Below are 67469 nucleotides of genomic sequence, written 5' to 3' on the forward strand. Positions count from 1 at the left end.
CAATCATGTTTTGTGTTTGCTTTACCATCCTACTACTCCTCCATTTTGTGTTCATAGCATATACCCCTAACGACAGAACAATTACTATTATTCAGGTAAATCAAGGCACACAATCTCAATAAAATCTCAATTATTATTATTATTATTATTATTATTATTATTATTATTATTATTATTATTATTATTATTATTATTATTATTATTATTATTATTATTATTATTATTATTATCATGATTATTATTATTATTATTATTATTATTATTATTATTATTATTATTATTATTATTATTATTATTATTATTATTATTATTATTATTATTATTATTATTATTACTATTATTATCATTATTATTATTATTATTATTATTATTATTATTACTATTATTATTATTATTATTATTATTATTATTATTATTATTATTATTATTATTATTATTATTATTATTATTATTATTATTATTATTATTATTATTATTATTATTATTATTATTGTTATTATTATCATTATCATTATTATCATTATTATTATTATCATTATCATTTATTTATTTATTTTTTATTTATTTGTTTATTTTTTATTTATTTATTTTTTTCTATTTATTTACTTATTTATTTATTCTTTTTTTTTTTGCTGCTGCTGCTGCTGCTGCTGCTGCTGCTGCTGCTGCTGCTGCTGCTGCTGCTGCTGCTGCTGCTGCTGCTGCTGCTGCTGCTGCTGCTGCTGGACTATTTTATTCATCTCAGAAACACCTTTTGTGGGAGAAGGAAGTTAAGAAACTAAAATTTCTCCAAGAAGTCTCTAACGACGACATCAATCTCCCGAACAAAAGAAAGAACAATTTGACAGTCACCAGTCTCATCCTTCTTTTCAAAGTATAACTCTAATGTAGAAGTTTGTAATCCCTTCTTTTGCCTGCTGTATATAGTTATTCACGTCGGCAATGTATGTAAATGAAGCAACTGGCTCTGCTGTGGATGTACTGTGTCTTGCTGCAATACTTATGACCCAGACGAGGAGCTAAGATGTGAGAGAAACAAATGGATGACAGATGGGAGTGGGATGGATGGGGATGTGTGGATGTCTTGGCTGATTACCTCCATTATAAGGGAGAAGAAGCTTTTGGTATGTAGATATAGACAGTGGCACAGGACCGTAGAGTCTGGAGGCATTTGGTGCTAGTGGTGAGGGGTCAGCAAGTGGCCTGACCACCACCAAAGTGAGTGAGTGAGTGATATAGACAGATAAGATGTACGTTCTAACAAAGTACATTTCAATTTGCCGCTACACAAGCACCATGTGTAGCAATATGAGGTGGGTAATGCGACACTACAAGGGTTCATGTTCGATCCTGGTCTGGGAAACATTACGATGAAGGCCTAACCTCAGCTCAACCAGACCTCACAATTTCCAGGACTCACCCATGCACTCTTGAAACTCACCCTCATCCTCACCCTCACACTCACCCTTACCCTCTCCCTCATCCTCGTCTTCATCCTGTTCTTCCAACACAGCCACCCACCTCCACCCACAGCCTTCTACCTGGAGTTACTTTATCGAATCCTTGAAGATCTCTAATGTAATCTCCCGACAAATTACGGGCTCGGCACTTCTGTCGCTGTGAGATCGGACCGATTTCCTCCAAGTTTCATTATTATTTCTGCGTGCACTCGCATGTATGTGTGTGTGTGTGTGTGTGTGTGTGTGTGTGTGTGTGTGTGTGTGTGTGTGTGTGTGTGTGTGTGTGTGTGTGTGTGTGTGTGTGTGTGTGTGTGTGTGTGTGTGTGTGTGTGTGTGTGTGTGTGTGTGTGTGTGTGTGTGTGTGTGTGTGTGTGTGTGTGTGTGTGTGTGTGTGTGTGTGTGTGTGTGTGTGTGTGTGTGTGTGTGTGTGTGTGTGTGTGTGTGTCTGTATGCGTGTGTGTATGTGTATGTGTGTGTGTGCGTGTGTGTGTGTGTGTGTATGTATGTGTGCCAAATTGTATTTACCCAACTGTAATATATAAGAAAGGAACTATGCTAATAGGGACCAGTTTCTTTTTTTTTTCATCGATCAAGTCAAGTATAAAGTCTGTTTATTGCTTTAGATTGGGAGATGTCCTCTTTTAGGCACCTGCACGGAAAATTGTATTCCTTCAAGATTTTTTTTTTTCTCAGGGCCTCGAGATGCGTCTATGTATGTGTGTGTTTGTGTGTATATGTCTGTGTGTATGTATGTGAGTGTGTGTGTGTGTGTGTGTGTGTGTGTGTGTGTGTGTGTGTGTGTGTGTGTGTGTGTGTGTGTGTGTGTGTGTGTGTGTGTGTGTGTGTGTGTGTGTGTGTGTGTGTGTGTGTGTGTGTGTGTGTGTGTGTGTGTGTGTGTGTGTGTGTGTGTGTGTGTGTGTGTGTGTGAAAGAGGGGTTTCGCCGGGATTCGGCCCTTCATCATCAGAGTGTTTTTGGTGATAAGGCTTAGGTTCCAAAGCTTTCCCCTCACCGACATACAATGACTCTTGCCCGCCGTTTATTACCAAGAAACAGGAGGTTTGCAGTCATACTATCTGAGGGTATTACAGCTTTAGCCACCCTTCAGCTGCTTACCCATCCATCTGTCTTTACCCTCATCCTCCCTAAACTCGAAGACGTACTCCTGATTAGGATCAAGTTCGCTGAGCTGGCGCCCCACAACAACCAATATTGGCATCACTCACCGCGCCACCCCCATCCCCACCTCCCTTATCATTTCTCCTACATCCGACGTCGTCCTGGTCCCATTCTTCATCCTCCCTCCTCCATCAATCCTCTTCTTCCTCTCCCCTTGGCTTTATTCACTCACACGTTGAACTTCATCTTTGTCCTCTTTAATCTACTTCTCCATCTCACTGACCTTCCTTCATTTTTCTTCTGCCACTTCGTCTTCCTTTTACTGACTACCTTCTTTGTATTTGTCATCACCAACATCTTCTCATCATTCCTCTATTCTGTTTCCCTCTCCTTGTCCTCCTCTTGCTCCTCCTCCTCTTCCTTTTTATCCTCTTCTCCTTTCGTATCCTATTCCTATCATATCTCATCATCTTTCTACTCCTTTCCTTTCTGTCCTCCCTCTCCACTTCTACCTACTTTCCGCACACAGTTGCAGGACCTATTGCTAACTGACACGTCCCCGGTCGCGAACAAGTAAATTCTTCATAGATATATGAGGTACCATCATAACGACAGCGTAGACCATTGGGTACCCTATAGATATACAAAGCTCCACCAAATATATTGAATAAGATGGCACCAAAGACATATCTGACCAGAAGCCAGGTGGCAATGAGGTGAGATTAATGCCACAATCTCTCAAATTGACCATGAATTGTACAGCTAATATCAAAACGGTTGTTCCTGTTGGATCATCGTTACCCAAAGGTCCGATTACATTGTCTTCTGTGCTTACCGGCAGTGTGTTACTGAGTGTGAGTAAGCACTGTCCAAGTATATCTAAGTCTGGACATTAAACCTGAAGAAGATTAGGAAACCTGAAGACAATGAGAGTCCTGTCCGAAGACCACACTCTGAAGATTTTGATGGAAGAACCAGAGAATATCAGCTGGAACATCGTGGAACTGAGTGAAGTCTAAAAAGAGAAAGGAAAGCTCATGCACTGGGGAATCACAACCTATTCTATTGTAAAGGTGAGGAAAAACTTCAGTGGAATAGGATTCTTGATTAATCGAGGTATTGCTAATAAAGTACTGAAATTCATTAGTGTAATGAACAGGGTAGCTTGGAGTGTAATGAGGCTATGTAAAAGATACACCAAAAAATCATTCAGGTTTATGCACCAGCTTTACTGAGTTCAGACGATGAAATTGAATCCTTCTATGATGATGTAAGCCGGGTAATGGACCAAGGGGAAAATAAATAAACGTTGGTAATCGGCGACTTCAATGCTAAAGTGGGGAAGAATGTGCATTTTTTCAAGTAGATGCAAGAGATGACAAAGGTGAGACACCAGTTACTCTTACAGAAAACTACAACATCAGAATAATTAACTTTTTTTTCAAAAGCGTGTAGGTCGTCAATGGACTTGGAGTAGTTTAAATTAAAGAACAAAGAAATGAATACACTTTATAATAGGGGACAAAAGCAGCAGCATTAGCAATGTTACAATTACAAATAGAATGAATATAGGTAGTGGCCGGAGAATAGGATGTTATATAGCTAGATTTAATTCTATAGCTGAGAGAAATAAATCAATCTTAAAGAAGAAAATAAGTTTTGATAAAATAAAGAAAATTCAGTTGAAAATCAAAAACAGATATGAAATAAGAAATGAAGAGGATCCCATTGAATGTACGAGTATAACATTTAACTTATTGAATATGATTAGAGAATCCTCTGAGAAAGTAGAGAGTAAAACACACACACACACACACACACTAACAATTTCAGTATCTTTCATCACTCATTCTTTCCATATGTCCATACCATCCCAATTATCTTTCATCAGCCCTATCTGCCATCCCCTTTTCCACTCCCGCTTTCCTCACCTTGTTTCTCACTCTATCCAGCCTTGTAACCTCTATCATACTTCTCAGACATTTCGCCTCAAATACATATAAGCCTTTCCTCTCTGCCTCTCTTAAATCCCAAGTCTCTGCCCAATAAAATACCGTCGGCACAATCACCCCTTCATACAATCTCCTCTTTGCATCCATTCCCAGATGCCTATTTCTAATAACACTTCTTAATCCCCCAAGGTATGTACTTGTTTCTCTCAATCTACAATTTACCTCCACCTCCATTCGTCCCTTTCCTGCCATATATGACCCTAAATACCTAAAGCTATCCACTTCCTCCAGCCTCCTATTAGATTTACTTCTAACTCACTACCATCCCCTATCCATGTACATCTCACCGCCTTACTTTTACCCACATTTACCTTCATCTCTTTCCTATCGCATACCTGTGGTTAGGTGAAACATCGTATATCACGGGAGTTTATTTCGTAGGTCAACACGCTACAAGAGCTAAGTACAATCTGCCTCCAGGTGTAAGCTGGGGGGCCTAGCACAAGGTAGGGGCATGCATCTCTGACCCACTTCTCTGGTACCCTACTGCCAGGTGGAACTTGTAGGTACAACAATACAGACAAACATATACATATATAACATAAGGACATAATGAGGTAAAAGAAACACTTGCATATAATGAGGAGTATGCGTGCAAAACGGTTAAGGGTAACGTTATACTAAATACCTTAATGCTATGGCATATACACCTGACAACAGCACTTACGCTTAGTGCGTATGTCTAACGACCACGTAGAGGTGACGCACATAGGACGGTTATATAATGTTTCATAGGGCAGTTATAAAAAACATTTACAATATATATTGAGATTAAGTACTACATATATAGTAAAGGAGTATTACATATACAATAAAGGGGTGTTACATATACAATAAACATATCCAATAACTATAAGTAAAGAAAAGAATTACTACATATACTCCCCCCGCAAGAGCGGAGCGTCGAAAAGGAAAGGATTAATAGTAGTGAAAATCTGAATGGTCACGAAAGCGGACGGTTCTGCCCGAACTTTTCTTGCAGGGAATGGCGGAAGTAGGGAAGGGGTTGGGAGGGAAAGAGGGGATAGAGTGGCCAAGGTCACTGGCATCAGCCATGGGTGGCATGGGACTCGGTTGGGTGATGTCAGACGTGTCCGAAGTGGACGAAGTAGGGACAGCAGGAGTGGGAGGTACGCATGGGACTACATCGAGACGGGGCTTAGGCCGAGGAGAAATAGGGAGGAAAGCTGGTTTCAATCGATTTATGGAAACTGAGGTTTCGCCCTGAGGGAGACTAAGGATGAAGTACTTAGGTTCACGTCGAATAACGTCATAAGGACCAGAGTACGGAGCCTCCAAACTCTTACGAATTCTGTCGACTCGTACCCAAACCTTAGAGCAAGAGCAAAGGTCATGAGGTACATATGGTTGAGGTGGTGTATGATAGTCACCGGACGCGAGGTCATGGAAATTGATAGATTGCATCTCCTTGACAAGATGAAGGATGGTTGCGTCGTCCGAGGTGGAGGTGTGTTCCTTAGTAATGGCAACGGAAGGGCATAACATATGAGCGCCAGTAACAGCGGTAAATGGGGAAAATTTAGTGACGTGAGGCGTCAAGCGATAGCCAAGGAGGACGATGGGTAAGGAGTAAAACCAGTTATCTTGCCTAGCGCGAAGAGCAGATTTCAGAGAGCGGTGGAAACGTTCAATCATGCCGTTAGCTTGGGGGTGATAGCTAGTAGTACGCATATGGTGGAAGCCAATGATAGACGAAAGCTCAGAGAAAAGTTCGCTCTCGAACTGGGAACCTCTATCCGTGATGACATGAAGTGGAACACCGAAACGGCATATCCAGCCACTCACGAAAGAGATTGCTACGGAAGTGGCAGTAGTGTCAATGAGGGGAATCGCTTCAGTCCAACGAGTAGCTCGGTCGATGCAAGTCAACAAGTATTTGTAGGGGAGAGGATAAGGATAGTTAGGAAGAGTAGCAGGGGGCATCTGCCCAACAATATCGATGTCCATCGATTGGAAGCGGTCAGTAGGAGCAGATATAGGGGAAACAGGAGAGGAAGTGTGGCGCGTAGTCTTAGCATGTTGACACCTGAGGCATTCTCTGACAAATTTCTTCACATCTTTGTCAATGTATGGCCAGAACTAGCGTTATTTCATCAACTTAGAGGTGGACTGAACACCAGGATGGGAAAGGTTATGCAAAGAAGAAACTACGTCATCTCGTAAGGGTAACGGAACAAAAGGTCGAGGAGTCTTAGTAGAGGTATCACACCAGAGTGTCAAATTAGGGGGTAATGTGAACTTAGAGAGTCTAGGCTTGAAAGTCTCCAGTTCGTCATCTGTTTCCTGACTTCGAGCGATACCACTTAAGTCAAAGACATCGAGTGACACAGCGCATGTCGTGCGAGATAAGCAATCGGCAACGGCATTGTTGTCGCAGCGGATGTACTCAACTGAGGAAACATATTCAGAGAGGACGGAGAGTTGTCGTTGTTGTCTGTCAGTTTTAGCAAGAGACTTAGAGTGAAATGCAGCAACAAGAGGTTTGTGGTCAAGAAACAGGGTAACTGTATGTCCATCAATGAGGGTCCTAAAATGCAAAACTGCGAGATAAGCAGCTAATAACTCGCGGTCGTAGGTAGAATAGGCACGTTGTGTGTCCGAGAGTTTCTTCGAGTAAAAACCCAGGGGCGTTGGCTCGCCGTCTATAACTTGATAGAGGGCGGCGCCAACGGCTAGGCTTGAACTGTCAGTCACGAGTTGGTAGTTTGTCGGTATTAGTGAAGGGTAAGCTAAGGTTGGACAGTCCAGTAAGGCCTGCTTCAAATTATTGAAGGAGTCCTTTGCTGCGTCGGTCCAAGTGAGACACTTTGAAGACGGATACTGTCTGAGAAGCTCAGTAAGGGAATAGGCTACGGTTGCAAAGTTAGGAATCATGGGCCGAAAGAAGTTGATAATACTCATGAAACGGCGCAAAACCTATGAAGTCTGGGGCCAAGGGAAATCTGAAATGGCCGTGGCTTAATCCCTTTTGAGCTAATCTCGTAACCGAGGAAAGTAAGGTCTGACTTGAAGAATTCACATTTGTTGAAGAAAAGTCTCATGTTGTTCTTAGCCAAAATGGAAAGAACAGTTTGAACATCGTGAATATGCTCCTCAAGGGTCTCACTAGCAACCAGTACATCATCAAGGTACGTAAACGTGTTGTTTACGTTCGCTAGGTCAATGAAGCGCTGAAATGTTGCCCGGCATTTTTCAACCCGAAGGGCATGTATAAGAATTCAAACAAACCGGAGGGCGTGAATATCGCAGTTCTAGGAATGTCCTGTTCAGCAACAGGGATATGCAGATATGCACGTTGTAAGTCTTAGTAGAAATATGCTTATTCTTAAGTGACATGGTGAGAGAGCGCAAGTGTGGTATGGGACATTTGTCATTTACAGTTACATTATTCAGACCTCGGTAATCTCCGCAAGGTCTCCAGGAATGTGGTTCTTTCTTCGGAACCAAATGAAGTGGGGACGCCCAAGGTGAGTTGGAACGTCGAATAATCCCTGCATTACGCAAAAATTGGAATTCATCCTTTGCCGCCTTGAGCTTCTCACCTGCCAATGGTCCTGCTTTAAATGACACTGGAGGGGAATCACCCGTATCTATTCTATGACATAGTGCCTTCTAGTGGTTGGCGCGGTGAGTACGGGGAATTCCGAAAGAAGAGCAATGGCTCTTGAATCAATATCCCCATAATTCACCGCGCGTGAAGAGGTAGTGACATCGGAAGCCTTAAGGGGAATGGTGCATCCAGTGGACGGGTCAAGTAGATATCGGTTCCGACAATCGACGATGAGGGCCTTGGTTATCAAGAAATCTGTTCCAAGGACAGGGCGGACGACATCAGCAATGACAAAGGACCATGGAAAAGAACGTCTGATACGTTGAATTCCAAGTTCCACGTCGACTTCGCCGTACGTACGAATGCGCGTACCTGAAGCATTCGTAAGAGGAACTACCGTCGGTCTGAGATGGGGAGACAAACTTGAGTCATACGGTAATAGCGACACTTGTGAACCGGTATCGATGAGGAATTCGTAGTTCTTGCAACCTATTGAGGCACTTATAACGAGTGGCAGTCCTGCGGTTGCAAGAGATACTTCTACAGGCTGCCCATCGAGTTTCCCAACGTTCTAGGCTGAGGGCCTGGGGATAGGGGACGTGAGTTAGGGCGTGAATTGGGGTGCGAGCTGGGCAAAACGTTGTCACCGGTGGAAGACAATATATACCACGTTTTGCATGACCGAGCACTGTTGCAGTAGAAAATGTGGTAGCGGCACACTCGCTGTCTTTGTCCTCCGTAAAATGGAGTTAACCCGATTGAAGAGTTAGTAGAAATGGAACCACGGGTAATGGGGTTACCACTGCGAAACACATGCGCGGTATCACTATGCGGAGCCCTTGATACAGGCTTGTTCACTGATGACACACTTATACCTTTGTTCCCGTGGCCATGGGCCATGAGTGTCTCAGCGACACGGGCCAATTCATCCAGGGGACCAGCGTGCGTTACGAGAAGAGGTCTAATATCACTTGGTACGGCTCGTAGAAAATCCAGGCGTATGGAATCATCGTCGCTTAGTGCGTATGTCTAACGACCACGTAGAGGTGACGCACATAGGGCGGTTATATAATGTTACATAGGGCAGTTATACAAAACATTTACAATATATATTGAGATTAAGTACTACATATATAGTAAAGGAGTATTACATATACAATAAAGGGGTGTTACATATACAATGAATATATGCAATAACTGTAAGTAAAGAGAAGAATTACTACATCCCTTCCCGAACTCCGTCAATAACTTCCTGAATCCCTCTTCTGACCCTGCTACAAGCGCAGTATCGTCAGCAAACAACAACTGGTTCACCTCCCACTTTTCTCAATTTTCTTTAACAATATCCAGTCCCCTGTTCATGGCCCTTGCATTTACCTCCCGCACTACCAATAAAGCCGAAGTCACGACTCATGACGTCATATTTTGTAGATCGGTCAAGAACGTTTGCTACTTTTATGCCTTTTGTCGTAAATAACCATTATAAATGTTATCGTAAGTGAATAGATACATGATAAATATGAACAAAGATTTATATTATGACTTTTTAACCACAAAATTGGTAAAAATAGTAAATGTTGATGTAAATTTGTCAACGTTTATGGTTTTGTAGCAGCTATGACGACGTCTTTATTTTTCTTACTATCGACTAACAATATGTCACATGGCATTACATACGCAGATGATAAAAACCAACGCAATTAGCAATATGTTTTATCTGTCCAAACATAATATAACCAGAAGATTCTAAAATTAGACAAATGTGATCCCGCAGCATGTAAACAAAACAGTGACGTAACATTAGACCTCGACAATTCCCGCCATCTACGAAGGCTCTTACGTATAACTAAGTTGCGCAAGAGAAGGAACGTCGTGAGTTAACCCTGATAAAACTTAGAAATTACAGATTTAGCAGAGTCAGAACCGATACATTAAAGAGCCATTATATCAGTGTATTTTTAACGTCAACAATTGGCATCATCTTTGATATAAGATATATTTGTGTGTAACAAAAACTGTCTTTGAAGGTAAGTTCATGTGTTCGTTCTCTGAAGTCCCCTCCAAATATCCCAGATTTTTTAGTTGTATGAGAAACAATGGAAAAGAAATAGGTGACAAGCGCTTCGCATTGTAGCTAGTGACTAGGTAGAGGTGACTACGTACATAAATTATTTCAAGAAGGAAGGTTAGATTGTGTAATGTAGGGGTTATTGAAGCATGAGCCTTTCTGAGGAAATCAGTCTGTTCTATGTATGTAATTGTTTAGACTTGAGGTAGTTATTAGTTTCACCTTTTGTCTTGCATGCTTTATGGGAAACAAGTAACGTCATTTATACTTTATATTCAGAGTAATGAATTGTAGGTATTCACAAGATTCCATTAGTTGTTGAAAAGTTCACAAGCACTTTTTTTCCATTCATTGCATTTTTGCTATTATGAAAGATTGCATGTGAAATTTGTTTTTGATACAGTATTACAGTAGTAACTTTATTTAATTTCTATGTAAAATTGATACGTTATTTAATTTATTTTTAGACTGACAAGTTTTGCCTTCTATTCTTATTCTGCTCTTGAGAGGTGTATTTATATCTTATTCTTAGGAAAATTTGGTTCTATTCCAGTATAACGGAAACATATTTTTCATGTTGTTGTTGTTTTTTCATTGGAAAGACTTTTCTTTCTCCTATGGATTGGTTACATTAGGTTATATTTGGAGCTACTGGGCATTGTAAGTTTCATGTTAGATATTTGTTTGCATGATTCTGGGATTTTATTGAAATCCCTAAATAAGAACCAGCGGTATTATTTTAGGTGTGTACGCCTACATGATATAGCATTAAAGAATTAAAAATTAATTTTGTAAATTATAATACATGAACATAATATGCAATTTTCATGGTGGAAATAAAAAAACCTGGCTGCAAGCAAATCTACTAACGAACAAAGCCGCTAGGATAGTCCAGATGCCATGTTACTACTGTCCAGTCCAGTCACTGTCTGTTAGACAATGGCTTTCACATTGTTGAGCAAGTGTTCTCCAACTCCAGGTGACATTAATAAGCACTGTTACATGCAAAGACAATAGGGTTTCCTTGGCCTTTTTGAGAGAACACAGGGTTCTACCGTTGTCTGTTAATTGCCCAAGGTACAATAATAATCAGGCTGTCAGCATCCATGACAACGACCTGGATGATCTTCGGAGTTTGAGGTACCAAATTACTAAATATAGGTTAAGTTACGTAGGTTAGTTATGTTAGAATAGACGCATTTATCATCCTTTCATTTCTTCGGCTTCGACATCTATCAAAACAAACATGGCGTATCATCCAACCACTGCGACTTTGTTCGTTGATAAATCTGTTTTGCAACTTTTTTTTTGTTATTGATTTCTGCCAAGAAAATTGCATATAATGTTAATGTATTATAGTTTACAAAATTAAATACAGTACTGTATTTGGGAATATTTTGGACCTGACATTGACTACCAAGGAAGAGATCTCCAAATCATGAAACTCTCCCTCCTCTCCCAAGATGTTTCCATTCACCAGTATTTTTCTAAATGAAAATTGGCAAGACAAGACTCGGTATTTATTGTACAAGGGTCACCATAGATTGATAAATTCTCTGTTAAGTGATAAGGACTGGGATTAATCGTTTGCCTCTTGTACAGCTGATGAAATGTCTGCTGAATTTTATGCAACATTGTCTAGCATAACATCTTCCCACATTCCTTTTTGCTCAGAGTCATACAAACCATGGAGTTGTACTATACTCCCTCAGCCAACCTGAAAAGTAGACAGCACAATGCCTGGGAACAGTACAGTGATACCAGAGCCCTTCTTGGACATTTGTCAGCTTCCGCAGCACAAGCCTTGCAGCTTTTCCATGAAACTAACCAGCAGAATAGAAACTACTCTATTCACTCCCAAATTGCTTAAGAGGAATCACTAATTGTGAAAATGAAAACATGCCCAAAGCTGTATCATTCATGACCATTCAGGAATTGGACTGTTTTAACCCCTGGATGGAAGTAGAGTGGGCAACCTGCAATGAATGGCAGAAGTTTTTGCAGATACCTTCAGCTCTGTTTTTAATGTCCAGACTTTGCAGCTTAAAATGACTTGGGAGTAATTATCTCAAATGACATGTCCCCTGATAAACAGATTACCATTTATAATTTATTTCTGTTTGTCACTGGACTGCATACTAACTGATATAACATTGATGCTAAGTCGCTGACTGACTGAATGACTGTCCCCAACCCACCATGCTCTCATGTACTCCCTATGTGCTTTCTGATTGGTGGTTTATTTGGGACAATTTTGTACTGTGGCCAAGCCTGTCCTCTGTCAGTACAGTCTAGTAGAATGGTGTCCTGAACACAAGTGTATCAAAGTGATTCTTACTTCCCTTGAAAGGGATTTTTCTGTAAGATTGATGTCTGTTTGTCTTCTTCTTCTCCTCTTCTTGAAGAGCTCTTTCGTCATCTAGGTGTGAATGTGCTTTTGTGTGTTGTGTGCCACTCTTGTACTCCATTGAATCTCAATCCAACTTTCACCCTCATCCTGTCCAACAAGGGATCCTCTTGCAGGTACAGCACAGCAGATCTAAGACAGTTTGTATAATCCCTTATTAAAAACAAGCAAACCATTAGAAAACCTGCATCCTACAGACCAATTTCTGGACTATCCATCATATCTAAACTGATTGAAAAGGCAGATCAGAAATATAAGTGATTGTATACCAGAACCATTAACACCACACACTCATCACGGTACATCTCACAAGCACCACTAACAGAATGAAAAAAATAAGAAATAAAACAGCATACCACTCAAACATTTATACCAACCTACCACACAAAAATGCATGCACACAGATCATTAAACAAACCCTTCAAGACAGACCACCAAACTCAATACTCCTCCAACAACCCTCAAACATAAGCCCACAGAAAAAGTCCTCCCACTCAGGACAGTATCTAACATTGAGATTGTACCAACTCCAAATTGGCTATGTCAGAGATTCAACCTCAGCCTCAGCCTCAGATGCAACCATCATACAAAGGACTTGCAAAGCATCATACTATAATGACCCACACTAGGTCCCTAGACAGCAACACTATATCTCCATTGAGTGGATTGTGGACCCACCCAGAGGCAATTGCTGGTTACCTGAAGGCCACAGGTCTTCTGCAAGAAACACCTGTGGCAACAGATTGATTGATTGACAAGTGATATCTTCATACCAGATCCTGAGCATAACACCAAATCCCTTGCCTGTGTAGATGACTTTAATGTTGATAACCCAGCACAATGATTAAAGAACAACTGCTAAGAACACCCAAACATACATGATTGACATTGCCCCTTTCACCATGTCCATCCACCACATTATAGATAAAATGAAATGGAAGTTTACCTTAAAAGATCATCAGTGACATTGATTATCCCAGACAGCATGAATCTAAGAACTACAGAATAGTAAGATTTAATGGCCATCTCTTTTCACTGAACAAGAACTGGATAATCCTGGATATTGCTTTTAATAAATACATATAATTCAGTCCACATATCAAGGACAGTGAAAATCAACAAGAAAATGAACATACTATGATTAGTAGCAAACATAGAATTTGATCTTGGTTCATAAGAATAATACATAGCTATAGCTTCTTTTGTCAAGAAAATAGACACCCAACAAGTTACACAAAACCAAATATTAAGAATAATAACAGGATGGACTAGAACCACCCCAATGCAATATTACACACAGAACATGTAAAAATGATAGGCACACAGTTTTATGCAAGAGCCCTTACTCTCACCCATTCATCCTATCACATAATGAAAAAAAGGTAATTAATGGCAGCTTATCTACTAATAATAAAAATTAAACCATTTCAAAGGTGACACATTTTAAAAATGTTACATGTCTTGGAGAGGGGGGTCTGTAAGTCCTCCGAGGTCATAAGTTCTCCGAGGCTGTAAATTCTCCGAGGGTGCAAGCCCTCCGAGGATGCAAATCCTCCGAGGGTGCAAATCCTCCAGGGGTGCAAGTCCTCTGAGGGTGCCAGTCCTCCGAGGATGCCAGTCCTCCAAGGGTGCAAGTCCTCCAAGGGTGCAAGTCCTCCGAAGTTGTAAGCCCTTCGAGGCTGCAAGTCCTCCGAGGTCGTAAGGCCTACAAGGTTGTAAATCCTCCAAGGTAATAAGTCCTCCAAGGTAACAAGTCCTCCAAGGTAACAAGTCCTCCAAGGTGACAAGTCCTCTAAGGTAACAAGTCCTCCAAGGTAACAAGTCCTCAAATGTCGCAAGTCCTCAGTGATCGCCATGTTCCCTTGAACTGACCAGGAAAAAATGTCCCTTGGGTTCGGCCTCGGCCTCGGGGTGGAACCCCAACATGGGATCCCCAGCACAGGATCCCTATCGTGGGATTAGAGTGCTGAGCGCTGCTGCTGTAGGCTGCTGTTTGCGCAGCCAAGCCCCCGGCGAAGCTGGGAAGGGCGAAGCCTGCAGCTTGTTACTTAAAAAATTATGATAGATAAATAGGTAAATAAATGGCACCTTATTACTCAAACATGTACAACTTTTCACTTGCACCATGCCATGCATCTCTACGAAACACTTGGATCACAAGACAAGTACACCAAGACTGATAACTAAAGTCCTTTCAGACATCAACTCAGCAGAGAAAATCCACCCGTAACAAGTGAGAGTGACACAAGCAGGAGTATGTTCAGGCCACTATCTAGTTTTAAAGGAATACCAACACAGGACAGGCCTAGCCACAGAAACATTGCCTCAGATTCAGTCATCACACAAGATACTGAACATCTCAACCTGCACTGCCATAATCTTGCCATACCCAGACAACAACAACACAATGTCACATTCTTTAGTTACTTTTGGGCCATTGTGTTGGTTGTTGCTGGTTACATTGGAGCTGTGGGTCTACTGCATGTGTCCCAGGACAGTAAATTGATTTATTGACTTGTAAAATTTTAGCTCTCTTAGAGTTTCCCTTGAATGTTTTTGTCAATGTCTTTGATATGATGAGAACATAAAGAAAAATTAGGGTTTATTTTATCTTTACAGATACTACGATGGATATAAGAAAATATCTTGGGTCAAAGAAAAAAGTTTCTGGTGTGTCTAAAGAGGTTAGTAGTAGTTAGAATGAAAATAAAGTTTTGTATGCCCACCAAAGAACAATAAAGAATGTATTTTATAGATAGAACTGGACTGTTAGAGTTATCAGGCAGTTCAATAATTAATGTCAGTATTTATCTACTCTGTACATTTGTATGCCCACCAAAGAACAATAAAGAATGTATTTTATAGATAGCACTGGGCTTTAGAGTTATCAAGCAGTTCAAAAGTTGATGTCCATATTTATCTACTATGTACATTTTCAGTAGTAGTATTCAATAAGGTGATTTTTTTTTTTATGTATACAATTTCCATCATCTTTTAGTACATGGTTAAAAACAAGTTCCTTATTTTGCTGTGCTTCAGGTAGATACAGTAAAACAAGAGGAACTTTCCCCTGTCAAATGTTCAGAGGTATGCAAGGCTCCTGCAGCCAAGAAATTAAAAATTTCAAAAGATGAAACAGATTATAGCAAAAATGATGATGATGATTGGACACCTGATGAAGTGGATAATAAGAATATCTTGACTAAGGTAAGGAGATTGTTTGTGTAATATTTTTCGGATTTACAATGCTTACAGTAGGAAAAACTGCCAAGAATAGACCTTTCAATCCATTATGGGGGTTGATATAAATTGAGTAAATTAAAATATTATCATATTGCTTTTGGATGTTCAGACTGGATCTCAAGATTTTTATCTGTTGCATGAATTTAAATTTTTGGGAAGTTTGTTTCATTCATTCATAATGCCCTAAACTTTTCATTTGTTTTTAAACTGAATCTATTGTAATATATTGTACCACCACACAGAAGACATTGACCACATCCTACACTGTCCCACTTTCACTCTAACCAGACAGCCTCATACTCTGAAATTGTTTTTTTTCCTCTGCATTTTGTTTTGTGTCACTTGTGTCTGCCACTCAGATGTTCACATGTTAATTGTTAGACTATTAAGAGTACTTTACCCAACTCATTTAACTTAGGTTCATCCAGTGTATATGAAGAGCATGGATTTCTTTTATATTCATTTCACTTTTAGGTAAAAGAAAAATATGAAGCAGAGCCTATTGTTAATGGAGTACTCTCTGACTATGAGTTAATGGTGCAGAAGAACATTGAAGATAGAATGAAATTTTTGGAATCTTTGGACATCTTTACGGCAAAGGAAGCCATAAATGAATTGGCACCAAAACCCAAACCCAAACCAGTGAAACCGTGAGTTATGAGTTAATGGGATGATGAAAAGTGTTTTTAGTGTAGTATACTTCAAAAACCTAGACTTCACAAATTTATACTAGTTTGCTAACTTCTCTTTCTTGAAATGGTTCACAGTAGCACAAAAGTTAATATTTCTAGATGAGATAGCAAGTAATAATTTACCCTTAATTCAGGGCAAAGAAATTCCTTAGTCCTAAAAAGCCGAAAGAAACAGCCCCCCGACGTCAAAGCTTAAGACTTCAGGGGAAAGCTTTGGAACCCGATGTAAAGCCAGTCCTCCAGGAGGAGGAAGAGGAAGATAAATACACAAGACCACCACCAGGTACTGAAGGGTGAATGTTTCAGAGGACAGAAATTATAACTTCCTATGCTATTAGAAATACACTATACAGTGATTTGTATGATAATACATTTGAACTTCTTTAATTGCCTGATACAGATTCACTTTTGGCAGTTATTATGCAGTGTCCTGTTTTATAAGTTATGATGTGCAGTGTTCACAAGGTTTAAAGAGTGGAAGAAGTTGGTGTTGTGAGAAAGGAGTTAGGAGATTTCTCTATTATACCTAGCCACCTCATTTTACAGTTAATGATGTATCAGTTGGAAAAAGAATCTTAAAGTTGTCAGAAATAAAGATAAAGATTGGGGAACAAATCCATAGAACCGAGACACTCCTATTGCAGAGGATTTTGACCCTAATTGTGTCTCGTTTCCTGATTGTGTGTAAAGCTTCCCCTCTAAAGGGGGTGCCCTAGAGTTGAATATGTAAGATATCTTGTCACCACCAAAATGAAGAGTCAAATATCACATGGTATGGAAGGGGATGATCAGGAGGAATTTAAAGGTTTTTTTTTATGGAAAGGGTGCCACAGAGCCTTCATTCATAAGGAAATCTCTTCTGTATTGTGAGATATGTATCCATTCTGGCTGTTACCAGATCTCTTTCCACTCCTGTTATTTGCCTCACCTCTTAATTTTATACACTGTCCTCATCAACCCACCTTACATCTTAAACTTTTGGGGATATTTTAATATGTTTGTGGATGTGGACATTTAAGGAAAAAACTATATATGGGTATGGACATAGATGCCTTACAAACTTTTTATTTCATATTTTTTATATAATTACTAAATGAAAATATCTAACCTTTGTGTTGCAGGGCCTGCTGACCTTATTACATATTATAATTTGAAAGATAAGGAAAATTGTGAGAAATTTGTGGAAGGTCTACATACTAAGACGAGCTCAGCTGTGTGGGGCCACTCATTGTGGAATGACTCCAAAGAGAAGTAAGATATTCTTTATGTGGGTGTGTATGTATGTATGTATATATATATATATATATTTATATTATATTTATTTGCTACCTCCTTCATAAGGGAGAAAAACCCTTGGTATATTGGTAGACACATATATATGTATGTATACTTGCATATGTAATTCTACCTCCTGATAAATGATGACTTTTTCCTACTAGTAGTATAGAAGGTGGTTATAATTTCTATTTGATTTATTTTTATCTTTATTGTTATTAAATGTAGGTCCATATGATATGGTAATTGCAATCCTCCTAATATTTTGACCAGGGATATGTTCTCTCTGATATATAGATATGTGTATATACACTTGGTTGGGAAATGTGGAGTTCCAGGAAAGAATTGTAGTGGAGAGTTGATGGTGGAAATGTGTCTAGAAAGAGAGTTGATGATAGTAAATACAGTGTTTCGGAAGAAAGTCAAGCATAAGTACACATGGGAGAGGGTGGTGGATGGAAGGGTGGTAGATTGAGTGTTAATGGATTATGTAGTGGTAAATAGGATTATGATAGGAAGAGTTAAGGATATACATGTGCTAAGGGGAGAGGGTGAGGGTGATCATTCTTTGGTGGAAGGTAAGTTGAGAGTGGAGGATAGATGTAGAAATAGGAAAGAGACAAAAGGTAGGGAGGTGTTTAGAGTGAACTCTTTAAATGAAAAGGAGAAGGAGTACAAGAAGAACGTGAAGGAGGAGTGGGAGGGAGTGAAGGATAGAGTAGAGTGTGGAGGAGGAATGGGGATGGTTCAAGGAGGGAGTCACAAAGTGTGCAAAGATGGTGTGTGGAACAAGAAGGACAAGAGGAAATAGAAGGAAGGGTAGTGAATGGTGGGATGAGGAAACAAAGAAGGCTCTAGAAGAGAAGAAGCAAGATTTCTCAGATTGGTTACAAAAAAGGACAAGGGAGTCATATGAGAGGTACAAAGAAAAGAAAAGTAAAGAAGTAAAGCAAAAGGTAAAGGAGGCAAAGAGGAGAGCAGATGTGAAATGGGGTAAGATTATAACAGGAAATTTTGAAAGTAATAAAAAAATGTTTTGGAAAGAAATTAAGAGAGGAAGAAAAGGTAAAAGGTGCAGATGGAGAGATGATAATGGAGGAGAAGGCAGTAAGGGGAAGATGGGCAGAATATTTTAGGGAGTTGCTAAATGTGAAGGAGGATAGGGAGGGAAAGATAGCTGCAGTGGGAAATGCTAAGAAAATGACTGTGATGAGTGAGGAAAATGGAGGAGAAATAAGGAAGGATGAAGTGAAGGCAGTTGTTAAGATGATGAAAGCAGGTAAGGCACCTGGTCTGGATGGATGCCATGCAGATTGTCTAAAAAAAAAAGGAGGTACAGTGATGGTGGACTGGCTGGTGAGGTTATTTAATGTTTGCTGGAGAGAGGATAGAGTGCCGGAGGACTGGAGGAGTGCCTGTATAGTTCCACTTTACAAGGGAAAAAGGGACAAGTGTGAATGTAGTAGCTTCAGAGGGATTAGCTCGTTAAGTGTAGTTGGGAAGGCTTATGGGAGGATCATGATTAAGAGGATTAGGAGAGGAACAGAGGGAGTAATTGGTGAGGAACAGTGTGGATTTAAGACGGGTAGAGGTTGTGTAGATGAGATTTTCGTGGTAAGACAGATATGTGAGAAAGCTATAGGAAAGGGGAAGGATGATTTTGGGCTTATATGGATCTGGAAAAGGCTTATGACAGGGTAGATAAAAAGGCACTGTGAGAGGTTTTGTGGATATACAGGATAGGAGGAAAGCTTTTGGGAGCTGTCAAGAGTTTTTATGAGAATAGGAGAGCTTGTGTCTGGATTAGAAATGGAGAGAGTGAGTGGTTTGAGGTAAAGGTGGGACTTCGTCAAGGATGTGATATGTCGCCCTGGCTGTTCAACTTATACATGGATGGAGTAGTGCAAGAGGTAAATGCAAGGGTAGTGGATCAGGGATTGGAGATGGTTAAAGAAAATGAAGAAAAGTGGGAGGTGAGCCAGCTGTTGTTTGCGGACAACACTGTGCTTGTGGCAGGATTGGTGGAGGGATTGAGGAAATTGGTGACAGAGTTTGGGAGAGTGTGTGATAGAAGAAAGCTAAAGATAAATGTGGGTAAAAGTAAGGTGTTGAGATGTACAGGGGGTGAAAGTGGCAGTAGACTGGAAATGAGCATTAAGGGAGAGCGATTGGAGGAAGTGGATAGTTTTAGATACTTGGGTGCAAATGTGGCAGGAAAAGGTGGAGTGAAGGTGGAGGTAGAATGTAGATTGAGAGAAGCGAGTAAATGCATTGGTGGATTAAAAAGTGTAATGAGGAATAGACATTTGGGAATGGATGCTAAGAGGAGACTGTATGAAGGAGTGATTGTGCCAACAGCACTGTATGGGGCAGAAACATGGAACATAAGAGAGAAAGAGAGGAGGAGTCTGAATGTGTTTGAGATGAGGTGTCTGAGAAGTATGATGGGGGTTACTAGGCTAAACAGTGTGAGAAATGAGGATGTGAGGAGGAGAACAGGGGTGGAAAGGGAGTTGGGAGATAGGGTTGATGAAAGAGTATTAGGATGGTTTGGACACATGGAAAGAATGAGTGAAGAAAGACTAGTAAAAGAAGTATGGAAGGCAGATGTGGAGGGAGTGAACATGAGGGGACGTCCTAGGATGAGGTGGATGGATGAGGTGAAGGGGGAAGAGGGGAAAGTCTGTTGAGGAAGGGCGGGAGAGGACAGAAGACAGGGGTGAATGGAGAATGGTTGTGTATGGATGATGTTGGGATGCATGAGATGGAATGGGGGGTGAGGTAGTATGTGTGAGCAAATTTTGACGCAGCCCCAAGGGATTTCTCCCCATCTTCTCCTTTTATACATGGGGGGACAGAGGGGGGTTCGCCAATTTAATGAAGCGGCCTTGCTGTGGATGTGCTGTGTCTTACAACACTGCTTCTGACCCAGGGCAGTGGACAAGGTGCAGGGATGACCCGTCATCCAGGAGGTGCTAAGACAAGAGGGAGGGTGGAGGGGTGTGGAGTGTATTCAGGGATGGAATGGGTGGGAATTATTTTATGCCTTTTCCTTTTTGGCTACCTCCCTTGTAAGGGGGAAAAAGCCTTGGTATATGTATGTATGTGTGTATATACACTTGTTTTCTTATTTAAATGTGATACTAAGTCCTAGATTTTCTGTTTGAATTCCTCTTTATTCTTTTATTCAGACACAGAATTATGGGGTGAAACCCAATATTACAGATAGCCATGTAATACAACACAAGATCAGATAACATTCAATAGGTAGCTGACTGAAAACATAGACACTGGCACTAGAATGTACAACTTAGGGGTATAAATGAATAATTGATTAAACACTGGTATGAATTTGGAGTGTGGGTGCTTAGACTATTTTATGATCCTCCAGCCATGATATATGAAAAAAGAAGTGATAAATTGGTTTGATAACCCCTCCCCCTAATACTATATCTAGAACCACAACTAACCAGTGGGCAATCAGAGGCCATAACTGTACTAACTCTAACCTAACTAGTATGTTTTGTGCACTCCGGTGCACATCGCACGTCTGGCAGCATTAGCTGCCCGACGTGCGATGTTGCGTCATAATAATCACATTATAAAAAATAAAGTCAGTGCTCAATCGTTCGTTCTCTTTCACCCGTGAATTTTGATAACCATAGAAAATATGATGAAGCCAGTTTAGAGAGAATGGAGGTTATGTAGGTACGACTACAATAAATATAATCAAGACGCCGACGTCGGCATCATTGCGTACCCACTTGCTCCTCATGACGCCTACATAGACATCACCGTATGGAAGTGGTTGAAGAGCTCCCCTGGTTCAGCACTAAAGTGCCGTGCACAGTCCATCTGAGTCAACACTCACATTACTTGACTCCTCGAGCATCAGCTAACCATCTAAACCGACCACCTGTCTAGGTTTGGGACCCATCACCTATCTCCCCTGACTTCACCATCCTTGATCCTTCACACAACTTCTACAAAACTGTTGTATACACAATCTCCAACACCCAGTGCACAAAAACAGAATAGACAAAAATAGGAAATAGTAGAAATTATGACGTGCATCATATAATACTCACTGTACGAAGAATATAGAAAAATAGTGCAAATTATGATGTACATACTATACACACCTATAATTCTAATAACAGAACAAATATCAATATTGTAACATCTTAAGAGTAATAATAATCCACTAGTATACAATCCAAATACAGATACAATATGATACAATTACAAGTTAGGGCTATTAAAGACACAAACTGCCTACAAAATAGTACATTGTCTTATTTACATATATATACAATTCCTCCTAGGACTAGTCGGAAGAGTGTGACTGACGTGGGTCTTAAGAGCAGAAAGATACTTAATAATGTTTGAATCATATGATTCTTATTCTAATCCTACACTGATAATATACATCTTACTACATAGTGTTTTGACAATATTAATCATATTCTAATCCTATATACCTTATACTAAATGCTATCCAGGTAAACAAAATTTTGTATAAAATAACATGTTTTCCTTACACAATTCCATAATCACATAGAAAAGAAAATAATAACATTACATAACAAAACTAATAGTCTTGTACCTAAACTAAAAAATTTCATCGCATCAAAATAAACATTCCTCTGAAGCACTTCATAAGAACCTTAACATCACTTTTCACTTTTTCATTGTCGCTTTATCAGCCACCATTTCTACACTTTTGCGTGGATCAGATTTTTGTGGCAAGAAAAGGTTAGGATGTTTTTTTGGCTTTTATGGATTTGGAAAGGGCTTATGACAGGGTAGACAGGAAGGCACTCTGGGAGGTATTACAGATATATGGGATAGGAGGAAAGCTTTTAAGAGCAGTCAAGAGTTTTTACGAGAGTAGTAGAGCTTGTGCTAGAATCAGAAATGGAGAGAGTGAGTGGTTTGAGGTAAAGGTGGGACTTAATCTGGGATAAGTTATGTCGCCTTGGCTGTTCAAATTATACATGGATAGGGTGGTGCGTGAGGTAGATGCAAGGGTAGTGGGTTGAGGATTGGAGAGGGTTAAAGAAAGTGGAGAAAAGTGGTAGATAAGCCAGTTGTTGTTTGCTGACGACACTGCGCTTTTAATAGGATCAGAGGGATTGAGGAAGTTAGTGACAGAGTTTAGGAGGGTGTACGAAAGATGAAGATAAATGTGAGTAAAAGCAAGGTGATGAGATGTAGAAGGGGAGAAAGTGGCAGCAGACTGGAAGTGAGTATTAAGGGGAACAGACTAGAGGAAGTGGATAGTTTTAGATACTTGGGTGTGAATGTGGCAGGAAAGGGAGGAGTGGAGGTGGAGGTAGAATGTAGATTGAGAGAAGTAAGTAAATGCCTTGGAGGATTAAAAAGTCTAATGAGAAATATACATTTGGGAATGGATGCTAAGAGGAGATTGTTTGAAGGAGTGATTGTACTGACATCACTGTACAGGGCAGAAACATGGAACATAAGAGAGGAGGAGTTTGAATGTGAGATGAGGTGCCTGAGAAGTATGATAGGGGTTACTAGGCTGGATAGAGTAAGAAACAAGGAGGTGAGGAGGAGAATGGGGGTGGAAAGGGAGTTGAGAGATAGTGTTGATGAAAGAGTATTGGCATGATTTGGACACATGGAAAGAATGAGTGAAGAAAGATTAGTAAAAGAGGTGTGGAAGGAGTGAACATGAGGAGGCGACCAAGAATGAGATGGATGGATGGAGTAAAATGGGCATTGGGAAAGAGGGGAATGTCTGTTGAGAAAGGATGGTAGAAGACAGAAGATAGGAATAGAGAATGGTTGTGTATGGATGATGCATGAGGAGTGGGTGGGGGATGGGGGTTAAAGGAGTATGTGTGAAAAATAATTTGATGCAGCTCGAAGGGATTTCTCCCTGTTTTCTCCATTTTTGCATGAGGAGACGGGGGTTACCGATTTAATGAAGTAGCCTTGCTGTGGATGTGCTTTGTCTTGCGACACTGCTTCTGACCCAGGGCAGTGGGCAAGATGCAGAGATGATCTGTTATCCAGGAGGAGCCAAGATAAGAGGGAGGGAAGGGAATGGGGTGGATGGGAGTGGAGTATGGGGATGGAATGGGTGAAAGTGTTTTTTTATGCATTTGTTTTTTGGCTACCTCCCTTGTGTAGGGGAAAAAGCCTTTGGTATATATATGTATATTTCTAAAGTGGATGGGGGCTGTCGTGTATTGTAACAGGGAATAAACTGGCTCCTTTTATCAGTCCCAGCTGTGGAGGTACTGTATATTGCTGCATTGCATCTTACCCAAGTATTGAAATAGGGACGACTTTCCATCAAGTTGCTAAGATGGTAGAGGCAATGGAGGGATGCAAGGTGTGTGTATGCTTTGATTCAGCCATTCCCCATGTAAGGGGTAAGAGGCCTTTGTGTTTAAGTATATGTTTAATGAAAATTATCTTTTCTCAGAATAAAGAAAATTTTGTGTGGGATGAGCATTAATGAAAACCAAGTGGCTAAGGTTGTCCCTCAGAGAACATTTTCAGTCGAAGTTCACCCTACAACGGACACCACGCTAGTCCTTACCGGAGGAAAATGGGGGGAACTAGGTATAATATTATTTGCATGTTTTGAAAATATTTCCAAAAGAGTACAGAATTGCTTACCCATTCTTTCTTAATGGTCTCTTGCTTATTATTGTTTTATAAATATATTATTAAGAGCAATGAATCTTCCTTTGAGGATTAAAAAAAATGTAAGATCTGTTATTCATATTTTTTTTAGGAATATGGGACATTGAAGCACAAGATGAAGATAATGGCATCTTTTATTTCAATGTGCATTCAAGACCAATTAATTGTCTCACCATTGACAAGCAAAATGTACAGCAGGTCTACACTACTAGCTATGATGGCTCCTGCAGAAGGACTGACTTGGAAAAGGGTATTGTTCAGGAGGTAGGGTCAGATGTACATTTTTCTTTCAATTATCACTAATACCTAACTTCTGCAGGGATCCTTCATATTTTGTTCATTGGTATTCTAGAGAAAATTATATTAGTCATTTAGTGTTCTTGAGTTTCATAGGTTGACAGCAGGTGTTGATGTTCAATTTAGTACTGAGATAGATACTACATACTGAGGTCTTGACTACATAGTAACAAGCAGCCAATATTTTAGGGGCTGTTTTGGGGTGCCCTAATGGACCAGAACCGTATAATTTGCCTATGTTAGAGTTTAAAATCTCTATATATAAAGAGGAGGGAAATGGGATTTTTTTTTTTTTTTTTTTTTCACGTGACATTTATGTGTCTGGATCAGAGGAAAGTCTCAAGCAACTAGTGGCAAAATTTGGGAGGATATATGAGAAGAGAAAGTTGAAAGTGAATGTAGGTAAAACTAAAGTGATGAGATGTACATGGTCTAAAGCAACTCTTGGCAGTATTCAGAAGGGTTTGTGAAAGGACAACATTGAAAGTGAATGTGGATAAAAGTAAAGTGATGAGATGTACATGATGAGAGGATGACAGTGAGTTGGAGGTAGGTTGTAAAAGAGAGAACCCAGAGGAAGTGTAGAGGTTTAAAGAATTTAACCACTTCAGTACAATAACACCTATGTAGCCATCATGAGGCATGAGTGGGGACACAAGGATGCTGGCATCAACATCTTGATTATATATATATATATATATATATTTTTGTAGTTGTAGATTAGTTACCCCTGGATTTTGTGAACTGGTTTGATCATGTTTTCTGTGTTTATTTTTACTCATAGTAAAAGATAGTGGGTAATACAGCAGTGACTTTATATTTTATAATGCAAGTAGTATGATGAATCGTACATATGGCAGCCGAAACTGTGCGTGAGAATTTGACTCATACTGAACTGGTTAAGGTCACATAAATAGCAGGTAATAGGGTAATGGGATTGAGGTAAATTGTAGAATAATGGAAACAGGTGTTTCTCAAGTGTCATGAGTAATAGGCCTCAAGGGATGAATGCAAAGAGAAGACTGGATGAAGGGCTGATTGTACCCATGACACTTTATGAGATACAGACTTGGAATTTAAGGGAGACAGAAAGGAGGTGTTTAAATGTGCTTGAGATAAAGTGTTTAAGAAGTATGGTGGGGGTTACAAAGATGGATAGAGTGAGATGATGAGTTGGGATAGAAAGAGAGCTAGCAGATAAGATTGATAAAAAAAATACTGGGATGGTTTGGGGATATGGAAAGAATAAGTGAGAAAACATAAGCAAAAAGAATGTGGAAGGCAGAGGTGGATGGAGTGAAATGGAGGGAAGACTAAAACTGAGATGGATGGATAGGGTGAAGGGGCCAATATGTATTTACGAGGGGTGATTGAGAAATTCATTGTTTAACCCCTTCCATACGGTGCCGCATACATAGGCGGCATGAGGAGCAAGTGGATATGCGAGGCTGCCATATCGCCGTCTTGATTATATTTATTGTAGTTGCCCCTGCATACTCTTTAAACTGTCTTCATCATATTTTCTATGGTTATCAAAATTCACGGGTGAAAGAGAGAACGATCGATATAAGCGGTGACTATATCTTATGATGCGAGTATTATTACGACACATCATACGTCTGGCAGATAATGCTGCACGCGAGATTTTGGCCCAGAGTGAAGGGGTTAAGGTACAGTGAGAGCTCTCATTAATGGACGTTAATTAGCTGTGTTTTGTTTTCGGTGTTTTGGAGTGGTTTTTGGGTGGCATAGGGATTTCACGCACTAAACAACAGCACCAAAAACACAGCAAAAACACCACAAACACAGATGATTAACGTCCGTTCATGAGAGGTCTCACTGTACAACAATTTTTTTCATGATAAATTGATACATTTATTTTTCAACGTAATCCCCTCGCAAGTTTACATACTTATTCTAATAGCTGTGGAGTTTATAGGTCCCTTCTTTGTAGAAGCTTGAGCTTTGGTCCTCTAAATACACCTCACTGGCATCAGCAACATCATTATCCATGGTGAAGTGTTGACTGCTGAGCTCTTTTTTCATCTTGGGAAATAGTAGTCTGAGGGAGCCAAATCAGGTGAATAGGGCAGATGTTCAATTAGCTGGAAGCCACAATCATGTATGGCAGCAAGAGCCATGGTGAATTTGTGTGCTTGTGGATTGTCCTGATGGAAAACCACCCTAGTGACAGCTTTCAATGCCATTTTTTCTTAATTTTTTCTCCCAGCTGACTTATTAGGTTTGCATAGTATGGTCCAGTAATGGATTGACCCTTTGTCAGATAATCCACCTGTAGAACCCCCTCAGAATTCCCAAAAATGGAAGCCATCACCTTCCCTGCAGAGATCACTGACTTGGTCTTCTTTGAAGCTGGAGATCCATGATGCTTCCATTGTTTTGATTGTTCTTTCAATTCAGGCTGTAAAACAAAAAATATATACATTAAAGGCTTGAAAATTCATATACCAGCTTATGAAAGATTAGATTTTGTGTGAAAGAAGCTTAAGTCTGTATCTCATGTCCTACCATAGACCACAAATTTTTCAACCACCCATTGTAGTATAAGTATATATAGTTGTGCATGGAAGGGAGGAGGCAAAAGATAGGTGTGAATGGAGAGTGGTTGTGAATTGATAAATTGACATGGTGTAAAGGGACCTCTTGTCTGCTGTGTAAATTCTGAAGTGGATGAGGGGAGAGGGAAAGCTGCCATGTAAGCCAGCCTCAGGTGTTGGGCCTTGCTGTGTTTTATTGCAATGCTAGGCAAGGGATGGGGAACAGGGATGACCTTTCACCCATACGGAGCAAGGATAAAAGGGACAACAACAAAAAAAGGCATCAGAGGGGTGAAGGGTAGTGTATATGCTTGACTCGGCCATCCCCTTGTAAGGGGGAAGAGGTCTTTTTGGTATGTGTATAGTTACACACGGCAATTAGTTCATATTTTTGAGGAGTGAAGAAAGACAAGTTAAAAGAAATGGTAGGGGAAGACCAAGAATATGGCTGGTGGGTGGAGTTTAAAGGAGCATTGAATTCTAGAGGAATGTCTGTCAGGCAGGGAAGGGAGAGGGCAAAAGAGGTATGAATGAAATGCATTTGTGAATAGATGAATGAATGATACAGCTTTAAGGGATTTCTTGTCTCCTCCGTAATTTTTCAAGTGGATGAGGGGATGGGTAATCTACATGAAATGAAATGAAATGAAATGAAATGGATAAACCAGCTTGAAGTATTTGGTCCTGCTGTGAAGTACACTGCCTTGTTGTATTGCCTCTGACCCAAGCAGTGGACTGGGAACAGATGACCTCACATCCAGAAGGAGCAAAGATGGAATGGATAATAAATAACATTTTTGGATGAGTGTAGGATGGGTGAAGGGTACTTTTATGCATTGACTTGGCCACTCATTGTATAAGGGGGAAAGAACCTTTTGGTATATATATATATTTGGTATTATTTTTATTATTACTTTTATTTAAATGGTAAAATGATGTATACTGGTTTTTATTAACAGGTTTGGAGCTTGGAGGATACTGGATACAATGATTATATCTCCTGGCATTCTCACAGAGATAACAACAGTATTCTTATTGCCAGCAGCAGTGGTACAGTTTATCATGTAAGTATAATTGTTGCAATTGAATTAATCACCCTTTGCTAATGATCTAACCATATGCCTAGAGCTTTTTCCCCCACATATGGGAGGTAGCCAAGTCAGAGGTAATTATCTACTCCCACCCATTCCTATCTATGTAGTGGTAGATAGGAGTATAATAGGAAGAGTTAAGGATGTACATGTTCTAAGGGGAGAGAGTGGTGAAATATCAGATCATTTTTTGGTGGAAGGTAAACTGAGAGTGAAGGATAGATGGAGAAAGAGGAAAATAACAAAAAGTAGGGAGGTGCTTAGAATGAACTGCTTAAATGAGAAAGAAAAGGAGAATGAGTATAAGAAGAAGCTGAGAGAGGAGTGGGAGGGAGTGAAGGATAGAGTAGAACTAGGAGTGAAGGAGGAATGGTGATGGTTCAAGGAGGGAGTTACAAGGTGTGCAAAGATGGTGTGTGGAACAAGAAGGACAGGAGGAAATAGAAGGAAGGGTAGTGAATGATGGGATGAGGAAACAAAGAAGGTTGTAAAAGAGAAGAAGGGAGCTTTCGCAGATTGAATACAAAATAGGACGAGGGAGTCATATGAGAGGTACAAAGAAAAGAGAAGAAAAGTAAAGCATAAGATAAAGGAGGCAAAGAGGAGAGCAGATGTGAAGTGGGGTAAGAGTATAACAGAAAATTTTGAAAGTAATAAAAAGATGTTTTCGAAAGAAATTAGAGAGGAAGAGGAGACGAATCAAGTAGAGAAAAAAGGTAAAAGGTGCAGATGGAGAGATGATAATGGAAGAGAAGGCAGTAAGAGGAAGATGGGCAGAGTATTTTAGGGAGTTGCTAAATGTAAAGGAGAATAGGGAGGGGAAGACAGTTGCAGCGGGAAGTGCTAAGAAAATGACTGTGATGAATGAGGAAAATGGAGGAGAAATAAGGAAGGATGAAGTGAAGGCAGTTGTTAAGATGATGAGAGCAGGTAAGGCACCTGGTCTGGATGGATGTCATGCAGAATGTCTGAAAAAAGGAGGTACAGTGATGGTGGACTGGCTGGTGAGGTTATTAAAGTTTGTTTAAGAGAGGGTAGAGTGCCAGAGGACTGCCTGTATAGTTCCACTTTACAAGGGAAAAGGGGACAAGTGTGGGTGTAGTAGTTTCAGAGGGATTAGCTTGTTGAGTGTAGTTGGGAAGGCTTATGGGAGGATCTTGATTGAGAGGATTAGGAGAGGAACCAAGGGAGTAAATGGTAAGGAACAGTGTGGATTTAGGACAGGTAGAGGTTGTGTAGATCAGATTTTTGTGGTAAGACAGATATGTGAGAAAGCTATAGGAAAGGGGAAGGATGTTTTTTTGGCTTTTATGGATCTGGAAAAGGCTTATGACAGGGTAGACAGGAAGGCACTGTGGGAGGTTTTGCAGATATACGGGATAGGAGAAAAGCTTCTAGGAGCTGTTAAGAGTTTTTACAAGAGTAGTAGGGCATGTGTCAGGATTAGAAATGGAGAGAGTGAGTGGTTTGAGGTAAAGGTGGGACTTCGTCAGGGATGTGTTATGTCACACTGGCTTTTCAATTTATACATGGATGGGGTGGTGTGAGAGGTAAATGCAAGGGTGGTGGGTCAGGGATTGGAGATGGTTAAAGAAAATGGAGAAAAGTGGAAGGTGAGCCAGATGTTGTTTACGGATGACACTGCACTTGTAGCAGGATCAGAGGAGGGATTGAAAAAGTTAGTAAAAGAGTTTGGGAGAGTGTGTGAAAGAAGGAAGTTGAAGATAAATGTGGGTAAAAGTAAGATGATGAGATGTATAAGGGGTGAAAGTGGCAGCAGGCTGGAAGTGAGTATTAAGGGAGAGAGACTGGAGGAAGTGGATAGTTTTAGATATTTGGGTGCGAGGTGTGGAAGGAGTGAGCATGAGGGGGCAGCCTAGGATTAGGGTTAAAGGGACTTTGGGGAAGAGGGAAATGTTTGTTGAGGAAGGATGGGAGAGGACAGAAGACAGGGGTTAATGGAGAATGGTTCTATATGGATGATGTGATCCATGAGGTGGAATGGGTGGGGGAAAGGGAGTATTTGTGAGAAAAACTTGATGCAGCCCAAAGGGATATCTCCCCGTCTTTTCCTTTTCTGCATGAGGGAGTGGATAGAGGGGTTGCCAATTTAATGAAGCGGCCTTGCTGTGGATGTGATGTGTCTTGCAACACTGCCTCCAACCCAGAGCAGTGGACAGGATGCAGGGATGACCCATCATCTAGGAGCTGCCAAGATAAGAGGGAGGGAAAAGGGTGGAGGGGAGTGGAGTGTGATAGGGATGGAATGGGTTGGAGTAGTTTTTGTGCCTTTGTTTTCTGGCTCCCTTGTAAGGGGAAAAAAGCCTTTGGTGCATGTATGTATTTTTTCAGATTTAATTTACTTTATCTCAAATTGCTGTTGGACTTTACCTGGGCATTACCCCTGGGGCATTACAAAAACTGTGAATCATGTTGGGGTTTTGTTTCACCAAAGATGCACTTATCAAAATTCAACACAGTCCCTAGCCAAGGATCAGAACTCCCCAGGTGCATAGGAAGGGTCTGTGAGCAGCTTCCTTTCTTATGGAGGTTTGCATTTGATTACCTGTTCTCTGTTTTTTGTCCAGATCTACAAGATATTTCTTGATCTTGGAGTTTTCAATCCCCAATTCTTTTCCCAGGTAGCCTTGCACATACCCAGTATTGTTGCCTGGGCAGCACCAAAATCCAGGGTGTGCTTGCTGAGGCTCTTGACTTTCAAGTAAATATTTTGTATATGTATTTACCTAGTTGTATTCTACGGGAAGGGGAGTTATGCTTGTGGTGTCCCATCTTTGTATCTCACAACATCTAGTTTGTTCTTTAATTCATGTATGGTGTTTGTGCACACAATTTCTCGTCCAATTTTTTTCAGACTCTTATGTTGAAAGCTTTTTTTTTCTCTCTCTCTCTCTCTTCAGATCTCTTCTATAACTTCTTTTATGAGTGTCTTTTCTGGTCCCCTTGTTTTTCTTCTATCCCAGTTTAATAAGTCTTCACTATCAAGGACTTCCATGCTTTTCATAATTCTATAAATGGCCAACATATCGCCTCTTTTCATTGTTCCAGGGTTGGTAATTCTAGTTTAGATGAAATTGTCGGGGCCTTCTTTGTTGTTGAAAGTGTTGTTGCTCTTTAGATTCTTTTTGATTTCCTTGTATTCTTTTTTTGTACTGGGTATCCATAGTGTCGCTGTATACTCCAGTCTTCGTTTTTATCACTGTGACTAATATTTTCTTTACCATTTCCTCATCCAAGTAATTAAAAGCCACCTTTATTTGTCTTAACAAATTTTAGGTTTCTCCAACTATCTTTATCTGTTTTGGGGACATGCCTTTGGTGATGATTACTCCTAGGTCCTTTTCAGAACCAACTTTCTTTACTTCTTTTGCACCGATTTTATATTGACCTAATACTCTTTTTTTTTCTTTATTTTTTTTTCTTTTTTTTTCTTCCAAATTCCATTATACTACATTTCTTAATGTTGAAGTCCACTTCCCACTTCTGACTCCATTCCCAGACCTTGTTCAGATCTCCATTGAAATTCTCAATCTTTTTCCATACTTTCCTTGGTAGTTTTATGTCATCTGCAAAGAAGTTCATGTAACATTCTACACCTTTGTCCATGTGATTTACATATATAACAAACATTATCGGAGCCAATACTGATCCCTGTGGGACGCCACTAATAATTTCTTCCCAAGTAGAATTTTTCTCTGAGTACCACTCATTTTTCTTTCATGCAAGAAATCCTCCATCCATTTCAATAGTTTTCCTTGTATACCTCCTGTTGTTTCAAGTTTTCTTGATAATTTTTTGTATGGTACTTTATCAAACACCTTTTGTAAATCCAGGACAGCATAGTCTGCCCATCTGTCCCTTTCTTGTATTATATCTATTAACCTTGAAGAGAAACAGATCAAATTTGTGGCACATGACCTTCCTTGTCTAAATCCGTATTGTCTCAGATTTAGTATATTGTTCTCCAGATGTTTTGTCCATCTATTTTTAATAACTTTCTCACAAATTTTGGCTATTGTACTTTTAAGGGAGACCGGTCTGTAGTTTGTTGGGTCTTCCTTGTTTTCTCCTTTATATATTGGTATGATTGATGGAAGGCAGATGTGGAGGGAGTGAACATGAGGGGGCAACCTAGGACAAGATGGATGGATGGGGTGAAAGGGGCTTTGGGGAAGAGGGGAATGTCTATTGAGGAAGGACGGGAGAGGACAGAAGACAGGGGTGAATGGAGAATGGTTGTATATGGATGATGTGATGCATGAGGTGGAGTGGGTGGGGGGATTGGGGGTGAGGTAGTATGTGTGAGAAAAAATTGACATCTCCTTTTCTGCATGAGGGGACGGAGAGGGGGATTGCCAATTTAATGAAGCGGCCTTGCTGTGGATGTGCTGTGTCTTGCGACACTGCTTCTGACCCAGGGCAGTGGACAAGATGCAGGGATGACCCATCATCCAGGAGGTGCCAAGATAAGAGGGAGGAGGGAGAGGAGTGGATTGTATTTGGGGATGGAATGGGTGGGAATGGTTTTTATGCCTTTTTCTTTTTGGCTACGTACCTCCCTTGTAAGGGGGAAAAAGCCTTTGGTATATGTATGTATGTATGATTGATATTGGCATTTTTTCAGTCTTCCGGTACCTTTCTTTGAGTGAGCAATCTATTATCTTATATATTTATCCATTAGTTTATCTATACATTCTTTTAGAATCCAGTTTGTAATTCCATCCAGGCCGTGTGCTTTTCTGACTTCAAGGTTAGTTATTTGGTCCCTTATTTCTTTCTGTGTCACAGTTTTTTCTCTCATTGGGGGGAATCTTTCTTCACTTCCTTCATCCCAATTGTGTATGTTTTCTTTAGTGAACACAGATTTGAAATGTTTGTTCATAATTTCGGCCATTTCTATATCCTCTGTGTATTCCATGTTCCCTTGACATAGTTTTACTATTTACTGTTTATGTTTTAGTTTACCATTCACATATCTATAGAATAATTTATGTTGATCTTTACATTTGTCAGTTATGTCTTTTTTTTTTTCTGCATATTTTTACATATTCATTACTTAGGTTGATATATATTTACCCCTTTCCATTTTTTTCCATCTTTCCCAAGCTTTGTCTCTTCTATCTTTTGCCTCACTGCACTTTTTGTTATACCAGCACTTAGTGTACACCTTTTCCTGTTTTTGTTTAGGTACATATTTATCCACATTTGGGAATGGATGCTAAAAAATTGTAGGAAGGAGTGATTGTGCTGACAGCACTGTACAGGGCAGAAACGTGGAACATTTAAAGGAGGAAGAGAGGAGTTTGAATGTGTTTTGAGATGAGGTGACTGATAAGTATGATAGGGGTTACTAGGCTGGATAGAGTGAGAAATGAGGAAGTGAAGAGAACAGGCAGAAAGGGAGTTGTTGTTGTCGTCGTTCCCTAGACTGTCTGTCCAAGCATTCCTGTCTCCCCAAGGAATGCCACAGCCGAAACTGGGTTTTCCCACAAATCCTTGATAGAGTGTATGTTGTGTTGTTTGCATGCATGATTGGAAAGGGAGTTGGGAGATAGGGTTGATGAAAGAGTAAAGGTAATATGGGTGGAGTATGTTAGAGAGCTGTTGGATGTGGAGGAGGATAGGGAGGGATTGGTGGTACCAGTGGAAAGCGCTAAGAATATGACAGTGATGGGAGAAGAAAGTGGAGGAAAAATAAGAAAAGATGAGGTGCAAGTATCTCAGAATATGATGAGAACAGGTAAGGCTCCTGGATTAGATGGATGTCATGTGGAGTGTCTGAAGAAGGGAGGTACAGTAATAGTGGATTGGCTGGTGAGGTTGTTTAATGTGTGTCTAAGGGAGGGTAGAGTGCCAGAGGACTGGAGGAGTGCCTGTATAGTTCCACTTTACAAGGGAAAAGGGAACAAATGTGAGTAGTAGTTTCAGAGGGATTAGTTGAGTGTAGTTGGGAAGGCTTATGGGAGGGTTTTGATTAAGAGGATTGGAGAGGAACAGAGGGAGTAATTGGTGAGAAACAGTGTAGGTTTAGGAAAGGTAGGGTTTGCATGGATCAGATTTTTGTGGTAAGGCAGACATGTGAGAAAGATTTAGAAAAACATAATGATGTTTTTTGGGTTTGTATGAATTTGGAGAATGCTTATGACAAGACAGACAGGAAGGCACTGTGGGAGGTTTTGTAGATACATGGAACTGGGGGAATCTGTTAGGGGCAATCAGTAGTTTTTATGAGAGTAGTAGAGCCTATGTTAGGATGGGAAATGGAGAGAGTGAGTGGTTTGAGGTAAAAGTGGGACTGTCAGGGCTCTGTCATGTTGCCATGGCTGTTCATTGTGTACATGGACAGGATGGTTCAGGAGATAAGGGAAGGGTAATGGGCAAAGGACTGGAGATTGTTAAAGAAATGGAGGAAAGTGGGAGTTGAGCCAGTTGTTTGCTGTTGATGATGCATTTGTGGCAGGGTCAGAGAAGGGATTAAGGAAGTTAGTGGTGGAGTGTGGAAAGGTATGCAATAGGAGAAAGTTGAAGATAAATGTTGGTGAAAGCAAGGTGATGAGGTGTACAAGAGTAGAGGATTGTAGTGAATTGGGAGAAAGTTTGAAAAAGGAAAGAGGCTGGAAGAAATAGATAGCTTTAGGTATTTGGGGTCACTTGTGGCAGAAAAAGGATGAATGAAGGTGGAGGTAAATTGTAGCTTGAGAGAAGCCTTGGGGCACTAAATAGTGTTATAAGAAATAAGCAGCTGGGAATGGATGCAAAGAGGAGATTTTATGAAGGGGGTATTGTGCGAGTGGCACTGTATGGGGAAAGACTTGGAATTTAACTTTCAGTAGAAGTCAAATATTTATGCACATATTAGCTGCCTGATGTATGATGATGCATCATAATATGCTCATTATGAAATATAAAACAATAGCTGTTATACTCATTGTCACCCAAAATGTTTGTAATAATAGAAGACACAATCAAGCTTTTTCACAGAATATGGGGATCACTCAGCTACAACTACTTACATACATATACCAAGGCCTTTTCCCCCTTACAAGGGAGGTAGCTAAAAAGGAAAAGGCATAAAATCATTCCCACCCATTCCATCCCTGAATATACTCCACACCCCTCCACCCTCCCTCTTATCTTAGCACCTCCTGGATGACGGGTCTTCCCTGCACCTTGTCCACTGACACAGCACATCCACAGCAAGGCCGCTTCATTAAATCGGCGACCCCCCCCCCTCTCCATCCCCCCATGCATAAAAGGAGAAGACGGGGAGAAATCCCTTCAGGCTGCATCAAATTTTGCTCACACATACTACCTCACCCCCCCTACCCCCGCCCACTCCACCTCATGCATCACAACATCATCCATATACAACCATTCTCCATTCACCCCTGTCTTCTGTCCTCTCCCGTCCTTCCTCAACAGACATTCCCCTCTTCCCCAAAGCCCCCTTCACCCCATCCATCCACCTCATCCTAGGACATCCCCTCATGTTCACTCCCTCCACATCTGCCTTCCACACTTCTTTTACTAGTCTTTCTTCACTCATTCTTTCCATGTGTCCAAACCATCCTAATACTCTTTCATCAACCCTATCTTTCAACTCCCTTTCCTCAAACAACACCTCACAAACATAAAAAACAAATGCACACCTAGACTTAACGCACTTAAGTCAATCACTGGAACAACATTTGGACAAAACAAAGAAACTAATATAACAATATACAAACAATGCATACGCTCAGTGATGAATTATGCGAGTCCTGCATGGGCTCCTAATCTCAGTGAGACACACCACAACACCCTTCAAATCATACAAAACAAAGCCCTAAAAACAATTACAGGCTGCACAAATACATCACCTACAGACCATTTACACCATGAAACAAAAGTCCTCAAAGTCAAGGACCACCTCGACATGAGAGGCACACAAACACTTGCTGCAGCCACCACAAACACATCACACCCGCTACACTACATAGCAGAACACCCACACACACCAAGAAACATTAAAACTACACCCAAAGACCTTTATTACACACAGATACTCTCTTCTCTTCCTCCACAACCACCAAATACCAGCCTCCGGAAACATATTCATAATCATATCACTCACCGCTCCATTAACACACTGAAAGACAACACACTGCTGCATGCCAGACCCCCTGATATCCACCCTTCTGAATCCTCTCTCCCACGAAAGGACAGAGTCCACTTGGCCAGACTGCGATGCGGTCACCACCCAGCACTTCTAAGCTACCAGAAGAGGCTGGACGACCGTGTTGTGAACAGCTGCCCAGGATGTAACACTTCACCCCATACCATACAACACATAATAGAAGACTGCATTATACACAATCATGCACGCAAACAACACAACATACACTCTATAAAGGATTTGTGGGAAAACCCAGTTTCGGCTGTGGCCTTCCTTGGGGAGACGGGACTGCTCGGACAGACAGTCTAGGGAACGACAACAACAACAACAACTCCCTTTCCACCCCTGTTCTCCTCCTCACCTCCTCATTTCTCACTCTATCTAGCCTAGTAACCCCCATCATACTTCTCAGACACCTCATCTTAAACACATTCAGACTCCTTCTCTCTTCCTCTCTTATGTTCCATGTTTCTGCTCCATACAGTGCTGTTGGCACAATCACTCCTTCATACAGTCTCCTCTTAGCATCCATTCCTAAATGTCTATTCCTCATTACACTCTTTAATCCACCAAGGCATTTACTCGCTTCTCTCAATCTACATTCTACCTCCACCTTCACTCCACCTTTTCCTGCCACATTTGCACCCAAGTATCTAAAACTATCCACTTCCTCCAGTTGCTCTCCCTTAATGCTCACTTCCAGTCTGCTGCCACTTTCACCCCTTGTACATCTCATCACCTTACTTTTACCCACATTTATATTCAGCTTTCTTCTATCACACACTCTCCCAAACTGTCACCAACTTCCTCAATCCCTCCTCTGATCCTGCCACAAGCGCAGTGTCGTCCACAAACAACAGCTGGCTCACCTTCCACTTTTCTCCATTTTCTTTAACCATCTCCAATCCCTTGCCCACCACCCTTGCATTTACATCTCACACTACCCCATCCATGTACAAGTTGAACAGCCAGTGTGACATAATGTATCCCTGATGAAGTCCCACCTTTACCTCGAACCACTCACTCTCTCCATTTCTAATCCAGACTTAAGCTCTACTACTCTCATAAAAACTCTTGACAGCTCCTAGAAGCTTTCCTCCTATCCCATATATCCGCAAAACCTCCCACAATGCCTTTCTGTCTACCCTCATGTACTCTCTCGTGCTTCATGGCACCTATGTTGGCGTCATCGTATTCAAGGGTTGAAGAGAGGCAGTGAGGAAAAGTTTAAATGTGTGATGAAATGTCTGAGAAGTTGGATAGAGTGGGAAATAAGGGGGAGAGTAGGAGTGGAAAAGGAGATGGCAGATAATGCTGATGAAAGATTATTGGGATAGTTTGGACACAGAAAGAATGAGTGATGAAAGAGATGTGAAAGGCAGAAGTGGAGGGAGTGAACTTGAGGTGACAGGTGAGGATGAGATGGATGAATGGGGTGAAGGAGGCATTGAGCAAGGAAGGGAGGAGGCAGGAGATAGGGATGAGTGGAGAATGACTGTGATTAGATGATACTGTTATGCAGGGATGGGAAGGATAGGGGTTGGGGGTGGATTTTGCCCCATCTTTTTTTCTGCATGAGGGGAAGGAGAGAGGGATTTGCCGATTAGGTGAAGTGGCCTTGCTATGGATGTACTGTGTCTAGCTGCATTGCATTTAACCCAGGGCAGTTGGCAGATGCAGGGATGACCCATCATCCATGAGGAGCCAAGATGGAAGGGGTGAAAAGGGTGATGGAGGGGAGTGAAATGGGTGGGAGGAGGTACGTGCCTCTGACTTGGCTACCCCCCTTATAATGGGGGGAAAAGTTCGTTGTATATAGATAGCTACAACTCCAAAACCGGATTTTCCCAGAGGTCTATGGGATAATCAAATGACCATATCTGGTATGGAGTTGGTTGCAAGCAGGGAAAATGTTGACAACAATTGATTTGTTTATATTTTTTGCAGGTCGATTTAAGAGAGGATGGGTCTTCTGCTCAAAAACTGAAAGCACATAAGCAGAGTGTAAAAGTCGTTACTTCTCATCCCCGCCAGCCTGAATATTATGCTACCAGTTCCAGAAATGGGTCAGTATTGAAAGTGTGGGAAGAGATCATATCATTGGGAAGAAGGGTAACAAATAAGTAAACTACTAAGGTGGTAAGATGGGCTTGGGACTAGAGAATGTATAGTCATGGCAAAAAAAATCGTAACACATCATTGGCAATAAAAATCATAACATTGAATCTTCACGTTACTATTTTATTTGATGTTCCAACATAGAGAGAGTGAGCGGAGCTTGCGTTGGTGCAGTGGCCTTGATGGGCATATAGCTACACCACACCACCCGGGCATGTTTCAGTGCACCACAAGTGCTTGCTTAGAGAGGTTGTATAATAGGCTACTCCCCTTAGCACCAATCCTGACTATAGCCATATCTTTGCAGCCGTAAAATTCTATTCAACCTGTGCACAATGGGATGTACTAAGCTTAGCATGGAAGAAAAGTTTCATGCTATCGCTCTATTAGATTGGGGCATGTCTGTGATTCATGTAGTTACCGACCTGAAGGTGTCTAGACAAGCCATTTATTGTGTCCAGAACACAGTGGCGACCTTACCACTAGGCATGAGACCCCCCCCCCCCTAAGGAAAACTGGCTCCAAAGCACCAAGAAAGATGACAGCAAGGATGGATTAGTTGTTAAAATGTGAGGTGATGTTAAACCCTTTAATAGCAGCTGTAGCACTCAAGAAAAAACACCCAGACATCCCTCAGAATGTTGCTATTAGGATGATTTGGCACACACGAGAACTGCGTTATAATTTTCACTGCCAATGATGTGTTACAATTTTTTTTGCTGCAACTGTATAATATGCCATTTTATGTTCATGTGGAAGGTCACTCGCTGAGCAGGTTAGGGAGTTATTACTTGTGGCAAAGGTCGAGTGGATGACAGTTTGAATCCTGCCAGCAGCAAAGTTGAACTAAAGTCATGGTTCGTTAAATTCCATGCTACAAAGTCCTCTGTAAGGGACACTATCTTAACCTTCCAATAGGGGGGAGTTTGTGCTGGAAGATCCATTTTATATGTATATGCAGTGGCGTAGCTAGTGCTTTTGCCGCCCGGGGCTGCCCTCATGTTTGCCGCCCCTTCTCACAAGGAATTAAATAATTCAATATTACAAATGCACATTTTCACCCATGTATACCCGTCCCATCGGATCGATGTTAACACGCTTGCAAACTGTCACGCTTTATTATGCTTAATAACGAAAAAACTGACATCTATGAGAGACTGATTAATGTAATTTTATATCAATCATACAAGGACCAAAAATGCTGCCCCTCAAAAAGTGCCGCCCAGGGCGGACTGCCCCTGCCGCCCCCCTTTAGCTATGCCACTGTGTATATGTATACTTAGGTATGTATGTATGCAGATATGGATATATTATGTGTATAAATAGGTGAGCCTTCTTTGTTGGGCCCTGTTGGGGAGATGCTGTGCCTTGCTGCATTGCTTATGACCCAAGTAATAGGCAGGATACAGGGATGACCCTTCATTCATGAGGAGCTAAGATAAAAGGGACAGCAAATGTGTGTGGAATGGTGAACAATGGTTGCATGCCTTAGTTGGGGTCCCCTTTATAAAAGGAAAGCACCATTTGGTAAAAGTATGTCTGTCTCCCATATACCAAGGGCTTCTTTCCTATTATGAGGGAGGTAGCCAGCCAAGACATGCACCTACCCTCACCCAATTCCACTCCCATCCATCACCCATTTGCTTTCCTCTCATCTTGGATCCTCTTGAATGAAAGGTCATTCCAGTCCCTCACCCACAGCTTGGATCAAAAGCAATGCAGCAAGATACAGCACATCTACAGCAGGGCCAGCCACTTCATTTAGACTGCAACCCTCCTACCTTGTCCCCTCATGCAAAAAATAGGGAATATGTGAAGAAGCCTTGCATTCATCTCCAGTACCCCTTTCTCATAACATTGTTCTCTTCATCCTTTACTCATATAATTCATCTCCACATCCACTGATCACTCCTACATGTGACCCTAAACATTTAACCTTGATTATATATATGTATTTTTGTAGTTGTTCATGAGTTACCTCCGGATTATGTGAACTGGTTTGATTACATTTTCTGTGTTTATAATTACTTAGAGTATAAGAGAATGAGTAATACAGCAGTGACTTTATATTTCATAATGTGAGTACTGTGATGCAAATTACATATGGTAGCTGATGCTGTGTGCAAGAATTTGAGTCATACTGAAGTGTTTAAAGATCTCCACTCCCTCTCGTATCTCACCCTTCACATTTACAGTCAACCTGCCACTGTCCTCATTCCTTGCACATCCTATCACTGCTTTTGTCTATCAAAAGAAACACCACATGAGGACAGGGCCTCTATTGTTATGATGTTTTGCTTGTTAAAGTTTCATCAAGTACTTGATCAAACTTGTGCAAACTGCATAACAATAAAGGTCCTTTCCTCAAATAGTGTTTCTTATCAGCATCTACCAATGGCTACCCCTTGTGTAAGGGGGAAAAAGCCTTTGGTATATGTATGTATGTACCAATTGCACACACTTTCCTTTTGCCCACTCTCACCTATACCTTTTCTCTTACACCCCTTCAATACAATGACGCTTACGTAGGCATCACGAGGAGCGAGTGGGTATATGAGGGATGCTGGTGTCACCTTCTTGATTTTATTTATTTTGTAATTGTATCTGAGTAACCCCCATATTCTGTGAACTGGACTGATCATATTTTCTGTGGTTATTAGCATTCAGAGTGAAAGAAAACAAGTAGTACAGCTGTAACTTCATATTTTATAATGCCCCCCGCAAGAATTTGACTTATATTGAAGAAGTTAAACTTAGTCACCAACTACTTTAGTCTCTTCTAAGCATCAACCACAAACACAGTGTCATCCACAAACGTCAACTAGTTCACCTTCAACATCTCTCCACCCTCACCCGCCAGCTCTAAACATGTACCTTGTACTCTTGTATTGTATGATTTTCCTTTACCACCCAATAAAAATCCTGAACTATGATGTTGACATCACACAATCCTGACAACCCCACATGTTTTTAGTATATAGAATTGATAGTATTTTACCCATGGATGGGGGATGGCCATAATATTTTTTAAGTTTTGTAATTATTTTTTCTTGTCTTTTTAGGGAAGTATGCCTGTGGGACATCCGAAAAAAGGGTACTTCAGTTGATTCTGTCATTCATAAGAAAAATGTCTCTGGTCTTCATTTTTCACAGGATACTGGTAAGGTTAGATTAAACTTTAATCATTGAGAGCAATATAATTGAATCATTTTTACAAGAAGTTCAAACCAAATTTTTAATGTTTTTGTTTTTACAGGAAAATATTTGGTATCTACATGCTCAGATGATAGACTGCGAGTTCTAGAATGGAACCAAACCAGTTTGCAAGGTAATAAAATGAAAAATTGAGTGTGTGAGGGGACTATTAGAAATAATTACTGTTGTTTTGAGTTGTGATGAGTGTGCAAGAGAGGGAAGACGTGGTTTTGTTGGTAATTGGTGGTGAAGGGAAGTGCCTTGAAGTATGTAGGCAAAAATGAAATTGGTATTGGTGATATGGGCTTGTGAGTGCATACTGTCATGACAGATAGGTGAGGAGAGGAAAGGGAGGAATGTAAATATAATGATGTTAGTGGATCTAAGAACTAATATAGGAGATGAGGTGATAGATTAGTAAGGAGGTTTGGGGTGTCAGGTAAGAACTATAGTGTAGAGTGTTTATTAAGGATGTTGATTTAAACACTGTATTTACCTAGTTGTATTTTACAGGAAGAGAGCTATGCTCGTAGTGACTTGTTTTTGTATATTTCCGCGTCAAATTTTTCTCAAAGTCATGTATAGTTTTAGCACTCACTGTTTCCTCAATCAGTTTGTTCCAGATATCTATCACTCTGTGTGGGAAGCTATTCTTTTTCAGATCTCTTCTGTAACTGTCCTTCTAGTTTCTTCTTGTGTCCACTTTTTTTTTTTTTTTTTTTTTCTTTTCTTTTTTCTGTCCTACTTTAGTTACACTAATAAGACCAAAATTAGAGTACGCTGCATCACTATGGACACCTAGTTCTAAAAAAATATAAAGAAACTAGAAAGAATTCAAAGAGCAACGACAAAGATGGCACCAACACTCTTCAATTTTACATACAAACAAAGACTGAATAAACTACATCTATCAATTTTACATACAAAGACTGGATAAACTACATCTACAGAATTATGAAAGGGATGGAAAGTCTTGATAGAGATGACTTACTAAAGTACATACATATATATACCAAGGCTTTTTTTACCTCCCTTGTAAGGGGGAAAAAGCCTTGGTATATGTATGTATGTACTTTAGTAAGTCATCTCTATCAAGACTTTCCATCCTTTTCATAATTCTGTAGATGTAGTTTATCCAGTCTTTGTATGTCAAATTTAAGAGTGTTGGTGCCATCTTTGTTGTTACTCTTTGAATTCTTTCTAGTTTCTTTATATTTTTTTAGAACTAGGTGTCCATAGTGATGCAGCATACTCTAATTTTGGTCTTATCAGTGTAACTAGTATTTTCTTTACCATTTCTTCATCCATGTAATCAAAGGCTACTTTCAGTGATCTTAATAAGTTTAAAGTTTCTCTGACTAATTTGTTGACATGTTTGTCTGGTGTCATGTCATTTAAGATAGTTACTCCTAGGTCCCTTTCTGAGTTTACTATTTTTTACTTCTTTTGTACCAATTTTATATTGACACAATATTCTATTTTTGCTTTTTCCAAATTCTATTATGCTACATTTCTTAATGTTGAAGTTCACTTCACACATCTGACTCCATTTCCAGACTTTGTCCAGGTCATCTTGAAAAGATTTGCAGTCTTCCTCTGTACTTACTCTCTTTAGTTATTTTGCATCATCTGCAAAGAAGTTCATATAACATTCTACACCTTTATCCATATCATTTGTATAAATAGCAAACATTATCAGAGCCAATACAGAGCCTTGTGGAACTCCACTTATCATATATACATATACCATATCTTCCCAATTTTAGTTCTTGTCTCTTAAGTATCAGCCTTTTTTCTCCCTTTCAAGAAATCTTTCATCCATTCCAATAACTTTCCTTGTATTCCACCTATTATTTCAATTTTTCTTAGTAGCTTTTTGTGTGGTACTTTGTCAAAATCCTTTTGTAAGTCCAAGAAAGGATAATCTGACCATCCATCTCTTTCTTGTATTATTTCTATCAATCTTGAGTAAAAGCATATTAAGTTTGTGGTACATGATCTTCCACTTCTAAAACCAAATTGTTTAGGGTTAAGTATTTTGTTCTCTTACAAGTGTTTAATCCATTTATTTGTAATAACTTTTGCATATTTTTGCTTGTAAGGGATACTGGTCTACAGTTTGTTGGATTTTCTGTCTCCTCCTTTATATATTGGTACGAAATTTGCATTTTTCCAATCTTGTGGTACTTTTCCTTCTTTGAGTGAGAAGTCAATCATCTTGTGTATTTTGTCCATTAGTTCATCTATACATTCTCTCAATATCCAGTTCACAATTCCATCTGGCCTGTGTAACTGTCTGCCATCAAGGTTTTTTATTTGGTCCCTTATTTCTTTCTGTGTCACAGTTATTTCTTTCATTTTGGGGGATCTTCCTCGTTGTCCTTCATCCCAAATTTGTGAGCTTTCAATTGTAAATACAGACCTAAAATGCCTGATCATAACTTCAGCCATTTCTACATCATCTATATATTCTTTATTTCCTTCACAGTTTTATTGTTTTGTGTTTGTCTTTTAGTTTATTATTTACATATCTGTAAAATAGTTTAGGTAGGTCTTCGCATTTATCTATTACATCTTTTCATCCATTCACAACCATTTTCCATTCATCCCTATCTTCCGTCCTCTCCCGTCCTTCCTCCACAGACATCCCTCTCTTTTGTAATGCCCCTTTCACCCCATCCATCCATCTCATCCTAGGACGCTCCCTCATATTCTCTCCTTCCACCTCTGCCTTCCACCTCCACCTCTGCTTCTGACCCAGGGCAGTGGACAGGATGCAGGGATGACCCGTCATCCAGGAGGTGCCAAGATAAGAGGGAGGAAGGAAGGTGGAGGGGAGTGGAATATATAGGAAATGGAATGGATGGGAGTGGTTTCTATGCCTTTTTCTTTTTGGCTACTCCCCGTGTAAGGGGGGAAAAGCCTTTGGTAAATGTATATATGTATGTATCTTTTTCATAGTTTCTTTTTTCCTCCTTACATATATCTACATATTTGTTTCTCAATTTGATTATGATTGGCATTTGGTCTTTTTTCCATATTTTCATGGCTTTGTCTCTTCTATCTTTAGCATCACTGCACTTTTTGTTACACCAACACTTTATGTAAACCCTTTTTTTTTTCTTCTCCTTCTTCTTCTTTGGTACATATGTATCTTTTCCCTCCTTGTATTTTTCTTTAAATATGTTCCATTTCTCTTTCATCTTTATTTCTTCATTTAAAATTTTTTCCCAGTTTGCATTTTGATTTTTTTTTTTTTTTCCTAAGTTTTACAAAGTCCATTTTGTTGTATGTTAATCTTCCTTCTCCATGTTTCTCATTTCTTCTCACATAATTTTGTTCTTTAAGTTCGAAGTCTATTAGTATGTGATCACTCTTCCCAATAGGTATCTTGTAATTTATTTTGTCCATGATTTCAGGCTCAGATGTGAATATTAAGTTAGTCTTGATGGTTCTTCATTTTTTCTGTATCTGGTATTTTCCTTGACCCATTGAGTCAATGTGTAATCAATGGTCATATCCAGTAGAGTGTTGCCCCAGAGTTCCTCTCCACCTTTTACTGTCATTTCTTCCCAATTTATTTCCTTTGCGTTAAAGTCACCCATAATTACTATGCGTTAAAGTCACCCATAATTACTATGCGTTAAAGTCACCCATAATTACACATTCTCCCCTTGTACATCTCATCATCTTACTTTCACTCACATTTATCTTCAACTTCCTTCTTTCGCAAACCTTCCCAAACTCTGTCACTAACTTCCTCAATCCCTCTGATCCTGCTACAAGCGCAGTGTCGTCAGCAAACAACAACTGGCTTATCTCCCACTTTTCTCCATTTTCTTTAACCATCTTCAATCCCTGACCCACTACCCTTGCATCTACCTCTCGCACCCTCAATCCATGTATAAATTGAACAGTCAAGGCGACATAACACATCCCTGACGAAGTCCCACCTTACCTCAAACCACTTGTTCTCTCCATTTCTGATTCTAACATAAGCTCTACTCTCTTGTAAAAACTTTTGACTGTTCTTAAAAGCTTTCCTCCCATCTCACATGTCTCCAATATCTCCCAGAGTGCCTTCCTGTCTACCCTGTCATAAGCCTTTTCCAAATCCATAAAAGACCCAAAAAACATCCTTACCTTTTCCTAAAGTTTTCTCACTTATCTGTCTTACCACAAAAATGTGATCCACACAAACCGTACCTGTCCTAACCCCACACTGTTCCTCACCAGTTACTCCCTTTGTTCCTCTCCTAATTATGTCAATGAAGACCCTCCCATAAGCCTTCCCAACTACATTTAACAAACTGATTCCTCAGAAACTACCACACTCACACTTGTCACCTTTTCCCTTATAAAGTGGAACTATACAAGCACTCTTACAGTCCTCTGGCATTTTACCCTCTCTTAAACAAACATTGGATAACCTCACCAGCCAGACCATCATCACTGTACCTCCTTTTTTTAGACATTCTGCATAGCATTCATCCAGTCCAGTTGCCTTCCTCTCATCATCTTAACAACTGCCTTCACCTCATCCTTCCTTATTTCTCCTCTATTTTCCTCTCATCACAGTAATTTTCTTAGCACTTCCTACTGCAACTACCTTTCCCTCCCTTTCCTCCTTCACATTTAGCAACTCCCTAAAATACTCTACCCACCTTCCTCTTACTGCCTTGTCTTCTTTTACCTTCTCTTCATCTGCACCTTTTACCTTTTCTTCTCTACTTGATTCACCTCCTCTTGCTCTTTTAATTTCTTTCAAAAACATCTTTTTATTACATTCAAAATTTTCTGTTATACTCTTACCCCACTTCACATTTGCTCTCCTTTTTGCCTCCTTTATCTTATATTTTACTTCTCTTTTTCTTTGTACCTCTCATATGATTCTCTCATCCTATTTTGTAACCAATCTGTGAAAGCTCGTTTCTTCTCTACAACTTTCTTTGCTTCCTCATCCCACCATTCACTACCTTTCCTTCTATTTCCTCCCATCCTCTTTGTTCCACACACCATCTTTAACCAAATTCCAGCAAAATCGGAGAGATGTGGGTATTGATTTGACTATTTTTCCCATCTCACTGAGAATGCCCCTTTCAACTCCCTGCCATCCTCACTCCTTGTACATCTCATCACCTTACTTTTACCCACATTTACCTTCAATTTTCTCCTGTTGTATGCCCTCCCAAACTCTATCACCAACTTCTTTAATCCCTTCTCTGACCCTCCTGTGAGCACATTGTCATGAGCAAACACCAACTGGTTCACCTCCCTCTTTCCTCCATTATCTTTAACCATGTCCAGGCTCCTGCCCATTAACCTCACATTTACCTCCTGCACCACCCCATCCATGTACACATTGAACCATGGTGACATGACACATCCCTATCATAGTCTCACATTTATGTCAAACCACTTGTTCACTCCATTTCCAGTTTAAAACAAAAGATAAAGGAAGCCAAAAAGAGTGCAGATGTCAAATGGAGGAGTGTGACAAAAAAATTACAAAAGCAATTGAAAGATGTTTTGGAAGAAAGTTAAGAGAGGAAGGGGAGGTGAGCCAAATAGAGAAGACAGTGTAAAAGGGGCAGACGGACAGATGTTAACAGAAGGAGAAGTAAGGGGAAGCTGGGCTGAGTAATTTAGAGAGCTGTTGAATGTGGAGGATAGAGAGGGATTGGTGGTAGCTGTGGGAGGTACTAAGAAATTGATAGTGATGGGAGAGGATAATAGAGGAGAAATAAGAAAAGAAGACAATGCAAATAGTTTTGAAAATGATGAGAGTAGGTAAGGCACCTGGGTTAGAGGGGCATCATGCGGAGTGTACAGTAATAGTGGACTGGGTAGTGAGGTTATTTAATGTGTCTCTAAGGGAAGGTAGAGTGCCATAGGACTGGAGGAATCCCTGTTTAGTTCTGCTCTACAAAGGAAAATGGGACATATGTGAGTGTATTAGTTTCAGAGGGATCAGTTTGTTGAGTGTAGTTGGGAAGACATATGGAAGGGTTTTTAATTGAGAGGATTGGAGAGGAACAGAGGGAGTAATTGGTGAGGAACAGTGTGGGTTTAGGACCAGATTGGTGAGGAACAGTGTGGGTTTAGGACCAGATTGGTGAGGAACAGTGTGGGTTTAGGACCAGATTGGTGAGGAACAGTGTGGACCAAATTTTTGTGGTAAGGCAGATATGTGAGAAAGCTTTATTGAAAAGTAAGGATGGTTTTTAGGCCTTTATGGATTTGGAAAAGGTTTATGACGGACAGAAAGGCACTGTGGGAGGATTTGCAAATGTATTGGATTGAGGGAAAGCTGTTAAGGGCAGTCAAGAGTTTTTACAAAATTGAAAAGCATAAAAAAAATTTTTGGAAGGAATTGAAAAGAGTGAGGAGGGATGAGTCAAGAAAGAAGAGATATTTGGTGCAAACAGGTTGATGTTAATGGAGAATAAAGGTGGTAAGGTGAAGATAAGTAGATTGTTTCAGGAATTTGTTGAATTTATAAGAGGGGATTGATTGTGACTGCAGTGGGACATGTTAGGAAATGCAAAGAGCATTGAAAGTAACGAGTCCTTGTAAAGCACCTGGGTTAGATGGTTATGCACTTTTAATATTTTGCCTTCCCTATTTCAACAGAATTGCCTCTTGCATCCAATGCCTCCATCACTTCATGCACCTCATTTTCAGTCTTCCATTCAAGTTTCCTCTACCTCTGCCTTTTCACACTGATGGTCATCACTTACTAATAGTGCCACTCCTTTGCCCCTTTTGCAATGCTTCGCACCCTATCCACCTTGCTTCCAAACTCCAACTCCTCTCTTTCTGTCTTCTTTCACTCAATGCTAATGTATCCATCTTTCATCACGCAAACATTCTACCAATCTTTTCCTATTTTGTTGTCTTTCATACCACATTCAATGACCCATTTTCTTGTGCTTTGGCTGGAGTCCTCCTAGATCCTTGTATGCCTTGATATGCATAGGAACTTAGTGGCAGATTACCCTCCACCACATACATCAAATTTTGATGGGTATGTTTAGTAATCCCATAATTGTTGCCTCAAGTTTCACTAATAATGATACATACATACATATACAAAGGCTTTTTCCCCCTTTCAAGGGAGGTAGCCAAAAAGGGAAAGGCATAAAAACACTCCCACCCATTTCATCCCTAAATACACTCCACACCCCTCCCACCCTCCCTCTCATCTGAGCACCTCCTGGATGACGGGTCATCCCTGCACCCTGCCCACCGCCCTGGGTCAGAAGCAATGTCACAAGACAGCACATCCACAGCAAGGCCGCTTCATTTAATCGGCGACCCCCCCTCTCCGTCCCCCCTTGCATATAAGGAGAGGACGGGGAGAAATCCCTTCAGGCTGCGTCAAAATTTACTCACACATACTACCTCACCCCCACCCCACCCGCCCATTCTTCCTCATGCAATCACAACATCATCCATATTCAACCATTCTCCACTCACCTCTGTCTTCCGTCCTCCTTCCTTCCTCAACAGACATTCCCCTCTTCCCCAAAGCCCCCTTCACCCCATCCATCCACCTCATCCTAGGACGTCCCCTCATCTTCACTCCCTCCACATCTGTCTTCCATACCTCTTTTGCTAATCTTTCTTTACTCATTCTTTCCATGTGTCCAAACCATCCCAATATTCTTTCATCAACCCTATATCTCAACTCCCTTTTCAACCCTGTTTTCCTTCTCACCTCCTCATTTCTCACTCTATCCAGCCTAGTAACCCCCACCATACTTCTCAGACACCTCATCTCAAACACATTCAAACTCCTTCTCTCTTCTTCTCTTATGTTCCACGTTTCTGCCCCATATAGTGCTGTTGGCACAATCACTCCTTCATACAGTCTCCTCTTCGCATCCATTCCTAAATTTCTATTCCTCATTACACTCTTTAATCCACCAAGGCATTTACTCGCTTCTCTCAATCTACATTCTACCTCCACCTTCACTCCACCTTTTCCTGCTACACTTGCACCCAAGTATCTAAAACTATCCACTTCCTCCAGTCGCTCTCCCTTAATGTTCACTTCCAGTCTACTGCCACTTTCACCCCTTGTACATCTCATCACCTTACTTTTACCCACATTTATCTTTAGCTTTCTTCTATCACATACTCTCCCAAACTCTGCCACCAGCTTCCTCAACCCCTCCTCCGATGCTGCCACAAGCGCAGTGTCGTCCGCAAACAACAGCTGGCTCACCTCCCACTTTTCTCCATTTTCTTTAACCATCTCCAATCCCTGACCCACTACCCTTGCATTCACCTCTCGCACCACCCCATCCATGTATAAGTTGAACAGCCAGGGCGACATAACGCATCCTTGACGAAGTCCCACCTTTACCTCAAACCACTCACTCTCTCCATTTCCAATCCTGACACAAGCTCTACTACTCTCATAAAAACTCTTGACAGCTCCCAAAAGCTTTCCTCCTATCCCATAAATCTGCATAACCTCCCACAGTGCCTTTCTGTCTACCCTATCATAAGCCTTTTCCAGATCCATAAAAGCCCAAAAAACATCCTTCCCCTTTCCTATAGCTTTCTCACATATCTGTCTTACCACAAAGATCTGATCTACACAACCTCTACCTGTCCTAAATCCACACTGTTCCTCACCAATTACTCCTTCTGTTCCTCTCCTAATCCTCTCAATCAAGATCCTCCCATAAGCCTTCCCAACTACACTTAACAAGCTAATCCCTCTGAAACTACTACATTCACACTTGTCCCCTTTTCCCTTGTAAAGAGGAACTATACAGGCACTCCTCCAGTCCTCCAGTACTCTACCCTCTCTCCAGCAAACATTAAATAACCTCACCAACCAGTCCACCATCACTTGACCTCCCTTTTTCAGACATTCTGCATGGCATCCATGATGATAGTTGACAGTTATATTTTAAATTCACAGATCACCCAGCTGCCATGGCATCCATGATGATAGTTGACAGTTCTATTTTAAGTTCACAGATCACCCAGCTGCCATATTGACACTTATTTATTTCCAGTGAAACGTTCCATTCACCACAACAACTGCACAGGCAGGTGGTTGACCACATTCAAGGCAAGATGGCTTCCAGGAAGTGATGATTTGTTTGTGGTTGGATCTATGCTTCATCCAAGACGGGTGAGTATGGCAGTAATTTACTCTTTCCCCTGCTTTCTGTTTGTACATTGGTATAACGTGGGTTAAGGCGTCATTACTTGCGGCAAAGGTCGAGATGATGATGATTTGAATCCTACTTGGGGCGAGTTGAACCAAGGGCACGGATCATTAAATTCCATGGTACAAAGTCCACTGTAAGGGGCACCGTCCTAGCCTCCTGATAGGGGAGAGTTTGTGATGTTAAACCAAATCACATACAAATAGGTTCCAATTTTCTGTAGCCATCACTAGCATTTTAATCTATTTATTTTTCATTTATGGGGAAGAGACTTGGAATTTGAAAGAGGCAGAAAGCAGAAGTTGAAATGTGTTTGAGATGAAGTCTTTGAGAAGTATAACAGGGGTCACAAGGTTGGATAGAGTGGGCAATGAGGAGATAAGAAGATGGCAGAGGGGCTGATGAAAGAGTATTAGGATGATTTGGACATATGGAAAGAATGAGTGAAGAAAAATTACCAAAAGAGGTTTGGAAGGCAGAGATGGGCAAAGTGAACTTGAGGGGATGACCAAAGATGAGATGCATGGATGGGGTGAAAGGGCCTTTGAGCAAGAGAGGAATGACTGCATGAGGGGATGGGTGTGTGTGTAGATGTGTTGTTTCTTTCTGCATTGGTTCCAATCCAGACAGTGGGCAGGAGACAGGGATGACCCTTCATCCATGAGGAGCTAAGATAAGAGGGAAAAAATGGGTGAAGGAATGGCTCGGAGTGGATGCGGGCCTTTGAATTGGCTACCTTCCTTTTAAGGGGGAGGAAGCTCATGGCATATAGATAAGTAGTCTTCTTTAGTGATGACTAAATTGTATTTTTGTACAACAAGATACCAAGACAAAGTTCTGAGAAGAGGACTCCAACAAAAACACTGATAGTTGGATCATTAAGTGTATGTGGATGCAGTATAGATGAGAGAAAAGGGAAGAGATTGATAGTATGAGAAGAAAGTAGGATATGTTAGTGTTGAGTGAAACAAAACTGAAAGAGAAGGAGTTAGAGTTTAGGAGCATGGTGGGTAGGGTCTCAAGAGAGGGTGAGGGAGGGAAGGAGTGGTACTTTTGATAAGTGATGGGATAAGTAAGTGCATGGTGTAGTTAAGATAAATAAAGATAAATATCATTAAGGATAAAGTGAGCAAAGGTGAGATTGGAAGGAGAGTTAGGTGAATTTGTGAGTGTGTATGGCCCAGTTAGTGAGGAAAGGAGAGGGAATTATTTTGGATTTATTTAGATGAGTTTGTTGAGAGTTTTGGGAGAAAATAAATATAGTGGCTCTGAGAGATCTCAACCCCTTCTATATGATGATGCCTACATAGGCATCATGAAGGTGCCAGTGTCAGTGTCTTGATTATATTTATTTTGTAGTTGTAGCTGAATGACCCCCATATTCTGTGAACGGGTCTGATCATATTTTCTGTGGTTATTAACATTTAACACAGCCCATAGGGATTTCTCCCCTTCTTCTCCTATTCTGCATGGGGGGGACGGAGAGGGGGGGTCGCCAAATTTATGAAGCGGCCTTGCCGTGGATGTGCTGTGTCTTGTGACACTGCTTCTGTCCTAGGGCATTGGACAGGATGCAGGGATGACCTGTCATCCAGGAGATGCCAAGATAAGATGGAGGGAGGAGGGTGGAGGGGAGTGGAATATATAGGAAAATGGAATGGGTGGGAGTGGTTTCTGTGCCCTTTTCTTTTTGGCTACCCCCTGTGTAAGGGGGAAAAAGCCTTTGGTATATGTATGTATTAACATTCAGAGTGAAAGAGAACAAGTAATACAGCTGTAACTTTATATTTTGTAATGCAAGTATTGTGATGCATCATTGTACATCAGGCAGCTAATGCTGCTCACAAGAATTTGACTTGTATTGAAGAGTTTAATGCCAGAATAAAGCCAGTAGAGTAGCTAGGAGGTATGGGATGGCAAGAAGGAACTAAAGCGGAGTTGTTGGAGAAGCATATTGAAAGTGAAATGACAATAGTGAATAGTGTTCAAGAAGAAAGATAAACATAATTGTACATGGGCTAGGGTAGTCAAAAGGGCATATGCACAATCCAACCATTCCTCTCATGCAGTACATCAACCATTCTCAAGTTGAAACTTAGCAGGTCAGTTACACAATACTTTTCTTCTCTAAATCCACATTGGTTGTCAGACAATATTTATTTCCACCCTAAATGTTACATCCATTATTATTATTATTATTATTTCAGATTGAGATTTGGACCTCTGAAGGGACCCTGCTGCATAGTTTTCTGGGAGAATGGCTTGGATCAGTTTGCAGTGTAAATGCCATGCATCCCACTAGACCCATTCTTGCCGGAGCTAACTCATCAGGAAGGTTGCATGTTTTCAGATAATTAAATTTTTTTTTTTTTTTTTTTTTCTTTCTTTCTTTCTTTCTTTCTTTCTTTCTTTCTTTCTTTCTTTCTTTTCCCACAACAGTGTCAGGCTACTTTTTGAGGCTTGGATCTTTGTTAATTTTGTACAAAAATTAATCATATTTTTTTTTTCTTTCCAAAGAATTAGTACATATTGTATAACCTTCAAAAGGATTGTAGTACAAAGAATTAGTAGATTGTTTGACCTGTTAGATACTTATTGCATTGGGTTTTTAGAGCTTGGATCTTTAATTATTCTGCAACACAAGGGTCTCGTCTAGTAATCTATGCCATAAATGTTGTAATTATGAAGTATAAATAGAAAATTAGAACTTGTTTGGCATATATTGGGAGATGGTAGAGAAACGCCTAGATAACCCTTGAATCATTTGTTAATTTGGAGAACTCTGTTTAACATTTTGGCTGCTACACTTGAATTTTAAGTGATATTCTGGCTACTGCTAAGCAAGGAAACCTCAAATGGTCAGAGGGTCAAAGAATCAGTTCATCCTTTGAATGCCACAATTGAACTAAAGATTCATTTTGACTGCCTCGAGGTAACCTATTTAGCTCAGGGAAGCCCCCACAATCAAAGGGGTAAGTTTATCTTTCAAAGATGTCTTCTTATTTGTCAGTTGAGGCTTAATCAAGCAAGACCAAACTAAAAATGCCTTTGAAATTGACATACATACATGCATACATATACCAAGGCTTTTTTCCCCCTTACCAGGGGGGTAGCCAAAAAGGACAAGGCACAAAAACATTCCCACCCATTTCATCCCTGAAAACACTCCACACCCCTCCACCCTCCCTCCCATCTTAGCACCTCCTAGATGACGGGTCATCCCTGCACCCTGTCCACTGCCCTGGGTCAGAAGCAGTGTCGCAGGACACAGCACATCCACAGCAAGGCCGCTTCATTAAATCGGCGACCCCCCCTCTCCGTCCCGCCATATAAAGGAGAGGACGGAGAGAAATCCCTTCGGGCTGCGTCAAAAATTTTTGCTCACACACACTACCTCACCCCCATTCCCCCGTCCAATCCACCTCATGCATCACAACATTTTCCATATACAACCATTCTCCATTCACCCCTGTCTTCTGTCCTCTCCCGTCCTTCCTCAACCGACATTCCCCTCTTCCCCAAAGCCCCCTTCACCCCATCCATCCATCTCATCCTAGGACGTCCCCTCATGTTCACTCCCTCCACATCTGCCTTCCATACCTCCTTTACTAGTCTTTCTTCACTCATTCTTTCCATGTGTCCAAACCATCCTAATACTCTTTCATCCACCCTATCTCCCAGCTCCCTTTCCACTCCTGTTCTCCTCCTCACTTCCTCATTTCTCACTCTATCTAGCCTAGTAACCCCCATCATACTTCTCAGACACTTCATCTCAAACACATTCAAGTTCCTTCTCTCTTCCTCTCTCATGTTCCATGTTTCTGCTCCATACAGTGCTGTTGGCACAATCACTCCTTCATACAGTCTCCTCTTAGCATCCATTCCCAGATTCCTATTCCTCATTACACTTTTTAAACCACCAAGGCATTTACTCGCTTCTCTCAATCTACATTCTACCTCCACCTTCACTGCACCCTTTCCTGCCACATTTGCACCCAAATATCTAAAAATATCCACTTCCTCCAGTTGCTCTCCCTTAATGCTCACTTCCAGATTACTGCCACTTTCACCCCTTGTACATCTCATCACCTTACTTTTACCCACATTTATCTTCAGCTTTCTTCTATCACACACTCTCCCAAATTCTGTCACCAGCTTCCTCAATCCCTCCTCCGATCCTGCCACAAGCACAGTGTCGTCTGCAAACAACAGCTGGCTCACCTCCCACTTTTCTCCATTTTCCTTAACCATCTCCAATCCCTGACCCACTACCCTTGCATTCACCTCTCGCTCCACCCCATTCATGTATAAGTTGAACAGCCAGGGTGACATAACGCATCCCTGACGAAGTCCCACCTTTACCTCAAACCACTCACTCTCTCCATTTCTAATCCTGACACAAGCTCTACTACTCTCATAAAAACTTTTGACAGCTCCCAGAAGCTTTCCTCCTATCCCATATATCCGCATAACCTCCCACAGTGCCTTTCTGTCTATCCTGTCGTAAGCCTTTTCCAGATCCATAAAGGCCCAGAAAACATCCTTCCCCTTACCTATAGCTTTCTCACATATCTGTATTACCACAAAAATCTGATCTACACACCCTCTACCTGTCCTAAACCCACACTGTTCCTCACCAATTACTCCCTCTGTTCCTCTCCTAATCCTCTCAATCAAGATCCTCCCATAAGCCTTCCCAACTACACTTAACAAGCTAATCCCTCTGAAACTACTACATTCACACTTGTCCCCCTTTCCCTTGTAAAGTGGAACTATACACGCACTCCTCCAGTCCTCTGGCACTCTACCTTCTCTCCAGCAAACATTAAATAACCTCACCAACCAGTCCACCATCACTATACCTCCTTTTTTAAGACATTCTGCATGGCATCCATCCAGACCAGGTGCCTTACCTGCTTTCATCATCTTAACTGCTGCCTTCACTTCATCCTTCCTTATTTCTCCTCCATTTTCCTCACTCATCACTCTCATTTTCTTAGCATTTCCCACTGCAGCTATCTTTCCCTCCCTATCTTCCTTCACATTAAGCAACTCCCTAAAATATTCTGCCCATCTTCCTCTTACTGCCTTCTCCTCCATTATCATCTCTCCATCTGCACCTTTTACCTTTTCTTCTCTACTTGATTCGCCTCCTCTTCCTCTCTTAATTTCTTTCCAAAACATCTTTTTATTACTTTCAAATTTTTCTGTCATACTCTTACCCCATTTTACATCTGCTCTCCTCTTCAGGTTCACATAAAGAAAAAAAGAAAGAAAAATAAAAACACATGTGCTTGCGTAAAATTTAGTTGAAGAAAGAAAATGAGTTAAAGAAAGAAGTAATGTGAAGCTGCATTTTCAATTCCTAGAACTTCATTCCATAGAGAGATGAGTAACAGAAGTCTGTAGTCTATAGGTCTCCATGAACACCTGCATATATAACTGATATTTATTAATTTTGTATTACTTTTGTTAATAAATACTTCAAGTACAGTAGCTGAGTTTTAATGATTTACAAAAATGGTATTGAAATGCACTTTAGTAATAGGACTGGGATGAATTGAAAAACTACTAAAAATTTATGCAACAATTTATTTACCAATCTTGAAGGGATATATGCTAGTCCCCTTTGATTCTCATTTCTGCCAAGCTATTTTATTCAGTTCCATGGTAGACGGGCAATAGAAAGTAAAGTATCTACTTTTAAGTTTTGCCTGTTTTCTTGGTTGATTTGCATCTTAAAGTTTACCTGTGCTATTTGTAAAAATATAAAAGATTTTATGCACATTTGATAGTACGAGGGGTGATCAAAAAGTAATGACAGTGATACCATATATTTTCACGGTACAGAGGTAAATCCAAATAGTGGCCTACATTCCTTCAAAGTACTCCCCTCCTGCCTCTATGCAACGTTCCATCCTCTTTCGCCACTTCATGAAGCACTCACGGTACTCAGATGCTGATATACCTCGTAGCTCTGAATTGACTGCTAGCGCCAGATCTTGAATGCGATGAAACAGCTTCCCTGCGATCGCACCCTTGATCTTTGGAAACAACCAAAAATCACAGGGAGCAAGGTCAGGCGAGTAGGGTGGGTGGGGGAGAAGTGTGATCCCCTGCTGCTCCAGGAACTGCACAGTGAGGCGAGCTTTGTGGGGGGCAGCATTGTCATGGTGCAGCAAAAGGCGCGATCGGCGACGGGTTGGTGCAGTCTTGGCCTGATATTCCAGGACTCGAGGAAGGACGAGATCAGTGTAGTACTGGGCTGTGATAGTACACTGTTGAGGCATTACATCCACACACATTGGTCCTTGTGAATTGAAGATGGTGAAAAGGCACTTCCTGCTGCGAAATCCTTCCTTCAGAATCTGAGGTTCGAGGTTCTTCATCACTCAACCACACCATGTTAGACTGCTTGTCTCTGGTGGTGAAGAAAGAAATCCAACACTCATCTCCGGTAGCTACATCTGAGAACCGTTTCGGACCATTTGGCTCGAATTCAGCCAGCCATAGACGACAAATCCGCACCCGTTCACTCCTCTGCTCTTCCATAAGCAAATGAGGTATCCATCGAGCACACTTCTTCCTCAGCCCTAAGTGTTCATGCACAATGTCATGTGCGCTCCCATAACTGACACCGAGCTCCAAGGATAAGAATCGAAGAGTAACAGTTGGATCTTCGTCAATGATGGCCCGCGCACGGACCGTCGTTGCTTCGGTCACGGATGTCCGAGGGCGGCCAGGACGATGATCATCTTCTAGCTGCAATTTTCCGGCTGCGAAAGCTCGAATCCAGCGGGAAACAGTTTCCAGTGATGGAGTAGACTCGGGAAAAACTTGCAACAATTCCTCTCTGATCTCCGTTGCTTTTTTCCCGAGTTTCCACCTTGTGAAGGTGTAGAATCTGCAGCCTTCTTTCGAAAAATCCATGTTTCCGGTTAGAGAGGCAAACCAACAATAACGCAATCGCACAGCGCAACGATAAAATGTAAGCTAGACAAACAGCGACAAGCTCAAACATGTAACAACAGGCAACACTTGCTGCTCCTTGCTCCCCGCCCCCCCAACACTTATAGTCTCTCAGCTACGAGTCCGACTGTCATTACTTTCTGATCACCTCTGGTAAATACCCTCTACAAATCAACATGAATGCAAAGAAGGACTTTCCACCAAAATGATAGTCCCAAACCTCATCAAACATGTACTGGAAGGCTCTAAGTAGATAGTGCCATCTGTCAAAACAGCAGTATATATATATATATATATATGCGTAAGTAACAACTAGGAAAAGTAAACTAACGAAGCAGAGCGCTTTCATATAATTACATTATACGAAAGATGTAATTATACGAAAGCGCTTTGCTTCGTTAGTTTACTTTTCCTAGTGGTTACTTACGCATTTGTGAACACATGCTCCTAGTGTTTTTATTGCATATATATATATGTGTGTGTATTTACCTAGTTGTACCTAGTTGTATTTTACGGGAAGTGTGTGTATAAGTAAGGATTTTTGATTCTCTAAGACATCCTAGAAAGAAAAGTTCACAGAAACTGAAAAGCTAAATAATGGCAGATGAACCTCTAGGTAGGCAGAGGGCACAGTATCACAGACCAAGCATGTATCAAAAACTAAAGAATTGTACAATGGTGTCTTTTAAAGAGCAATACCTTTACCATATCTAGCCTCTAGCCCTACATCATCAGTGAACATAAAAAATTTAACTTGTGCAGATGGGGTTAGGTTTTCCTTTCCTTCTTTAAATTACATTTCAAAGTGTTGCAGCTCTCTGTTTCATCTTCATCCTAAGAGAAGGGAGACAAGATATCAAAGACAAAGGAGAGGGTGAGTGGTTTGAGGTAAAGGTGGGACTTTGCCATGGATGTGTTATGTCACCTTGGCTGTTCAATTTATACATGCTTGGGCTGGTGTGAGAGGTTAATGTAAGGATAATGGGGTGGGGATTGGAGATGGTTAAAGGACATAGAGAAAAGTGGGAGATAAGCCTTTTGTTTGCTGACGACACTGCACTTGTGACAGGACCAGATGAGGGAATGGATGCTAAGAGGAGATTGTATGAAGGCATGATTCTGCTGACAGCACTGTATGGGGCAGAAACATGGAACATAAGAGAGGAAGAGTTTAAAATGTGTTTGAGATGAAATGCCTGAGAAGTATGGTAGGGGTTACTACGCTAGATAGAGTGAGAAACGAGGTGAGGAGGAGAGCAGGTGTGGAAAGGGAGTTGGGAGATAGGGTTGATGAAAGAGTATTGGGATGGTTTGGACACATGGAAAGAATGAGTGAAGAAAGATTAGTAAAACTGGTGTGGAAGGCAGAGGTGGGGGGAGTGAATATGAGGGGGTGACAAAGAATGGCATAGATGGATGAGGTAAAAGGGGCATTGGGCTAGAGGGGAATGTCTGTTGAGAAAGGAAGGGAAAAGACAAAAGATAGGGTTGAGTGGAGAATGGTTGTGTATGGATAATGCTGTAATGCATGAAAGGAGTGAGAGGGGGAAGGGGGTGAGGAAGTACAGTATGTGTGAATGATTTTGATGTAGCCCAAAGGTATTTCTCCCCATCTCTTTTTTGGTATGAAGGAACAGAGAGGGGGAGGTCACCGATTAGATGAAACATCCTTGCTGTGGATGTGCTGTGTCTCACTACATTGCTTCTGACCCAGGACAGTGGACAATATGCAGGGATGACCTGTCCTGGAGGAGCCAAGAAAAGAGGGAGGGAGGGAGACAGTGAATGGAGTGGAGTACGTGGGGATGAAATGGGTGGAAGTGGATTTATACCTTGAACTTTGGCTACCTCCCTTGTAAGGGAGAAAAGCCATTGATACATTATATATATATATATATATATATATAGACCATTTGCAGGTGATGAACCAGCTAATCGAGAAAATGACAGAATATAATATACCTCTCTGTTTAGCTGTTGTAGATTATGAGAAGGCCTTTGACTCGGTAGAACAAATAGCAATACTAAACTGTACGCTATCATGGTACAAATGAACAGATAAGGGTTTTAGAAAAGACTTATGCGAAAGGTACTGCTATAATTCGACTACATAAAGATAGAAGATCAAGATTGAGAAAAGAGTATGGCAAGGCAATACCATTTCACCCAAATTATTTATGCTTGCTTGGAAGAGAATTTCAGAAGGTTGAGTTGGGAAGAAAATGGTTTGAAGATTAATGGCAAATATTTGAACCAGCTAAGATATGCAGATGACATTATTCTTATTTCAGAAAGAGCAGAAGATTAGCAAGACATGCTGAGTGATCTGAACAAGGAAAGTCTCAAAGTAGGTTTAGAAATGAAGAAGACCAAAACCAAAATAATGTTCAACATGAAAGTTAAAAGTAAAGAGATTATAATCAATGGTGAAAGCCTTGGCGAAGTTAAAGAGTATAATTACTTAGTCCAGATGGTGAAAGTGACAAAAGATCATGATAATAAAATAAAAAGATATATTACAATTGGTTGGAAAGTGGTAAGTATAATAAAATCCTGAGAGGCTCTCTACCTTTATGTTTTGAAATGTAAAGTTTACAATAAATGCATTCTGCGAGTGTGAGACTTGGAAACTGACGAAAGCGATGGAAAAAAAGCTAAGGACTGCACAGAGGAGAATTGAGAGATCAATGATGGGAATAATGCTGAGAGACTGAAAGAGAGTAAGTTGGGTGAGAGCAGACTAGAGTGACAGATATTGTGAAGGCAGTGAAAGAGAGGAAGTGGAAATGGGCAGGTAAGTTAGTGCAAACGACTGATGAGCAATGGAGCAAGTGTGTTACTGAGTGGACGGCACAAGATGGGAAGCGTGGAAGAGGGAGAACAGACAGGTGGAGAGACAAGACTAAGAAGTTTGTAGGAGTGATGTGGCAGAGGTTGCCACAGTCATGTGAACCATAGAATGTAATGAAGGAAGCCTTTGTTCAAAAGTGGACTCGGGATAGCTGATTTGACGGATTGATTGATTGACATGTATATATTTATATATATGTATAATATATATATATATATACAGTGTATTCCACTCCCCTCCACCCTCCTCCCTCTTATCTTGGCACCTCCTGGATGACGGGTCATCCCTGCATCCTGTCCACTGCCCTGGATCAGAAACAGTGTCGCAAGACACAGCACATTCACAGCAAGGCTGCTTCATTAGTTCGGCGACCCCCCCTCTCCATCCCCTCATGCAGAAAAGGAGAAGATGGGGAGAAATCCCTTCAGGCTGCATCAAATTTTTTTCTCGTACATACTTCCTCACCCCCCATCCCACACCCACTCCCCCTCATGCATCACAGCATCATCTATACACAACCCTTCTCCATTCACCCCTATCTTCAGTCCTCTCCCGTTCTTCCTCCACAGACATTCCTCTCTTTTGTAATGCCCCTTTCACCCCATCCATCCATCTCATCCTAGGACACCCCCTCATATTCACTCCTTCCACCTCGGCCTTCCACACTTCTTTTACTAATCTTTCTTCACTCATTCTTTCCATGTGTCCAAACCATCCTAATACTCTTTCATCAATCCTATCTCCTAGCTCCCTTTTCTCCCCTGTTCTCCTCCTCACCTCCTCATTTCTCACTCTATCTAGCCTAGTATCCCCTATCATACTTCTCAGATATTTCATCTCAAACACATTCAAACTCCTCTCTTCTCTCATTTTCCATGTTTCTGCCCCATACATTGCTGTTGGCACAATCACTCCTTCATATAGCCTCCTCTTAGCATCCATTCCCAGATGTCTATTTCTCATTACACTTTTCAATCCACCAAGGCATTTACTTGCTTCTCTCAATCTACATTCTACCTCCACCCCTACTCCTCCCTCTCCTGCCACATTCCCACCCAAGTATCTAAAACTACCCACTTCCTCCAGTCTTTCTCCCTTAATACTCACTTCCAGCCTACTGTCACTCTCTCCCCTTGTACATCTCATCACCTTACTTTTGCCCACATTTATCTTCAGCTTCCTTCTTTCACACACCTTCTCAAACTTTGATATTAACTTCCTCAATCCCTCCTCTGATCCTGTTACAAGTGCAGTGTCGTCAGCAAACAACAGCTGGCTCAACTCCCACTTTTCTCCATTCTTCTTTAATCATCTCCAATCCCTGACCCACTGCCCTTGCATTCAACTATAGCACCACCCCATCCATGCAAAGGTTGAACAGCCAGGGCGACATAACACACCCCTGATGTAGTCCCACCTTTACCTCAAACCATTCACTCTCTTCATTTCTAATCCTAACCCAAGCTCTACTACTCTCGTAAAAACTCTTGACTGCTCTTAACAGTTTTCTTCCTATCCCATATATCTGCAGTACTTCCCACAGTGCCTTCCTGTCTACCCTGTCATAAGCCTTTTCCAGATCCATAAAAGCTCAAAAAACATCCTTACCTTTCCTATAGCTTTCTCACATATCTGTCTTACCACAAAAATCTGATCTACACAACCCCTACCTCTCCTAAAACCACACTGTTCCTCACCAATACTCCCTCTGTTCCTCTCCTTATCCTCTCAATCAAGACCCTCCCATTAGCCTTCCCAACTACACTCAACAAGCTGATCACTCTGAAACTACTACACTCACACTTGTACCCTTTTCCCTTGCAAAGTGGAACTATACAGGCACTCCTCCAGTCCTCCGGCACTCTACCCTCTCTTAAACAAACATTAGATAACCTCACCAGCCAGTCCACCATCACTGTACCTCCTTCAGACATTCTGCATGGCATCCATCCAGACCAGGTGCCATACCTGCTCTCATCATTTTAACAGCTGCTTTCACTTCATCCTTCCCTATTTCTCCTCCATTTTCCTCACTCCTCACTCTCATTTTCTTAGCACTTCCCACTGCAACTACCTTTCCCTCCCTATCCTCCTTTACATTTAGCAACTCCCTAAAATACTCTGCCCACCTTCCTCTCACTGCCCTCTCTTCCATTATCATCTCTCCATCTGCACATTTTACCTTTTCTTCTCTACTTGATTCACCTCCTCTTCCTTATTTAATTTCCTTCCAAAACATCTTTTTATTACTTTCAAAATTTTCTGTCATACTCTTACCCCATTTCACATCTCTCCCCTTTGCTTCCTTTATCTTATGCTTAAGTTCCCTTCTCTTTACTTTGTACGTCTCATACGATTCCCTCGTCCTAATTTGTAGCCAATCTATGAATACCTGCTTCTTCTCTTTTATACCCTTCTTTGCTTCCTCATCCCACCACTCACTACCCTTCCTTCTATTTCCTCCCGCCCTCCTTGTTCCACACACCATCTTTGCACACCTTATGACTCCCTCCTTGAACCATCCCCATTCCTCCTCCACTCCTATTTCTACTCTATCCTTTACTCCCTCCCACTCCTCTCTCAGCTTCTTATACTTATTCTCCTTTTTTTCCTCATTTAAACAGTTCACTCTAAGTACCTCCCTACCTTCTGCCCTTTTCCTCTTTCTCCACCTATTCTCCATTCTCAATTTACCTTCCACCAGAATGTGATCTGATATTCCCCCACTCTCTCCCTTCAGAACATGTACATCCTTAACTCTTCCAACCATACTCCTGGTCATCACAATATAGTCCATTAACGCTCCATCTGCCACCCTTCCATCCACCACCCTCTCCCATGTGTACTTATGCTTGACTTTCTTCCTTAACACTGTATTTGCTATTATCAACCCTTTTTCAAAACACATGTCCATCATCAATTCTCCAATACGATTTTTAACTGGAACTCTATACTTCCCAATCACTCCGTCTATTGGTTCATTTCCTACCCTATCATTAAGGTCTCCCAATACAACTACATTTGGCATTTCTCCCTAATCCCTCTATGCACTCATATATACATACATACATATACCAAGGCTTTTTCCCCCTTCCAAGGGAGGTAGCCAAAAAGGGAAAGGCATAAAAACACTCCCACCCATTTCATCCCTAAATACACTCCACACCCCTCCCACCCTCCCTCTCATCTGAGCACTTCCTGGATGACGGGTCATCCCTGCACCCTGCCCACCGCCCTGGGTCAGAAGCAGTGTCGCAAGACACAGCACATCCACAGCAAGGCCGCTTCATTTAATCGGCGACCCCCCCTCTCCGTCCCCCCTTGCATGTAAGGAGAGGACGGGGAGAAATCCCTTCGGGCTGCGTCAAAATTTACTCACACATACTACCCCCCCCCCCCGCCCATTCCTCCTCATGCAATCACAACATCATCCATATACAACCCTTCTCCACTCACCTCTGTCTTCCGTCCTCTCCCTTCCTTCCTCAACAGACATTCCCCTCTTCCCCAAAGCCCCCTTCACCCCATCCATCCACCTCATCCTAGGACGTCCCCTCATGTTCACTCCCTCCACATCTGCCTTCCATACCTCTTTTACTAGTCTTTCTTCACTCATTCTTTCCATGTGTCCAAACCATCCTAATATTCTTTCATCAACCCTATCTCCCAAATCCTTTTTCACCCCTGTTCTCCTCCTCACCTCCTCATTTCTCACTCTATCCAGCCTAGTAACCCAAAAAGCCTCCCTTTCCCCTACGCTCTTCTCATTGCCAGGCCCATACGCACTTACAAAAACCCACATCTCCCTTCCCAGCTTCACCTTCATCCACATTAACCTTGATGAAACCTCCTTCCATTCCACTACCCGCTTACTTATCTCTTCACTTACTAGTATAGCCACCCCTTCTCTCCCTCGTCCCCTCTTCACTCATGAGTACCTCCCAGCTACACTCCCAAACTCACAGTTCCCCTTTCCTTTTATTTTAGTTTCACTTAAAGCCAGCACATCCATCTTTCTTCTCACAACATACTTCCTATCTCTTCCCTTTTAATCTCATCTGTACCACATCCACGCACATTAAAAGACCCAAACCTTAGGGTACTGTTTGGAAAACTCCCAGACCCTCTTATGCCTTTTTTTATTTATTTAGGAATGTCCCCTTTTGGGGCTACAGGTAGTAGGACTCCTAATCCCATCCCCCGTCCTGCTTTTTTTTTCGCCTTTTACGACTCAAGTGGAAGTACTTGATGGTAGCATTCATTTCCCCCCAACACAGGGTAGGCAAAAAAAGGAAATGAATATTCAGAGAAATGGTGCAGGACAGTAACAAGGGGTTGGGGGACAGCATAATGGAGGAATAGTCGTAGTATAAAAGTGTCATCATTTCTCTGTGAACAGAGTTTTCCTCTATCACAGACAAAATGATGTGTGAATCTGGTCCGTAGGGGCGCCCCATATAGAGCCTAAAGTATCAACTGCATGCTACTTTGCCACAATAATATGTAGCCAATACCCCAGACGGGGTATTATATGTATATATGTATATATGTAAATATATATATATATATATATATATATATATACATGTATGTATAAATGTATATATATATATATGTATATATATATATATATATGTGTGTGTGTATACATATGTATATATATATATATATATATATGTGTGTGTGTGTGTGTGTGTGTGTATTTATATATACATATGTATATATGCGTGTGTATATATATATATATTTAATATATGTATATATATATATATATATGTATATATATGCAAAGTAGACCACTTAGAAAAAGAAACTAACGAAGCAGAGCGCTTTCGTATATTACATCTTCAGTGCAACAAGAACAACATGTACTTGTTTCACTGAAGATGTAATATACGAAAGCGCTCTGCTTCGTTAGTTTCTTTTTCCAAGTGGTCTACTTTGCATAAGTGAACACACGTACCCGTGTTCTTATTAGCATATATATATATATATATATATATATATATATATATATATATATATATATATATATATATAGTGTGTTTCAGAAATGTATATTCTTATATATACACATTTATATATATGTATATATATATATATATATATATATATATATATATATATATATATATGTATATATATATATATATATATATATATATATATATATATATATTTACCTAGTTACCTCGTTGTATTTTACAGGAAGGAGAGCTATGCTCGTCTTGACCCATTTTTGTATTTCACAAGATCAAGTTTGTTGTTAAATTCTTGTATGGTGTTTGCACACACTATTTTTTCATCCAGTTTGTTTCAGAAATCTATCACTGTGTGGGAAGCTGTTCTTTTTCAGGTCTCTTCTGTAACTGTCCTTTTGGAGTTTCATTGCATGTCCTCTTGTTTTTCCTCCGTCCCACTTTGATAAGTCCTCTCTATCAAGGCGTTCCTTGCCTTTCATAATCCTGTAGATGACTAGTAGGTCCCCTCATTCTCTTCTTTTTTCCAGGGTCGGCAATTCCAGTTCGGCCAATCTTTGTTCATATGCCAAGTTTGAAAATGTTGGGGTCATCTTTTTCGTTCCTCTTTGTATTCCTTCTAATTTTCTTATATTCTCTTTTGTACTTGGGGACCATATCATTGCTGCATATTCCATTTTTGGCCTTATCAGTGTTTGTAATATTTTTTATAATTTCCTTACCCAGGTGTGTGTGTGTATATATATATATATATATATAGATATATATATATATATATATATATATATATATACATATATGTGTGTGTGTGTGTGTGTGTTAAAGGCAGATTGAACATTTTCAGAAGCTCTGCCATGGGATTCGAACCCTGACCCGTGCGTCCATAATCACGAGGCCAAGACGCTAGCGACCATGCTACATGTGGTGATTCCAAAGGACTGAACAAGTCCCCGACCAGGGTTCACGTAACATTGGAAGATGTAGTCTCATTTTCATCCAATCCCCGTATTAAGCGAGCCCTCCGACAAGTTGAGACACTTCATCCCAACAATGGTTTGAGGTCGTATGGTCAGTTCGCCGAAGCTATGCGCTTAGCAATTAACTACATCCCGCTTGACAAAAAGATTGAGATTGTTGTCACTCTTCTTCAAACCCACACGTCAGCCTGTGTGAACACCGAGAATGAGAAGCTGGTGTTTTTGACATGTCAGTTGGAACTTTTATCACAGAAACAGTTTTCCATGAATGATTATTGTTTTGCTCTTGAATCATACCCCAACTGTAGTTGTGAACAGCTCAGAGACTTTTTGGTGCTGCCAAGCAAACGCAAGCTGCAGTACATCACTTCATCTATTGACAAGGATCAGGTGATGAGGGAAACATTTGCCAAAGTGAAGACACTGCAGCAGAATAATGTATTTCTCTTGATAAATGAAGTACAGATTTGGCCAACTGTTGCATTTTCTGGTGGGGTTCTGAGTGGCATGGCATTGAACAAGCCAGACTGCAAGGCCACT

The 67469-nt window shown here is 40.8% G+C and overlaps 1 protein-coding gene across 2 annotated transcripts; it reads left to right on the forward strand.

The window, feature by feature from the left end:
• Nucleotides 1-9963: 9963 nt before the first annotated feature.
• Nucleotides 9964-53514, forward strand: LOC143029118 (WD repeat-containing protein 76-like). Of its 2 annotated transcripts, none has more exons than XM_076191553.1 (14): nucleotides 9964-10033; nucleotides 15256-15320; nucleotides 15676-15843; nucleotides 16354-16529; nucleotides 16706-16854; nucleotides 17693-17822; nucleotides 24304-24443; nucleotides 24619-24791; nucleotides 28342-28446; nucleotides 38597-38715; nucleotides 41830-41927; nucleotides 42024-42095; nucleotides 50998-51116; nucleotides 53361-53514. In XM_076191553.1, the coding sequence occupies exons 2-14, from the start codon at nucleotides 15264-15266 to the stop codon at nucleotides 53505-53507; spliced, it is 1653 nt and encodes a 550-aa protein (XP_076047668.1). In that variant the 5' UTR covers nucleotides 9964-10033; nucleotides 15256-15263; the 3' UTR covers nucleotides 53508-53514. The 2 variants fall into 2 exon arrangements, with proteins under 2 accessions (XP_076047668.1, XP_076047667.1); XM_076191552.1 differs by having other exon boundaries at nucleotides 9985-10188.
• The last annotated feature ends 13955 nt before the right edge of the window (nucleotides 53515-67469 follow it).

Source organism: Oratosquilla oratoria, chromosome 10, assembly GCF_046742065.1.
Source record: "Oratosquilla oratoria isolate Oo_2021 chromosome 10, ASM4674206v1, whole genome shotgun sequence".
Taxonomy (NCBI): Eukaryota; Metazoa; Arthropoda; class Malacostraca; order Stomatopoda; family Squillidae; genus Oratosquilla; species Oratosquilla oratoria.

Excerpts from the sequence above, each read along its gene's own strand:
- LOC143029118 (XM_076191553.1), top strand. The coding sequence starts at position 15,264 with ATGGATATAAGAAAATATCTTGGGTCAAAGAAAAAAGTTTCTGGTGTG. Across the intron at positions 24,792-28,341 it reads AAAAGGGTATTGTTCAGGAG|GTTTGGAGCTTGGAGGATAC; the intron begins GTAGGGTCAGAT and ends TTTTATTAACAG. Across the intron at positions 42,096-50,997 it reads GAACCAAACCAGTTTGCAAG|TGAAACGTTCCATTCACCAC; the intron begins GTAATAAAATGA and ends ATTTATTTCCAG.